Source organism: Ixodes scapularis, unplaced genomic scaffold (genome assembly GCF_016920785.2).
Source record: "Ixodes scapularis isolate PalLabHiFi unplaced genomic scaffold, ASM1692078v2 PGA_scaffold1__304_contigs__length_218370807, whole genome shotgun sequence".
Taxonomy (NCBI): domain Eukaryota; kingdom Metazoa; phylum Arthropoda; class Arachnida; order Ixodida; family Ixodidae; genus Ixodes; species Ixodes scapularis.
The window spans coordinates 207,770,520-207,842,608 of NW_024609846.1; the positions used below are offsets into that span (position 1 = coordinate 207,770,520).

Sequence of the window (72,089 nt, forward strand, 5' to 3'; positions counted from 1 at the left end):
ACATAGACTTGTGGATGTCCTTGGGCACAAGAAGCTTCCTATCGTGGAGGTCGAAGTACGATAGTTTTACCATCGTAGTGTTCCGGTAGACGAGAAAGAGCTGCTCGTCCATAGTAATACCGCCGATCGACTGTAAGTCGGAAAGTTTGCTGCCAATTTCCCTGCAGCAAAGGCACTCGCCAGGCTTGAAGTCGGGCAGCACCACGGATTGGCCCCATACGCACCTAGTAAACAAAATCGTACGGAAGCATATTCAACTCGAAGTACGCACTTTGTGCTTAACGTTTACGCGTTTTTTATGTTCTTACCAATTTGTGTTCGAAAGACAAGCGATGTCTTCAGCCACGAGAAGGGGCGACGACTCGTCGACGTTTTCGTGCAAATCGCCTTGGTGGTCGGGCGTGTCGTACGGAATGAATCCTAATCGTTTTGATCGGTCCGAAATTTGTCTTTCGAGGGAAGACAGATTCTTCGGTACCGCGAACGACAGTTCTGAAGTAGAGGTCCCACGCCAGTTCGCCGTTATCGCAATCCAGCAACGCGAGTCCCGCCATACGCGATATGACGCCATGTTGAGAATTACGCAGTGAACGCACGGAAGGCTTCCTGTTGTCTGTGCAACTTTTTTGTTTCAACCAACGTATTTGCAGTTTTTAGCAGCCACAAAAAATGGGTTTCATATTTTTTTCCTATTTTTAATATTGAGTGTGTGCCTTGAATAACCCACGACTGATTAAATTTGGTGGTTGTGTCTAAACCTTAGAAAACGACCCGTGATCACGTAGAAAAGAGTAAGCGCGACCCAAATCGGAAAGTTTTCAATCGGCAGTTTTCGGGCGGAAAAAAGACGAATTTCGAGCCCAAAACTTCTGTTCCGGGTAGTTTGGCTCTCATATGTCATGTACAACTAAAAACCTCGGCGAACATAACTACCGTGTCAGTGTCCCTTTAACTTCTTTTTTGGCGAGGAGAGGCCTAATAAATATGACAACCCCTCAATTTTCTAGCTAGCTGTAGCTATCTGCAATTCACGACGGTGCACTAGCCCGATCAATGGCCGGTGGTGAACTACGGTTTTTTGTTTGTTGTTGTTGTCGTTTTGTGTTGTGTGTAAACTTGCGCTAATTTCTTTTTTTTTTTAACTTGCCACCGCTTTAAAGTGGCAATTCGTAGATTTTTTTAACCCAAATGTTTGCGAGTACGTCGGGTACTGACGAACACCTGAATTTGGGACAGAAATAGCCTTCTCTGCAGCTGCATCCTCCGGTTTTGTACACGTGTTCCGATCTATGGTGCGTGAACTGGCAGCTGTGGCGTTCAGTCCGTTTGAAGAGTGTCTTTAGAACAACCTTATTTCTAAAATAATATCTACCTTGCGTAAAGTTATGTTTGTTCAGGTATTGGAGTATACGCTCTATACTAAGTTTTGAAAAAAGGCAGTTTCCACAATAATATGACAAGAGTTACTGAATAATACAAATAAAGGTAATTTCATCTCGAATCGTGCGAGAAAAAAAAAATGAGTCTTCAACAAACTCGAAAAAAAAAAAATTGTCGGTAGAAAACCTGTGACTAGAACAAAACTGCAAATCAGAACTACGGAAAATTTGTTGTTCCTGAGTTTTGGCTTTGATTCGGCACAAGGCAGGTTTTCCGATTTTTGCAGTTTTCATTGGTTACATATTTTGGAGTTTCGCAACAGATTATTTTTTCCCGCAACAATTATAACTTTTTTTTAAACTTCGAAATTTTTTCTAGAATCTAGAAACGTGTTTTTATTTTTGTTTTATGGAATTAAAAATTTTCGACCTTTGACGTTTCGCAACTCCAGCCCGCCGCTCGCCCTCTCGCGGACGAACGAAGAACCAGAGGAGCGGGAACGGCGGCGGTAACCATGGCAGGTTCTGCCGGCCTCGGCGATGCTGTTCTGGTCGCGTGTTCGCGCATCATGCAGATTTTACAAAAAAGAAACGAGTGCGTTAAAATATAAATTATTGTGGTCCGCTTCGCAAAGCGCTGGACAAAGGGGCAGGGATGTCTCATTTTGGTAGAGAGATTAAGTAGATGGTATACACTGCGGACTTCTGGTCCCGCGGTCGCCAGCACAATATGTGCCCAATGTGACGGCGAAATCTCCGGTTAGTAGTGCAGCTCTTGTTTACGATGTGCGAAATGTTTAGTCTATGAACAAAGCAGGAGAGGGCCGCTCGCGCGGAGGTGTATCGAGCGATAGACAATAGAAATAGGTTCGTATTGATGCCTGTTATATTTCTTGTAACGGGCTTAAAGCCCGTTACAAGACACATAACTGTTTTCTCCAAGCACTTCCAACAGACAGACCACGCATACCTGCGTGTTAATTACAAAGGCAAATAAAGAAATGCTCGAAGCAGTTTTAAGCGCGTCTGTCAGCCGATCCTGAGGTGTGCTGAGAACGGGCAGTTTTGGCGAGGCGGGTCTCGACGATGCGAATAACACGGTACACCGGTGTACTTTATTGTATATTTGAATATTTGTTTTGAAAGAGCAATGCAAAAAACCCTCGAACACGCATTATGTAGTTTTTGCATAGCGTTAGCGAAAGGTATGCCGTACACGCACAACAACACTCCCTGGGGCGCGTTGAAAATCATGCTTCAAATGTGCAGTGCGAACCTCTGGTCGGAATGCCCCACCGTACAGTAGCCTGCGGCTGCGCCATGTTAAAACTGCCTATTAGAAACCATGGCACAAGTTGATCACGTGTTGCGATCAACTAAAACCGTGACGATGTGCAGTGAGCTGTGTGCGTATGACAGAGAGATATTCATAGTGTGAACGCTGCTCTACCGGATTTCGACGATCATCACGTGCGGCTCACGTTTCAGAGCACTGGTTACTAGGCGCAGCGCAAATACCACGGTATTTTCACCACCCAAAAATATTTCGCCACGTACAGCAAAAGGCGAGCGTGTTTGAACTGGCGCCCAAAACACGCTCGCCTTCCAGAAAACCTCACAAATTAATCTATGTTTCCCCAGTTTCTCATAAAACAATATGCTCTTTTTCCTAACTTACCTCGACATCTGTGCCACGTGTGAGACGCTCCAATCCTGACCGTTTCAGATTTGTAGCCAGATAATTAAATTTAAGCCCACTGACCTGTGTCAGCGTGCAGGCGCACGAAATATATATCTCCGGCTCTTCCCCCATCTTGGAACTACCCCCCCCCCCCCCCTCTCTGGAGTTGCGAATAATTGACCAAGTTTGAAGTGAGTTGGCATTCGATGTATAATAATTTATGGCATAGGAAATATATGTATAAAAAAAAGTTTGTATCGAAGCCTATTTGCAAATTATGATAATCTTATTTTAAGTATAGTTTATATAGTTTGTAAAATGTATACTTGAGAAAAAAAGCTAAATATACAAATTTCGATGTCATTTAAACGATTTTTATATACGAAACGTTTTATGTGTTTTTATATATACAATAGAATGGTATTTCACATATATGGTTTCGTCATATTAAGCAGTGCGTTTGAAGAGAAGACATTTCTGTGCCTCCATTTTACGACGCATATCCCCTTAATCCATCGCTATTACTTAAATATTAGTTATTCGTGTAACATAATCATATTTTTATTGGTTTTTAGTCCACACACAGCTCGGTAAAACTTGTGCATTGATAGTATTTATAGTATAGTATGATAAGTGGTTCGTCTGCGCGTTCAGTATGGTTACTTAGTGAACTACAAAAATCGGAACTGTCTTAAATAATGTTTAAGCGTTGTCGTATGAGATTGAGAAACATCTAGAGCCTTTGATCAGGTTTCCGTCAGACAGTGGAGCACTTGTGGGGACAAACGTTTCAAAGCGACGGCTCACCGAGCAAGTCAATACCCGTGCGTAATTCGTTTTTCTTTTTCCAAACAACTTCCTTTGAACAATAGCTAAGCTAGGTTTGCTGAAACCTCCCGATTCCGTTTTTACTATTGCCACTTCTATGTTTCCGAAACTGAACGTACGTTCCCAACCTCGTAGAGTGATACGGGGTGAAATTATTAGCAGGGATGAAAGTTGGGCTAGTTGGCAGCAGTTCATGATAAAATAGAAATCGCGCAAAAAACAAGGACAAAAAGAGAGGACACATACGCTTCCTCCACGTACAAGGACAAAAAAAGAGGACAGGTACGACAGCGCTTGTCTGTCCTACGTGTCCTCCCTTTCGTCCTTGTTTTCCTCTTTTTTTTTCTTCTTTTTTTTCTTTTTTGAGCGCTTTCTATTTTATCATACAATTTTCAGTTTTGATAGCATCGCGCCGCTTCGGCGCTTGCATTCGATTGTCTGCAATGTGCGCGTCTTCCCTAATTTTAGATTTTTTTAGTATTTCCTTTATTTTGTTGAGAGATAAGTAGCTTCAAAGTTCTCATAAGCCGCATTGGCTCTTTTCCTTCGACGTAGAGTGGTAACGCAAGTGCAATCCACGAGCCGAGCGGGACATGGACATCCCACCACCCTTTTTAACTCTATGAGTGTCGCATCCAATTTTAGATAGAAAGGAAGAACCTGTATAGAACCCGTGATTACCAGGAGGCACTACCCGAGCTAAAGCTGCTGTGACGCAGCCGGGGATAGCGGCAGCCTTTTCCTCTCGTTTTGCTTCGCTGGCAGGTTCACATATCGTTACCTCCTCTTAGGTTGTTAGACACTGTTTACTAAAACCAAGAGAGAGAGAAGCTGTCTCTTTACCTGGCATGAATATCAAACGAGGCGGCCGAGAATTCAGTCTCGAAGACATTAAGGAGGCCTGTGTTCTAACCCAACTGAGGTGTGCGTTTTGCTGACCTACAAAGTGTGTTCAAAAGCAGATGGTTCAATCCCGACATCGTTGTTAATCAAGGAAGACGATGAAATCGAGATATCTTTGCAAAATTTTGACCAACTGTTAATGAATCAAATGAAATATAACGCATTTTTAGTGATTTCGAAGATTGCGTAACAAAGTACTTCTCCCATTAATTCCTCCGAAATGCTCAGCGGCTTGCTATAAGCTCAAGAAAGTCGCATCTCAAGACTCGTACTATCGTATTGCATTTTGATTTTGCAGAAAACTGGAGCATCATTCTTCCGCGAGCGGTACAGGGCTTTCATTGAAAGAACCGAATTGTGTCTATCTTCATCTGTATCGCTACAACGGAGTGCAAAATCTACAGCTTCGGAGTCCTCAGCGAAGACATGGTGCACGATACAGCACACTCCCTGTTCGCTGTGCGTACAGGTGAGAGTGGCTGGAGGGAAACATTCCGATATTTACTAAACTTGTCCACATCTCCGACGAGACGGCTAGTCATATCCAGAAGAGGTTTCAACTGTACCACATGGGAAAAGACAAGATGTGACCAAATTTATTTTTAATGCGAAAGCATTAACTGTCTCATGGAGCGAGCTGACATCATCAGTTTGAAGCGCGAAAATGGCATCTAGCTTCCTTCGGTTCCATTGGCTGACGAGCGTTGACGGGGCTCCTACTGGCCGCTGCGCTCCGTCAGTTTCCACGACCGCTTACCTTATGGCGCTGCGTGTCCATGAGCACGCCGTTGCTCCCATGGGCACGGAGCGTCCAAGCTCACCTTGCTCCGAGGAGCACGCGCGCTGACCGGCGACGAAAAGTACGCAGCAGACGAAAAAGGGAACGGATGGGGATCGGCTTGCAAGCTTTCGCATTCACAACTCACAAGGAATGCTTAGGTCTACCGCGATCTTTTTTCAGCTCCAGGATACGGTAAAAGTGCGTGCGACTGGGGACGGGGGGAGGGGGGGGGGCAATCCTCGAGCTCCAAGCATACTTGCACAACTTTAGATCGTCAGAACTGAAAACCATTGGAAGTGCCGACGAGTTTGCCCCTTTAGTGGCCCTAAAAGTGCCTGGAATTGCACCCCACAAAAGTGAAGCAGCACGCCTTGCCAATAAAATGATGCGAAAGAAAAAAAAATTACAGAATTATACGAGTCTTCTGAAACACAATCTAGCCTGACACTTGATTACGAAGGCTCAAATTAAAAATGGGTTTTTCAAGATTGTGATAAAAAAAAAATTGCGACTCTTCAAAGGAATATCTTTTTCTTTTATCGCCTTAAGAGTTACCGTGGGTTTTTAATGCTCGAGAAGCTATATATTGACGAAAATAATCCCTGGAAAAGGGGAAGAAGTGGTACGAAAAACCAAGACAAATCTCCAGACACAGCTCGGTGACTGGTGCGCGACCGAAAAAATCCGCCTGGTTCGGATATCGAACCCGGCCGGGATCTCCCTATTTCCAGTGGAGAGGTCCCGGGTGCAGGACCTCTCCACTGGAGCCAGGCGTTACTTTTAACTTGTTTGAGCTCATAAAGCCTTCCTCTTCCAGAGCCACATGAATTCGGCTCTTAAGCCCTAGCCAGTTATTTCTATAACACATTACTAGCATTTCTTTGTTTTTATACGATGTTGCAATTGTAAAGATTTTACCGTTAGAGCTGCAGTGACTGCAGCAATTCTAGAATGCCTTTCGAGGCTTATGATGGAAATAAACGGAACTACGGAAACCCATCGGTGACTCGTGGGGGCATTTAATGCCCCGCGAGTCCAAGAAAACTGTACCGTGTTCAAAATTTAAAATGATCGATCATTTTGAATTTTGAACACGGAATTTTGAACACGAACTCAGATTTAATGCTGTCGAGAAACAAGCAGGAGAGTGTCTCTTGAAATTGATGAGGGACAACTGCGGCCACAGCGCAGTTGAGACCAGGAGTGGCCAAGCTGCGGCACTTTGTGTGTTAAATTACGGCTTGTGGTCCACTTTCATAGAGCGTATCTACCCACCGGATCTGTGTACCACAATAGCAAGCAATTTAAAAAGTGTCTGTACAAATAGTCCTGACCAGCCATAATGAATGGACACAATTACTCATGAAGCGAACAAAATGCAAGATATTCTTTAGCCTAACCGTTCAATTTTACCCACAATTACTGCCCACTGGTAACGGAAGTGAAGTATGCTGCTGATTTGAAAAAGGGAAACAAAAGACGAACCCCCTCCTTCTGAACAGAGTCGAAGATGAGGTAAGAAAAACAGCCTAAAGGCACACATAAACCTCGAACCTTGAGTTCAATACCATAGGGATGGCCACGTGCTTCTTTTTCAAAGCAGCAACCAGCTCAGCTCGTGTCTCTGTAAAACAAAACATGCACACTGAATTACATCTCAAAGTCGTCGTGTTCGTCTCCCTTTCCCCCCTTGTATCGGGGTTTATAAATATGACCGTTCACCAGCTAGCCTGCGCTATAACCCTTGTTTCAAAAATTATTTTTTTCGATATTTTTACACATTAAATGCACCAGCTAGTCGAACTTATGTGGTAAATTTGTCGAGCTTACAAAGCCGATTTGTTGCGATTTATTTTGATTGTCGTGGCTACCATCTGGAGAGCCCTGTAGTTAAACAACGTGAAACCCTTTGCTCTTGCCGCCCAGTTCTTCACAAATCGGGCGCAAGGACATATTCGTGCCCACCACATTTCGCGAATTTTAGACGCCGGAACGGGGGACGCCGGAACGGGGTCCACGAAATGTCCGCTTTCGACGTGTCCTTAAATTTCGCTAATTTTTGGACGCGTGGAATTTGCAAAAACTCGGGGGCTGGCGAACATTAGGAAGTGTTCGTAGACCGCGTTTCCCCCTCCGCAACGAAGATGCGCTTGCCCGCCAATAGCCTTGACTGTAGAGTTCCGGGTATATAGCGAGTAGCGGAGGGCGTTGGGGGACAGCGAATACGATCTACAAAAACTCCCTATTAACGGTTTGCAGTAAACGTTGTGCTTCGAGCCCCTGATGCGTAGAAAACAACTTACCATTCCCCGGCGCACGCTCCAACAGCCTCCCAGTAGACGCTCTTCGGCACGTCGGGGTCGAAGTCGCCAACGCTCGCCGGTTTGAACTTCTTGATACGGTTCACGGTGACTATTGCCTTCGCGCCATCAATATAAATCACGTACAGGCTTTCGCTTAGTACATATCAACACCGATACACACCGATCGAGATGGCTTTGGTTCAGAGCACTGGCTGGCACTGGCCGGCTGGCCAGCGGCGCTGGTACGTAAGGATTGAATTGGATTGAAGATCTGCCTTAGTTTATATTAGTACTATTATTACTCAAAATAGTTTTAGAACCTTTAAAAGCATAGAAACTTACCATGTTAAGTTTATTTATTGTTAAGAAAAACATTGTTTGTCCGTCATTGGTTGTTTTTCTGCACTCTGGCTTGCAGCTACGAAATCCAATCCAATCCGACGTCAATAAACCGAAACCGAAACTACCGCGGTACTGGGCTCAAAACTATGAAGCAAATTCTCGTTTATCTCGGCCTCGCTTCCCATGGATTTGGTTTTCTTTTTTTATGACTTTAAATATGCATATCATACAATGGTTGAGTTTGATAGCTGAAACTGTTAAATTGAAATGACCTAATATGTGATTTTCTGATTAAAATTCTTCATTGAAAAAAATATCACAGTTTAGTTTCGCGGTGAGCGCGTTCCCGTCGAGGTCTGATAATTTCTGGTCGCGTTAAATAGACCGATCTCACCGGCCAGTTTGACTACGCCACCGCTGCCGCAATGCAGCGAGGGAACTTTGGTCTTTGGGCACGTGCGACAACCTCGCTGGAGCTCTTCGCGTGCAGAGCACGAGAAGGCACGAGCCCTCGCCTTCACGGCCCTCTGCCTCCCGTGAACTAAAGTTATGGCGGCTTTACGCATGCGCCCAACGCTTAGTGAGGTCGGTCTATTGTGTATACCGGTAGAGCCTGTACAAGGTTACCGACCGCCGGTTTAAGTGCCGGCGCCGGTAAAGCGCGGTTCAAACAGACTCGGAATACGGAACCTGGGAGCCGGAACCCGTACTGACGTAATCACTTCCGGCTCCCGCTTACGGGCGCTGACGTCACGGTTTGGTTTGAACGGCGCGCGGCGCGGGTCTCCGTATACGGGAGTGACGTCACGGCGGCTCCCCAGGCAACCAATCAGCGGCTGTCGTCAAGCCGGGTCGTCGCCCGGGCAGCCCGGGCGCCCGGGTATGGTGCCTGTAGCCCGGGCGCGCGGCGCGCTTCGTCTAGAGCGGCACCTGCGGCACCGCGGCACTCGCTTTGTTTCGTGATGGCGTCGTCTCGGCAGGATCCCGGCTACGAAGCTCGAATTGCCTCACTTATGAACCTTTGTGTAGTGAGGTGCGTCACAAATGCAAGAACTATCACCAGGGGGGCTATGCTGCGCTTTTTGCACTCCCAGGAGACTAGGAAGAGGGAAGTGACGTCAACAACGCAGCAAATGCAGATTGGATGTTGATTTTGTTTTCTTCTGTCAACATTCAATCTGCATTTGCTCTAGTCGTTGACGTCACTTCCCTCTTCCAAGTCTCCTGGGAGTGCAAAAAACGCAACATAGCACCCCTGGCGTCGGCTGACTACTTTCGCGGCTGCGCGTGAGCAGTACCTACGGAACGTGAAGAAAAAGAAGAAGCGAAAGGCCGTCCGCGAGCTCCTGAAGCCTCGAAAAATGCTTGACGAGTATGCCACCATCGTGAGACTACAGTCCTACAGTGTTCTGAGACAGATGTTTGAAGACCCCGACGACCGGGAATTCTTTGAGTGCTTCCGCATGTCACGAGCAAGGTAGGGTGTGCTGCTTTTTATTTTAGATAATTTTCATGTTATATATCAAGTGGCGTTCCAGATGGGCCCGCGCGTCGCTCGCTGGAATACTCACCTGGAGCGTGCGCTCCCGCAGTGAAAGCACGTTTATATCATTTTTAACGCGGCAGGATGACGAGAGCAGCTTTTGTAACAGTCACATGCTTGTCAAATTTTACTGCGTCTGTGCTACAAAAAAAAATATATAGCAATAGCATGCACATGTGCAGCTCGTACGACACACTCTTTCGGTCCACAAAATCTGGTCACGGTGTTGTGCTCCTTTGAGTGCATGTATGAGGGAAGCCCGTTGTGCTTCCTTGCCCTTTGTGCTAGCTAGGATGTGTGCTTATAAGCTTTCTGCACGAAAGCTCGCGCTGCAGAACCCAGGGATATTGGGTTAAATCCCCACACCTGCCCGTTTCGATCTGGATGAGCATCGTACCAGCAGAAGTTCGTGTTTCACTACTGCGTGACGGGTGTTAAAGACCCTAGGCTAGCGGTCGTACAGTACTGCCTAAAAACTGGTCTACAGCGCGTACCAGTGTCGTTGACCTTTTTAACCTTTTAAGTGTCAGATGTAGCTCGCACGCACAATGGTTGCAGCTAGGCACGTAGCCAGGATTTTGTTTCGGGGGGAGGAGATTTTGTCGGTCGCAGAGTGCCCGAGGCTGGTAAAACATTGTGTATAAAAAAAAAAGATGAACAATTGAGTTGCTTCATTATATTTGTAGTGAACAAGCATGCCCTAAAAGCTGGAAGCTTAGCACATTTGCTTATTAACAACATCCCACTACCTTTCCGGTCTCTTTGCAGCCAGCAAGCCAACCACTGCCTGCCTCTACAAACGGCCACTCATATTTGCATTGAAGATGCCGTTTCATCGGGTTGCAACCACCTCCCGTGTCTTTGAAACCGTGTCCATAAATTATTAAAAGCAGTATCGAGTTCTTTCACTTGTCCCGGTCCTTGTGGTCGCTACGATACCTGTCATAGATCCAGGGATACCGCTGAACTAATCCATAGACTTTCTCGTGTACGTCAAACGCAGCGGCACTCTTCTTTGCAGCTTGAGCGAGCTGCTTTCCTCGCGTCGGAGACGGGCGGGAAGTTCATCGCCGGAGCTTTCCTTGCAAGCAAGCACGGAGCGACTGAGGCATTCGCACGCGGAACCACGTGAACGCCGGTGGCGAGAAGGGCGGAGGAGGGAAGCGCGCCGCGCTGATTGGCCGCGGAGAAAATACGGAAACCTACGTCACGACCCGGGCAGGAGAAAGTTGAAAAAATTTCACCTCTTCAATCCGGGTGCCGGAAGCCGTAATTACGTCACCACCCGTACGGAGGGAGCGCTGACGTCGCTACGGGTTTCGGCGCCCGGGTTCGCAGTCCGGGTCTGTTTGAACCGGGCTTGAGGCGTTACCGGTCGCTCCGATACGTGGTTGCTGTTAGCCACGCATCGATTACTGGCCACCGGTACGTTATTACGGCCCACCAGTGTGGCGTACCGGCTTCGCCTGTACGTGTTCACTCGCCGCCTGTACATGATATGGGCAACCGGTACGGCGTATCGGCTTCGCCGGTACGTGGTTACCGGTTACCGGTGTGGCCTACCGGCTGTGCCCGTACGTGTTTACCGGCCGCCTGTACATGGTATTGGCAGCCGGTACGGCGTATCGGCTTCGCCAGTACGTGGTTACAGGTCGCCGGTACAGAGCTACCGGTTACCGATATGAGAATACAGGACTCCGGTGTGGACCGGTACAGGCCGGTATACATTTGTACAGGTTTCTTCAGTAGGGTCGGCTCCATCCTGACTCGCTTCTTACGCATAAAATGTATGTTTGCATGGCGAATGATGATCCAATACACGACTGCGGGCCTAACAAATTACCTTGAAAATGCGATTAACTGTAGAAGCTGTGGAATTGAGAGGGAAGAGGAGAGTCAGATCGGGGTAGAGAGAAAACAATCGGATAAGAAGCCGCAGTGTTCCAGCTTCTGCATCACCGACTAAGGGCTAGCACGGTCACAAATCGGACGCGAGAGCTCCGTCAGCACTCAGCTGGGACTCGTGTTCGGAGAGATTGACCGCGTGTGTCAGTCACTTCAATTCAATTCAATTCTAATTCTTTATTGATCCCTGAATCCGCGCTCAGTCGAACGCTGACTCAGCACTCGTGCCCAAAATGAGTCCCGCGCTCGCCTTAAAAAGGTAACATAGAAAAGTGCCATCTACAGCTTTCTACAACAGAGTGCTGAGAATACTTTACCTTTGTCCAGTTCCACGCTAAGTAGACAATCGATGCCTGTTTCACATGAAATCTGGTACCTTTTATAAAAGGTAGGCCCTATACCTTTGAAGAAGACAACGTCTGTGAAGAATGTTTTCTTTTTTTTTTTACTGTAAGGCAAGATAACCAAGGACATATCCAACACCATGTCGATCACTCTAGGTGACAAGTGCCCCTGCCATGCCCCAGTGATTAACTAGGTTGCTCGGTTCAGGACGGGTCATTTGATCATGAAACACGAGGACCATCCAGGGGCCCTAAACTCGTCAAACACAAAGTTGGAGCCGAAAGTTCGCGGAACGCGCTGATTGGACGTCGGCGAAAAAAGCGCAAAGTCATCGTCGTAGTAGGCCAATCAGTGCGCTCCGTCAACCTCGGCCCCAACTTTGTGTTTGACGAGTTTAGAAGCCCAGGAAGGCTCCCAGTCGCCAGTGTCCCGAAAAATGTGGAGGCACTGCACAGCCTGATTTTGGAAGATCAGCGAATGTTTGCCAAATGAACAGCATAGATACTAGGTATGTCAAGAGAACGTGTTGGCTTCATCATCAAAAAGTTCTGGGCATGAGGAAGCTATTAGCAAAGTGGGTGCCATAACAGTTGAATGCTGATCTGAAGCGTGATAGCGTGGTTGGTTCTCAGGCAATTCTTGACCATTTTCGCCAGAATGCGCAGGACTTTCTCTCGCAGACTTAACCATGGATGAAGCATGGATTCATTTATATCATCCTGAGATAAAAGAACAATCTAAGGAGTGGAGACACAGCGGCTCTCCGCGTCCCAAATATTTTCGGTCACAGAAGTAGGCAGTTCAAGTTGTGGCATATGTCTTTTGGGATAATAACAGAATGCTTCTAGTGCATTGGTTAAAAAATGAACCAATATTACCGCAAGCTAGTACACATTGCTATTTGACAAATTAAAGCAACTGCTAATCTCCAAACGGTGCGGGAAGCTTGGCGAAGGCTTTCTGTTTTTTCACAGGACAACGCCTAGTCCCAGACTGCCGCCTCAAAAAACTGAAATTGGTTGATTTATGCTTCAGAGTGTTGAAACACCCGGCCTATTTTCCAGAATGAGCCCAATCTGACTGCCATATTTTTCGAATTTCAAAAAAGAAGTCTGAAAGTAACCAACAGTTTTTGCTTAAAAGATGCCACCTCTGCTGCAGATGCATGGTTTCCAGCTCAATAATCCTGCTTTTATATTGAAGAATTAGAAACAACTACAGGGCATCGATATCAGAAGTGTGTTGTCTTCAAGGGGGAGTATGTTAAATGAAGTATCGAATACAGGCCTCTAGCTTGTTTCCTTCTTTGGAAAGCTAAACCTTATCAGCACCTTCTTGTATATATGTGGTGCCGGTAAAGAGCAGGAGCCTCGGTGACCACCCGCCCCGAATCTCGAGAATCTGTCCCGTATTTCTGACACCCCTTTGACGCGTCTTTTAATAAACTATTAAAATGACTCAAATGTCATAAACTGCTATGATGTAGATGGTTGAACGTGTTGGTTTCTAATTTACAAAAATGAAAGACCTTGAAGAAAAACAGACAACACAGGCTTTTGTGTATCTTTATTTCTTCTGCCAAGTCCAGGACACCAAAATGAGCGAAGGAGGAGAGTTGGGAACTCCCTTAAAACGCTGCATAAACAAACATATAATAACGGAAAATTTTATTTTATATGTTCACCGATGGATGTTAAAAGGGAGGGTAGGCCCTATACTTCTTATTTGTTTTAGCCTATGTATGTGAGTTTTTTCTTGGGATCTGCTAGGGTTAGAAGATTCATGTTGGTATCATTGTGTTCAGCTTTCTATGTTTTCTTTACTGAACTAGCATTATTGTTATATATAATTTAGTTCTTTTTTGCTTTTGTTTTTACTGGACCCTCCCAATTTTAATGTCAAAATGAACAATAAGCAGCTCGTCAAACAAAATTGCCTTAATCAATTACCATAATTCTAGTTCAGCAGACTTTCTCTTGTGTTGTCTTCGTAGTGGAAAAAATAATGCTTCTAGCTTTTATGGTTTCAGAGAAAAAGTGTCAAACGTCGAGAACATTGATGTTTTGAGATAATTGACTTTGAAATAAAAAAAAGGCACTTTATTACAAACTAGCACTCTAAAAATGCATGCTGATGTATCAGTTCACTAGCCACCAGCCAGGTTTTCATCTCCACAGTCAATGTTTCTTTTTTTTGTTTGCTGCCTTGCTTTGCGGGCCTTTTAGAGCGCAGCTCTTGGGCGCCCGTTTCCGGCTTGAGCGGCGTCGGCGTTGCTGTCGCCGTCGCCGTCGGCGTAACCAAGGTAACCCCAAGGTCACGTGACCCCCCCCCCCCCCCAAGACCACGTGACCCCCCGAGGTCACGTTGCTTTGCGGGCCTTTTTTCTGACGAGCTGTGTAGCCTTCAAAGTATAGTTGTCGCCGGTCAGCGTCCCGCAAGCTCTGCATGGTGAAGAATTATAATTATGATGCATTTAAATGCAAAGGTGCAAGCGAGCTGGACAAGAATGACGAAAGTAATCCCTGGAGAAGGGGAACAAGAGGGACAAAGGATAAACATAAATCTACAAACACAGCTTGGTGACTGGTGAGCGACCGAAAAAATCCGCCTGGTCCGGGTATCGAACCCGGGACCTCTCCATTACAAGTGGAGCGTTCTACTTGTAATGGAGAGGTCCCGGGTTCGATACCCGGACCAGGCGGATTTTTTCGGTCGCTCACCAGTCACCTAGCTGTGTTTGGAGATTTATGTTTGTCCTTTGTCCCTCTTGTTCCCCTTCTCCAGGGATTACTTTCGTCGATGTGAAGAATCCTGGTGAAACACCAAACGGAGACCCGAAGTAGAGGCCCGAAGTTGTCCGTCTTGCTGTCTCAAATCGATAGGTCGAACAGCACTTTTCGCAGTTCAGAAAGTAGGTGCAGGCGACGCCAGCTCTTTGTGCTGCGTTTTTAAAGTTGCAAGTCCCGATCGCACACTTCACGCACCCAGCTTTCGGCGACAGCAAAGGACAGAAGGTCGATGTCGATCAGTTCATAGTCGCAGTCACTAACGCTTGCCTTAAGCTCCTCCATGCGTGCGGCCAAGTGCGACAGCCTCGAAGAAGACGCACGGGAGCTGGCCGCTGCATCTGGCGTCGGAATGCGTTGCGGGGACTCAGCGGCATGAGGAATCGACTTAGGCCGATTACCCTGGAAGCGACGCTTTTAAAATAACTTTTTCGTTTTCGTCATTTGTTTAACATTGAAAATCCAGTCTCATAGTAAACAATAAATTACCTTACTCGTGGAAGCACTCCAAAGCAGAAGCAAAAGAACGCGCGTCGCGAGTGATACCGGCTTTGTATGAGGATTCATCAAGCTAAAAACGTAAAGGCAGTCAGACTTTTGCTGTTGCCGGACGAGCAATAACCATTCCGCTAAACCTAAAAAAACCTGCGGTTTTTTTACTGATTTTTTTTACGGCATAGGAGAGGTACAGATCATGCATAGGTGTAAAAGGAGGCGTGGTCAAACACCTCCTAGGTTTCGGAAAAGGTCATTCTTCGGATAGATAAATAGCGCACGCGCAAATGACACAGTCAGAATGGTCCAGGAAAGACTAGGAGTTCCAAATCTCTAAAAAAAAATATATATATATCCTTTTTTTCTTTTTTTTTTAATTTCGCCTTACCCTGCTTTTTTATTGTTTAAAACGATGCAAGTTGTAGGCATAAACACACTAAAGATAGCACAACGGGCAAAACAAATTTCTCACGAGGGAGCGCGTCTTTTTACTTTTGGCACACTTCTCTCCCTCTTCTCATCTCTTCGCTTCTTTTTATTTGTGACGTAGTCGATTATAAAATTTAGAATTTTCGTAAGCTGCATGTCTATATTATTTATAACGACATTCGTAACAAATTTTTTAAGCGCAATCGCGAATTTCACGCAAATATCAAAAATCGGAGTCTGGAAGTGATGTCGCTTCCTGATGTTTTTATCCTTCTTCGGAAAACATGGCGGCCCTCGGCACCCTGTAGCAGCTAGGATGATCGGGGAGTCAAGGAATCGGATAAGTTATCTATGTTTGGTAAACTTACCTCTGGCCTTGGACGTTTTGCTTCGCGTGATGTGACCTGCTGCGGGAAGTTTGTCTGAACGACATCCCGCCTCAACCAAGGTACCATTTGAACACCCAACGCTCTAGAGACGCTTGGGCTGACCTCACAATCCTCGGGACATAATGTCGAGAACAAATAAAGGGCGTCATTTCGAAACCCTCCAGTAGTCATTCAGAAATTGCAGCTAGCCAGGCCGCCTTCTCTGACGCATTCCTCCAGAACCTATGCAGCGTACTTTCGGTTGTGACTCCGCCAAGGAATACGTTAATAGACTGATCGATGCGGTCTCTTCAGAAAGCCAACGATCGCTTTGATTTACCCGGTAGATTGGTGAAAATTCCAGTGACTTCTATTCTTATTGGCAAGAGCATGAAATGAATTTATACACAAATTAAAGAAACACTTTGGGCAAGAGAAATATTTTCGTGCTCCTAGTTTATTAGCTAAGTGTTTAGGATACACTCCAAAATCTGGCGAACACGCCTCTTCAGAGCCCGGTTAGAAAAACAACTTTTATCTAGGCACTGCAAGAATAAAAATGTTCGACGGATCTGCGCGGCCACACTTGATATGAAGAACGTCACGATCAGAGGCGCAATCGCACATGCGCACTGAATATGTAGCGCGCACATATGTTGATCATTCGAAGTTCTGGAGCGTGTGCCAATGAAAGCCGCACGTGCTCTACTACGTCATGTCGGCGGCGCTCGACATTGGAGTCGAAGCGAGCTAAGATGCTTCGATGCAGATTGCAATTTAAGGCCAAAACGTATTCCTGGTTCTGTCACTTACTCCTCTCCCCATAATATGGCAGTGGTGAGATTTACGCAGACGTAGATTTCCTGGTTTATTAGAGGGAAGCCGCAACAGAAGGCAATTGTGTAATTTATGTTTTATCCTTTTTGTTTTGTTATATTGGGGCAGAGGGAATATTTCCTCCGGTTATTTTTGGTGCTTTTCGACCTTGAAAATGTCTCTTGAGTATCCAGACTATTGAGAGAAGTCCATTCACAGCTGCGATGGTGTGAACGAGGCCGTCATAACTTCCTATGTTGTCCCTGAAAAAACCTATAAACAAATTGTAGATAGCGTTAGACAAGTAAAAAAAAAAAAAGCTTGTAATTGTTAGAGTAATCTGAATTTCGTATATTGTTTCCTCTCAACTGGTGTTTTCCATGATTAGTGCTGTTTAATATCGCCACTTTTGTCAATGGGGCTGATGTATATGCTCCAATAATAGAAAAGGGGCGACAGAACCTGATTATTAAAATAATACGGTGACAATAGGAACTTGTTAAAAATATGAACACACAATAATAGATAATATTACCTGAATATTGACCATAATAACAGCATAGATTATTTTAGCAACCGCTCAGGTATTTAGATGTAGATGTTAAGGTAAAATATTAGGGTTTCATTTACAACGTCAGTAATCTTAATAGAAAAGACCGGCCGAATATAATTCGATTAGGTATTTACATCTAAGGCGACAATAAAGTCACACAAAGAAATTTCTTGCTCGTGCCGTTGAATGAGCCGCCACATTTATTTTGAATTGAGCAATTTGACCCCCACCCACGATGGTTACGGTTGACTAGGTGCTCGAGGGGAGGAAAGAAAAATGGTGTGATTAGAGTTTTAAACATAAAACAGCCTGTGTCCCGAAATGTACCAGTCAATATTTTAAATGTATCGCATTCATTTAGTTCAATTCAGAACGCCACTTACCGATTAGTGAAGGTCTCGTCATTATCACCAGTCCTTCCAAGAACAACATGCCGCCGAGAAGGATCGAGAGAGAGCGCCCCCGGAAGTCGCTGATGAGCACAGGCGCTGGCAAGGCCGCCATTATACCGCCACTCACACCCAGAAATAACGTTACGAAAACGAAAGGGATGAACGAACGCGACAACGCCAAAGCTTCAAATCCGGCTGCATTACCTATAAAACCAAGCACCATGACTGTGGTCAGTGACATGCAGCCTCTGTCTACAATTACGCCACTCAGCACCCTCATGAGGTAGTCTCCGACGGAGTAAATATGCATGAAGTAAATCGAATGGTCACTTTCAATGCCATAGTCCAACGCGAGGTCAATGTGCACTAAATAAAAAGTCGTCATTGAATAAATCTGAACCGCGAAAGACAGCGTGTCAATGAGAAATGTCGGGGTAAGAAAGGCCTTCAACGTTTGCTTGAGGTCGGAGGTCGGTTTCACACTGAGGACTTTGCTCGGGTCCTGCTCAGTTTGTTTGGACGCATCCTTACGAATACCGTTGACAAACGCTTCGCCTTCACTCTGGCTGGTCTCAATGTCCAAATGATCGGCCGAGTTGTCCGCCAAATTCGGCCCCGTCTCGTTCATCGCCAGCAGCACTTTGGATGGACGCGCTTCGCCCTGAGCGCGGTGCACCTTCAGCCATGGGGGGCTGTGCAACAAGATTGTGGGAGGGAATCCGTTTAAGGTCAGGGCTCCCAGGAGAAGAAACATTCCTGGCATGCCGTACTCCAGCAGGAAGTAGTTGGCGACTTGTGGCATGAAGAACACGTTGAGGCATTGCGAAGCCCAGGATATGCCGCATGCCGTGGTTTGCCACTTGTCGAAATACTGGCAAGACACCACATTGACGGCAACAAATATCCCGGCCACGGCTCCGCCTAAAACAAGAGATGAGATGTGATAAGTAATTCGGAATCGACGCTTTATGACAGATTCACACGACGAACAAAATCAAGATTTTCGTCCGCGGACAGTGTATCACGTGACTATGACGTCACCGATTCTTGCGATCCGCGCCTCGTCCGCAGACAGGCGAACTGAAATCGCCGAGCACCTTTTTAATCGCGGTTCTTCGTGGGGAATCGAGTTGAAAAGCGGTTAGTCGAACAGCAGTACAGCGTTTTTTAGTTTCTTTTTGCGTGAAACGTTTTTTGGCTAGGTATTCGGAATTTTGTGAAACCCAAATGTGAAGCCTGGATAAAAGCGTGGCCGCGAGGCTGGACACTAAATGGTCCTGATTGGGGTCGAAGAGGACATCGCTGTGAAAAAGTGTTTGCGCCAGCAGGGAATCAAACCCAGACAGCTTAGGCTATTAAGTGAGCGTCTTTTTAAGGCGAAATATAGTAAAAACGTTATATGTAGAAAAATTGCTTCGTCCAATAAACGCATGTGATCAAATAAGATCTTATAAACGCATAAAGAAGCATATAAAACATATAGGTACAATATACGATTATATGCGAAGTTATAAGCAGGTCTCATATTCTCGTGTATTGGACTTATATTGTTCTTGTATACGCTTAAACGATCTTATTCGATCACGATCGTTTATTGAACAAAGCAAGTTCTTTCACGTACAACATTTCTTACTAGGGAAGCCATATATGTCTCCTTGTTCAGTCCACTTTCAAAGTCCTGGAGCGAAAACACGTCGAGGCACGAAAGGTATCAAAATCCAAGCTTCACACTGGACCACGAGATTGCGTTACTTGTGCCAGAATCGGCGGAGGTGCTTTGTTCCTCCAAAAAGACTTTTCGTTCTTGTCCCTCGGCTGGCGTCGAACCAGAGACCTTTCAAATCATGTTTCTGTCTTTAATGCATCGGTGCTTGGGCTTTCGCCTTCAACTCGTCTTAGGGATAACATAAAAGACCCTGTGCCTGCATGTCACGACGCATTGATGTGGGTACAGGTACTATCTGGCGGGAAATCGTATGGGGCATCCGCTCAGGGTCCGGCAGATAGCAACTTGACGCCCTGTCGAGCGTTTTTAAAACTCTGGTTAGCGCCGGTATCTCCATTCCAGGGATTTCTATATAGTGTCCCTGGCACGCGTGAAGCCTGTCGCTAAATTAGTTCATGAAGAGCGCCGAAAGCATAGACGCCACACGTTGCACGTGCAACACAATTGCCCAGTAATTTGCTATCCATTGTTTTCGGAGGAGCAGAAACAACGACGGCGTATCTTCATATTTTGTCCGTTCACTAGTTTGCTTTGTCACGCGATTCTTGGTTGCAAGCGTGAAAGAAGCTGCACAAACTTTGCCCCGCTGAAGTGTCGCAGGTTTCATGCCGCGATCTTTTCTGCACGTCCTCCAGCCTTTCAATCAGCAGTGAGACTTAAAAAATAAGAACTGTAACTTTGTAACTTCATCATTCTCTCAGTGTACCCATTAACGTGCTTTTTTATTACTGTTTTTGTTATGCGATTCACTGAATTTTGAAGCTTAGTTTAGACTCTCCGTAGTGTAATACCCGGAAACGAGTTCTCAAGTTAAAAAAAATACGACATTTCTGGCAGCTGTGGTGTACTGTTGAGTTGTGCGCGAACTCGTGGTGCTTGAAGCCATCAACAAACGCTTCTCCGCGTGCCCACGACTTCATCGCTTTTGCTCCAATGCCTACTCGAGCAGGATCACGATTGCGCCATACCTTGGGTAAGCAAAGCCGGGGGGAAGTGGTGTTGGGGGTATGGTTAGCGCAAGCTTATAACGATGTTTTTTTTCTGGCTCGGTACGTAGCAGCGGGACAGAACGATCCTTTTTCGTGGTAGTGCCGCGAAACTAGGGATCAAAGTCGCTTTCACTCTTGGACAAGGGTGTCACACTGTCATGTTGGCCTTCCGCACCCCTGTGGGGTCGCAAACAGAAAAAAAACTCCGTCCTGGCCTGCGTCTGCTCGTTAACTCTTCCGTGTGTATGCGCTTGGGAGATGAACGGTCAGCGGAGATTCCGTCACGTGATCAATCCGCGTGCAGATGTGTCCGTCATGTGAATCGGCCATTACAGGTGCGTGAACCTCTTTAATCTGCAATTCCTTCCCCCCATTCCCCTAAAAAAAATCATAAATTAAAAGTTTGTGCTTACACACAGTAAAATCGGTCTGCATCTATGGGGCGGCGACACTGGTTCAAGCTGTAGATGATACGTTTTGCCAGTGCAGTACGACTACTAGCCTGGGGTCCTTAACGCATTCTGCGATCCCTGGTGTCATACGCGGCTTCTTTGGCAATCGCGCCCACCATTCTCTGCTTTCCCATTTCGTATTGAACGTAGCAGGCCACAGAGAACAGGAACAAAGGAAAAGAACACTAAAGGCACAGAAGGGCTGATTCGCAACTGCGATACATAATACACTAAGAAAGAAGAAGATAAAAGTACCGAAAAGGTTCCCACAATAAGAAAAAAAATTGGGTTGTGTGTATGTTTATACAGCCTAGAACTTGGTCTGCCACAACGGGCGACGAGTCTCCCAGCTGTAGATGAGCAATTTAGCCAGTGCGGTACAACCGCTAGCCTGGGGTTCCCACAATAAGAGTGCGCCAAAGAGACAGCTTGAAACATAGAGCTTAGAGCTATATTATCCTACACTAGAGGTCTAGCTGACACTAGCGTCTATAGGACTTGCGGTTCCAAAAGGCAGCAGACAATAACCAGTCCACTTTTCCGCTGTTCCTGTGAGAAAACGCGCGAACATTTTGTCCCTTCGCCGGAGAATAAGATAAATTACCTTTATTACTTGAGTCGTAGCGAAAAGTAGGTGACCTTATTAACTTTATAAAAGTGAATTGTTATAGTTACAGTATATTTCCCATAAGTTTGCGGTGTTTAACTTCCCATTATTCCGGGTTCCGTCCACTTTTCCACGGCAAGTGTGTAAAGGCAAGCGGCGAACCAAAGCAAAAATAAGAGTCGAGAAAAACGCAGGACTTGTTCAACAAGCGCCAACATCCCGATGACACTAATATTGATAAATCAGGCGATATAAATGCTACTAATACACCATTCACACGGTCAGCATAAAGGCACCTTTAGCATAGGTCCTTTTGCTTTCGGCGAATCAGCCCGTGCTCTTTGGTCGTGAGCACACGCCACGCGCGGAGGATCGTTAATTGATTGGCCTCAGAGAATAAAGGTCCCTTAGCTAAAGGTACCTTTACGGTCGTGTGAATGGGTATTAAGTGATCCCCATTTACGAGCGGTTAAAAAGCGTAAAACAGTAAAATTACGCTCACCATAGAAGGTGTTTTGCTTTTTATTATGGTGCTCAATTTATATGGCGGTAAGAGATTTCAGGCTTTTTCAATAGTTCCGAACTTAGAGCAAACTGATATTCTCACCCATATATGGGCAGCAAAGGGAATGAAACGAAAGCTTTTAATTGCAAATCGGACTCATTACCCGGCTTTGCTTTATTTAGAGCGCAGCTCTTAGGCGCCTCTTTATGGCTTGAGCGGCATCGCAGTCGGCGTAACTGGGCGCGTTGCATTACGGGACGTTTCCCCGCTAAAGTTAGCGGGAAAATTTTTCAGCAAAATTTAGCGCGGAAAGTTTTTTCGCTAAATTTAGCGGCGAAATGTTACCGCTAATTTTAGCGGCAAGTTTTCCCGCTAAGTTTAACGAAAAAATTTTCTCGCTAAACTTAGCGGAAAGGTTTTCCCGCTACGTTTAGGAGAAAAAAAAAAGTTCCCGCTAAATGGGACGGGAGCAGGAGAGGAGGAGGGCTGGACGGAGGGGGAGGAGGAGCATACCCTCGCCTCCTCCTTCTCAAGAGCTGCGCTCTAATTCGACATTACAGAAAGTTGTAAACGTCTTTCATTTCTTATCTTCTACATGCATAGTGTTTGTGTGTTTGTGAGTAGTTCTTGACGTCTCTCTTTATTTTCGAGATGCTCTTCATTGTTTTCACACCTAATTCCCATGCAGGAAAGTGCCGAGCGCTGACAGTGTCGGACAGTGTACATAAATATATGTACGAAGCCAATATAGCACCGTTTTTATTCCCATGATTTTTAAAAGGAAACGGCGTAACTGATCAATATTCCGTCTGTCTGACTGAGAAATGTTCCAAGCTATCTAGTGAGTGCGAGTTATTGGTGATATTTGCTCTTATAGTCAAGTTCGGGGAAAAAAATGCACTCACTTTTTCCCTAAGAAATGCATTGCCGGTAGTCAATTTCAGACTGGCTTCTTTCTGCTTCAATTTAAAACCGCACACTAAAGCCAGTTGGACATCCTGCTTAATATAATAACTCCGTGACTTTAAAGGCATAGCACAAATCGCTTAAAAGATGGGGTACCCACAAGTACTCCAAATCAAAATGACATGATTTGAAACTACAATTCAATTATATTACACAATAACCTTTCCAAAATTAAGGTTTCCTCATCTGACAGCCCAACGGAAGGCTGGGTAACGCTGTGTTATCAAAAATGATTGATAATAGATGACTCTAAAATTCTACGACTTTTTTTTATCTCATCCAACAATCGTCGTGCCTTGAAAAAAAATGATGAACACAAACAAGATCTGCAGTGCAAAGAAAGATGATCCTCCACCGTTGATTTTTAAATCGGTCATGTTCTGAGAGGTGGTCATTTAAGCACCGAACTGTCTCTACTACAAAACGTCTGCCACATGTCAGTGAGATGTTGTACACGACACTGACTGAACAGGAAACAAAGGGGGGATTGTGGCATTTTTGGCATACTGCTTTCGTAACGTTGTCGAATGTTGAACGAAACTTGGAGCTGATGTGAAGACTTTTGGGTTGAGCCGAAAATACAATAGGAATCATATTTATTGGCCACTATTTTTAAATTATGCGATATTTTGCGCAATGTCATCATACTACCGCGCGCTTATGTAGCCAAGTCAGCAGCTTCCTTGGCTGGCACGCACGTGTCTCGGGTTAAATTCCCGGCACTAAATGTCGTTTTTCTCTTTCTTGATGTCAGTAGGAGTTTCGAGAAGGTTCAAGAACCGCCTAGCTTGTTTGTTCATGTTAAGAATGCATAGTTCGAGGACGATCAACGAAGGATATGCTAGGCTCCCCGGGAAGGCTGAAAAGGAGATGAACCGCGCCGTACAAGTCAATCTCGCCCGAGCGCTCGATTCTGCTGTTACGCCGCCATCGCCGCCTTCTACGATAGCCTTCTTCTGTTTTGTTTTGGGCACAAGTTCGCCCCATTATACCTTTGTTTTCCTTCAGTCATATGTCGCATCATCAATTGTCATTCGTGAAAATACCAACTGTGCCAGATTAGCACTCTTTCCCACTCCACTCTCCCTTCACAAAATCGAATATGTGGGAAACAAATTCACATTCTTGGGTTTCCGCAACAATGAACGAAAGCGCGGTCCTCCTTAGATTCATTGGATAATGACCACACCGTGTCAACCTCCCGCAGCTCAAGTATCTGTCATAACCCCAGTGTGCCAATGTGTCCTGTTGCATATGTAGCCCAGCAGGGGGCTACAGCTGGCCGGATGTGGAACGACAGCACTGTGCATTGTGTATATAAATGCCAACCCTAACCGTGGGGCGTGTCTGTACTTTATGTCAGCAGCTGAGCTGCAGTTGTTAGAATAAACTGGTCCAAGACCAAGCCTGGTCTTGTGCTTTCAATAATGGCGACGAGGACGGGATATTCAGATGCTTTATCTCGACTTACATTGAAAACGACGGCCGGTGAAGAGCAGCAAATAATTTTTTTTTCACCACTAACAGAAGTTTCGTTCACCGCACAGGAGGTGGCTGAAGCAACTAAAAAGGATGAATTGATAAACTCAGTAAGGGACATGACATGTCACGGTGCCAACCTTGCTCGGGCGGAACTGATCTCGAAGCCAAAGGGATAATTTGCCCCGTGCAACAAAGCGAATGGGCAACCCCTCTGGTAGTAGTACCAATGAAAGACGGCACTACAGTTAGACTGTGTGGAGATTATCACGTAACTCTTAATCCCCGTATTACAGTTGCGCACTATCCGTTGCCGTTGCCTGAAGATGTGTTCGCGTCATTAGCAGAAGGCAAGATGTTCACCGTGCTTGATTTGTCAAAAGCGTACTTGCAACTCGAGATGGATGAGCAGGCGCAAGAACTAGTGACCATCAACACACATCTGGGTCTGTTCCGTTCAAAACGCTTGCTGTTTAGGGTAGCTAGCGCGCCAGCCATATTCCAGTCTGTAATGGATCGGCTGTTGAAAGGAATGGAAGGTACAGTGGTGCTATCTTGACGACGTACTTATTGCGGGAAGAACAGAACGTGAGTGTTTGAAGCGCACGAAGCAGGTGTTACAAACATTCCGTCACCATGGTATTCAAGTAAATGCTGACAAATGTCAATTCCTTCAAAGCCGGGTTTGCTATCCGGGCCATGAGATTGACGAAGTCGGCATTCATCCGACTAAAGAGAAAGTTGAAGCTATTTCGGAAGCTCCGGCACCCACTTCGGTGACAGAGCTAAAAGCTTTTCTGGGATTAGTAAATTTTTATGCCAAGTGTTTGTCAGGAACGGCAACCGTTCTCCAGCCGCGGTACCGGCTTCTACGCAAGGAAGCAATGTGGGAATGGACAGAAGAATGCGGAAACAGTTTTCGGAAATGCAACTTGCTTTTAATTGACTGGTCAGTCTTCGCGCTTTATGATAGCGGTAAGCCCCTGCGCCTTACGTGTGATGCGTCAGCATACGGACTGGGGGCGGTGCTCGCACACGCCGACAACCAAGAAGAGCGGTCTATAGCTTTCGCGTCACGCACCCTCACGGCAGCCGAGAAGAACTATACGCAGGTGGAGCGCGAAGCACTGGCCATAGTCTTCGGCATAAAAAAGTTTGACAAGTACTTATTCGGTCGCCAGTTTGAAATTGTCCATCAGCCCTTGGCGCAGCTGTTCAATCCGAAAAGACATTCGAGTCAAGTGACGGTAGCCAGAGTGCAGCAATGGAAAAATTTGTTGGCGTCATATCAGCATACTATCAGGTACAAAAGGCAACGGAGTCTGGGACATGACATGGCGAGGCTGGCCCAACGAAACCGAGGATAAGTATCGCCCGTATTTCAACCGTCGTGTCGAGCTTGCTATCCAGCAAGGATGTTTGTTGTGGAATTCTAGAGTCATCATTACGTCGTCGCTAAGGCCGAGCGTTCTATTACTCATGTACGAAGGGCATCCCGGTATTAGCAAAATCAATATGTTGGCTCGAAGTTGGATTTGGTGGCCCCAGCTTGACGTAGACTTAGAGGAATTAGTGAAGCGTTGTGAGGTGTGCCAAAGTGTGCGCAGGTTAGCGCAGCCCGTTCCGATTCAATCATGGCCAATAGCGGCAAATCCCAAGGAGAGGGTTCACCGGGATTTCGCAGAAGTCGAGGGGAAGTCACTGCTGCTGAAGGTGGACACCTACTACAAGTGGCTGGAGGTAAAGCGCATGAACATTACAACGGCGACTTCCACGGTGGAAGCGATAAGAAGCATATTCGCGGCGTACGGCTTTCCCAGGGTTGTAGTAACAGATAATGGCCCGCAGTTCAGGTCACACGAGTTTGAATGTTTGGTGAAGGAGAATGGGGTTAGCCACCTATTCACACCACCATATGACCCCCAGTCAAATGGAGCAGTGGAAAGGTCAGTGCAGACCACAAGAAAAGCACTTTTGAAAGCCAAACTCGAAGACGAAAAATCGGGTTGTAAACGAACATTGCAGCACCTTGTCGACCATTTCTTGTTTTCATACCGAACTACACCTTATTCGTTCACAGAAAAAGATCCGAGTGAACTCTTTTTATCGGAAAATTCGGACGAGAATTTCTATGCCCAAACCATGCGCAGTGACAGCCTGGAAAGATAAAGTGGAACGAAACAAAATTAGGGCTGATAGAAGACGAGGAACAAGCCGTGTATTTTCGCCGGGTCAGGAGGTATATGTGCGAACTGTGCGAAATGAAAAAGTGAATTGGTGGCCAGGAAAAATTCTAAGGGGGCGCCAACGGTAACATTCTTGGTTCGCGTAGGAAGTGCAGTGAGGTTTTGTCATGCTGATCACCTCCGATGTAAAGTGGAGACGTCAAGGGCGACCTGGTCCGCTCTATTTCTACATGAGGAGGAGGAGGAGACTAACAAAAACGTTGGTAGGCAAGATTCTCCGGGAGAGAAGGAAAAGGGTCCGATTCTTCCTTAACAGCCAGAAGGACCCGCTTCCCTACGGCGATCCTCTAGAACAAAGCAAAAGCCTCAGAGATATGGCTATCCTTGATATCCTCAGGCGGTGTATGTAAGGTGTGTTGTTTCCAAAATAAGGGAAGAGAAGTGTTGCATATCTAGCCCAGCAGGGTGCTACAGCTGGCCGGATGTGGAACGACAACACTGTGCATTGTGTATATAAAGGCCAACCCTAGCCAGGGGGCGTGTCTGTACTTTATGTCAGCAGCTGAGCTGCAGTTGTTACAATAAACTGGTCCAAGACCAAGCCTGGACTTGTGCTTTCAATATGTCCCAACCCTGTTCGATTTTTTAGCGTATATCGTTATTGCACCCACATTTTAAGCAAGAGGACACGTGTATTTCTTTAGAGCGCAGCTTTTAAGCGCCTGTTTCCAGCTTGAGTAGCGTCGCCGTCGCCGTCAACGTAACCGCACGGTGCGTTATGGGAAATCTCCCATAATGCACAGCGCGGGAGCCTGGTGACGTCACGCGTGACGTCACGAGGGCCCCGCGCGGTGCATTATGGGACATTTCCCATGACGCAACGCGCGGGGAGGAGGAGGGGGGAGGGGGACGAGGGGAGGAGAAGGGGAGGAGGAGAAGGAGGCGAGGAGGAGGAGAGGGAGGGCAGGAGGGAAGAGGAATGAGGAGCTTGAAGGATGAGGGAAGGGGGAGGTGAAGGAAGTGGAGGGCGAGGAGGAAGAAGAGGAAGGAGGAGGAGTAGCAGGGAGAATAGAAAGATGAGGATGAGGGAGGAGCAGTACACCTTCGCCTCGGTACCCTTCCCTCCTCCTCCTCAAGAGCTGCTCTCTAATTCGGCGTTACAGGGTGTCGTAAACGTCTTTCATCTTTTTTTTTTTTATTTACTCTTTGTAGAATTCCCTCGCCAAGTAAAGCTCATTCATCTGAGTTGGCTGGTCATCATGGGCTGTAAATGTGAAAGATTTGCCCAAATAAAATTTTCTAGATGCGCAGCCTATTATTCTATTGTCTATAAAAGGAACCTGCATTAGGGATTCTAAGTTTCAGTTGTCAGTCATTCGCAAATTTTAATCAGTTGGCGCGCCAGTTTGCTGCCTCTGTTACTAATGTCAGGAGGGAACACTCACAGTTTTACAGCTAGGCACTTCTCAAAGAGTCTCCAGAAGCGGGTCCCTCCCATTTCGGACAGTTCATTAACACCTCAAGATACGTTCTGAAATGGATCTAGCGTATAACGAGCGAGACACCTCCAGATGCACCTTGCAGTAAAGACTCAAGATACGGAAAAACATGAATGTGCATGTTTCTTACCACCTAAAATATGAAATAAAATGGCGAAAGTTAACTACTGGTATTCCAAGAGCGGTGCCACCTGGTTACATTTGAAAGTCCAAGGCGTGAAGTTTGACACTGCTAATGTCATAGTAGAAATGTCTAGTAGAGTACTCTAATTTCTTTAAAACTGCTAATGTTTATGATGGCATGGGACTTCTCTCCCAAAATTAAGACATAAAATGAGGTTCATTATTAGCAAACCCATACTAAATACGTATACTAACCATGAACTACTGCGAAGAAAAAAGTGATAAAGTTGAGATTGGGCGCAAAATAGCACACGCTCATTCCGGCTCCAGCAAGGAAGGTGCAGCTGATCAGAACCCCTCGACAAGACCACCGGTCACAGAGGAAGCCGAACGGGAGTGCTGCAAAAAACAAAACGTAGCACTACTCTTAACTCACAGGGGGGAAATATTCTTCACACAACAGAAAAAAAAAGTCTACAGAGACACGCGGCGGCGTTGCTTGTCTCGAGCGTCCTATTACCGCATCACAACCAGCAGAATTATAGCGTCAGACGACAAGGACACCGAAGAACAGTTAACAAAAGTGAATGCAATGAGCCACGCCCCGAGTTTTTGTCCGTGACAATCATGGAGGTGGGAAGCTTCTGGAGGCGACATGACGCCACCAGGGGTAAAGCCAGAAGCAGGGGCTCCGGTACCAAAGGGGGGGGGGGGGGGGGGGGGGAGGGCAGTAGGGGTAGTCACCCCCACAGGTACTAAACAAGAGGGGGCATGCCCCCAAACTCAAAGCTGTTCCGACCGCCTTCCCCCCCCCCCCCCTTACTCTTCTCCCCTCTCACCAGGGTCACGACCCGTGAGGATGTTGCATGTTGAAGCTGCACTCCATAGGCGACGAGTCGCCACAGGCTAATCCGACGCGAAAGATAAACCACACACACACAAACACAGATATATAAGAGAGAGAAAGAGAGGGAGAGAGAGGTGAACTACACCATGCGACATGAGCCCCCAGACGTCTCCCCCACACATCAGATAGACTTCAGGAGCCCCTGGCCAGAGGTGTACAGGGAAACACACTTCCAGCGATGACCCCAACTGCAGCTGTTTCGGTAACCCTCGGGTGACACCTGAGGGCGACCAAAACAGCTGCCGTTTTGATCATCGTGGGGCCGTGCCCCTCGGGAAGCCAAAAGTTTGGAGGGACACGCCCCACGATGAGGAAAAACCACAGACAATTTGGTCACCCTCGGGTGGCACCCGATGGTGATCAAAAGAGCCGTGATTTTGGTCATCGTGAGGGGCGTGTCCCTACACACTTCTGGCTTCACCCCTGGCGGCGTTGTGTTGCCTCTAGAAGCTTCCTACCTCGATGGTGACAATAGATAAACCTATTCGCGACTCAAATTCACTATAGGTGGCGGCGCCACTCTTTTTCCAAAATGGTGAGTTTAGTGAGGGTCAGAGATCCGTGCCGCTGCTGAGCCTGTCTAGTGTGCTGGCTTCACTGAGCGACACAAATAATTTCTGGTAATACGAGGAAGTTAGGGTGTTATGAGCTCAGGTCACCTCTCTGTCCTAAAAACAAAAACGGTGTTTAGCGTAATATTTAGGCCAGTGGGTACGTTTTAATACCGGAGGGAAACCAAAACTAACCTTTATTTTGAATTTAATTTCTCGGTATAGGTCTTAATTTCAGATTCTTTCATAACTCAAAATTTGTCTCACACCGTAATTATTTAGTTAAAAACGTTGTTCGCGGAAACTTTTGTCTTTTAAAAGATGGGGTCTTTCTTGCACTTTACAGGTAATACAGAATATTAATATTTGTTGAAAAAATCAGTGCCGATAGTTTTGCGTTCTTGCTGCGTTTTCTCGCTCAGATAATTGGCATTTGAAATAATGAACTGCGGGCCTTTCAATGGCTTTTTTTGGTATTTAGATGATTAAATGCTTTAACATTTTTCTCAGCACCAGAATAACAGAATAAATGCAACTTATACAATATGTTTATAAAACGTCTGAACTAAGAAACGCTGTTCTCACTACAAAAATTCAAAAACGGAATCCGAGTCAGGCAGCTGAAGAGTGCATGTTTTTGAAGCAACGCGGGACGCATAGGGGTTTATATTGCATCAATGGAGTGTTTGACTGTTTGCCTAGCTTGATAACGATGTCAGAGGTTTTCATATGCTAAAAAGAAAACAAAATGATACCTTTCAGGAAAAGCTGGTATGGTTAAATGGCGTATTTCTGTGATTGGTGACGTTAATTGAGAGCAAACCTTGCCGCAATTTATATTCATTATAACATACATATTAAAATTAAGATATTTTAATACGCAAATTTTCAAGCTCTAAAATAATTAGTTGCTTATGATCTAATTTCAAACGCGCGAACAAGTATGCCAATCTAAAGTGCGCTAGTTATCATCACTGGTGCTAATTGTAGCATTTTCAATTACCAAGTTATGAAATAAATAAAGTCTAAAATCAATGACAACATTCTAGCTAATGTGAGAAATTCATGTAAAATTAAATTAATTGAAGGTGCTATCAAAGTAGCGACTTTTGACAATCGGCAAAACTTCCAAAGTCGCCGCCAATATCCTTACATACCAAATTCCTCCCCGCCCCCCGAAAAAAGAAAACGGATTATTTTTTTTTTATCTTTAATTACTACTCTCTTTTTAACATTTATTTGCTTTCGTATTTGCTCGCCGTCGTCTTCGCCAATCTCAGCCTTTCCAGTTCAAAGGAACGACTACCTGCTCGCGCGTCTGCTTACTGCAGCACGTTTTGTTGGCGTTGGAAGCCGGTGAAAGAGTAGTGAGTTTAAGTATTGCGTATACGACCGAACCCAAGCGCTGTGTGTTTGCGTTAGCTTTGCGTGTTGCACGCTGCGCGTGCATGGAGCCCAAAATTGTGGTCTTGGATCGGAGTAAGGCAACGATGCGCACGCGCAACGTCGAGCACACCACCCTAACGCAAACGCACTGCGCTTTCGTTTGCTTATATACGCAATACTAAAACTGTCTAATAAGGTACAATTTTATACCGGCTGCAGCAACACGTTGAAACAGTGAAGAGTGTTGTTTTCATTCAGAAATGACATTTAGCTAGCCATGATCGCGAGCAGTTCCGCCGTGCCCGCTGAGCAGGAGAACTGGGGGACCCTCACCAGAGCGCTTCCCGTTTCCGCCGCGGGAGGGCGAGCAACGAGCTGGAGACGCGAATAGTCACTCACAGCAACAGAGAGCGTGGTATATGACGTTCACTTTTGCTGCTTCGTGAGTTGTTCTTTGCTCTTCCTATGGTCTAGCAACGCACTCTTATTGGCTGCGGGGTAGTAATAATACGTCCGAAACTTGCCACGCCCTGCAATTCTTTAGCTGTTGGGGTCTATACGCTTCGACAAATCTCCCGCGTCTGCTTTTCCGTATAGCATGCTGTGAGAGCGATTTGTTCCAATCCACAGACGGGGCTGGCCAATGACGAACCTCAAGAATGTTTAGACCTATAAAGATGTGATTGGGTTGTGACACTAAACATGCGTCAGATTTATTGAGAGCGTCAAGTCGAACGTAATGACGGATGCACTCTATACATCTTGATTCACAAATCATTTATTTCCTCTCGTTTTTTTTTTTTCCAAGGTTCTTTATAGTCATCAGTCAGCGCCCGGAATTTGACATCTCAGTGGTGGCGACGTGGACGCATTGAGCCATATTTGAAGATTTCAGGCGTGAAAGTAATTTTATTTATTATAGGATTTATTAAATCAGGATCAAAACAAAAACTATTCCTGCATTTCATAAGTCTGCTTACGAGAAGGGTGAACATGGTTGGGATACTGTTCTCGAGGATCAATGCACAAACCACAATTGTTTGTTTTCGAAGCTGCTTAGACATTAATTATGACGAAACTAAGGCATACTGTCATACTGTCAACCCTAATTATCTAGGCTTTCTTCACTGCCAACGCTTTCTTTTTTCTTTTTTTTTGCAAACCATCGAGACTACGACTGCCTCAATTTTTTTTTTTTTTCTTTTTTAACTTGAAACGTTTTTTTGGTTAAGTGCTTCAGATTTCTTGAAGCTGCATTTCGTGAAGCCGCATATCGTAAAGCCACATTTCGTGACATCACAGTTCGTGGCCTGTGACATCACATGACTTCCGTTTGCACGCTAGATTTAGCGGGAAATTTGACGCCACGTGATCTCAACACCAATTCCATTTTCCCACTAAATTTAGCGTAAAAAATGGTGTCACGTGACTTCATGTCACGTGACCTCTCCACAAATTTAGTATCCCCGCTAAATTGAACAGGAAAATTAACGTCACGTGACCTACACACCGCTCTAGGTTTCTCCGCTAAATATAGCGTGAAAATTAACGCCCCGTGATTTGATGTCACGTGAGCTATACGGCATTTTATTTTCCCCGTTAAATTTAACGGGAAATTTGAAGTCACGTGACGTACACACCACTCTGGTTTCTCCGCTAAATTTAGCGGATAAATTAACGTAACGTGACCTGATGTCACTTGATGTTAGAATGTTTCACGTATGCAACACAATTGGCAATCAATTTGGTACACAATTGTTTCTCACATCTTGTAGTTTTCTAGTCAGAGGAGAGACGAGGAATAGCAGCTAACTTTCTATAAAATTTAAGGCTGTGAATGAAGTGACGTATGCTACATCCACAATCGATAGTGAGATTAAATGAATGGCCCAGATATATATATCGCCCCAAATTCATATGTACCGCCGTTTTTTTTTTTTTGTGTGTGTATTATTATTCATTGTTTTTAGGGTTATTGCCTTGGGTAAGAAAATGTTTCGGAGCTCGCCACTCCCCTCGTCCCCTCTCTTCATCCCCTCCTATTGCCAAAGGGGTGTCAACTTGTACAAACGTGTGAGCAACATTCATCACCTGGTTCACCTTTACGAGTTCAATTTCTGGTTCAGAGGTCTACGAAGAGAGGGAAATATATGACTTGATAATAAAATGCTATGTTGAAAATATAGTCACCTGTACTGCATTGTGGTTTGAGTTGTCTTTTTATGGAGCTGGCCTTTTAAGGTAGAGGATAAAGTCCTCAAAGCAAACTGGAGGGATTGCCTGACTAATTTCGGCCAGTACCGAGGATGCACAAAAAAAGCACTGCCATAAAAAAAAAAAGAATTACATATTTTGAATCGCACGGAGAAGTGTTCAATATAAAATGCGTGGACAGAAACACTACATGCGCTTCAGCTCGAACACATTTAGCGCCACTGAAAAGTGTTTCGCTCATTACTTCTATTATGATGTTTAAACTATCACCCAATAAAAAGAGTATACCAAAATAACCCCCAATAACTTTGAGTATCAGAGCGAATCTGCAAGCTTTCATTTTCTGCATGACAGAACTGGAGAATAAACGCCATTTTCACAAACAAAAGCAATAACACCGTAAAACAGTAAACAAATTGTCACCCAAACTCAATTTTATTATTTATCACAGCCATCTTAATCTTCCTTGGAGCGTTTAGCTTGGTTACATAGTGGAATTATATCAAATATGCTGGTTACGTCCCCGGCTATTTGAAACATCTTTTTGCGATTCCGCTAAACCATATTTGTTAGAGTAGCGGCGCGTATACAGGTACATAATTTTTTTTTTATGTCTTATGCACTCACGCCTAAGAGTGCAACCTGTCACCACAATTCACTTGACGTGTGAAACCAAACCGTTTAAGTCAGATATCACTATAATGAAAGTGTGGAAGCACTTGAGCAGCTTCGACGAAATAATACTTCAGCTCGCATAAGCGTTAACAGACGCTGACTGAATGAAAGAGGACATGTATGATATGGATATGAATTCCTCTATACTATATTGTTCTCACAATGCAGCACAATTCAGCATGTCACGATGGTTGTTCCAGAGAGCCCCGTCCGGTATTTTTACAGCTGATTTGCCTGATTTAGTCATTGGTTAAAAATTGCCGAATATACGTCAACCTAAGAGTGCTGTGCCATTCTGGTCTTTATTCTTTCTGCATGACGCAACATTATCTAATGCGAACGCACCCTTTGAGTAGGCGGAAAGTTCTTAATTCCTTGGGGGGGGGGGGGGGAAGGGGAAGGGAGGGGCGAGGGGGAGCTTGGCTTCATCTGCCCCCCCCCCCCCCCCCCCCCCACACGCACACATAGAAAAATATATATATATATATACCCACTACCCCGCATCGACGACACTCTGGACCGGCTGCGCCACTGTCGATATTTCTCATCGATGGACCTGAAGAGCGGCTATTGGCAGATTGAAGTCGACGAACGGGACCGTGAGAAGACAGCCTTTGTCACGCCGGATGGACTTTACGAGTTTAAGGTGATGCCCTTCGGACTATGCACGGCGCCAGCAACTTTCCAGCGTGTCATGGACACCGTACTGGCAGGGCTGAAGTGGCAGAGCTGTCTCGTCTACCTTGACGACGTCGTAGTATTTTCAACTGACTTCGACGAGCACTTGTGACGACTCCGCGCTGTTCTCCAAGCCATCCAACCAGAAACTCCCATCAGCGTGGCAGCCCTCGAGGAACTGACGCTAACCTACGCCGCAGTGGTCCGACGAGCGCCACCAGCCCCTCGTCCGTACATGGCGCCTCCCCGACGTGAACCTCCATCGCAGCAGTAATCCCGACGCCAGGAAGATCGGGCGCACGTACGCCCACAATAAGCTGCGCCAAGGAAGCCCGACGTGTGGAGGACGGCCGAACGACGCCCGTTGCGCTACCACTGCGGGGAAGCCGACCATATCTACCGCCATTGCCCTACCGGCAAATAGGGCTGCGCGGGTTCCACCCGAGCGACAGACGCCCACGCTACGGTGAGCGACCACAGGAGATTGAAGAGCATCTTCGACGACCTCAGTCTCCTCCGCCTGCACCTCGCCGTGGGTTCGGGTCGCCGTCGCCAGTACGTCCAGCCTCGCCGATGCACCGACCTCGTCGTGAGAGCCTGTCGCCCATTTCTCGTCGAGAAAACTAAGTGCGGCAACGCCTGGAGGCGGCGTTGCTGAAGACGACCGGCGCAAAGAGCCTTCAAGAACGACGGAGCGCTCCCACTCTCCCGACGTTACGCAGAACAACGACGCCCCTGCATCGGTGTCCAACAATCTAAACGTTATTATCGACGGCCATGACGCATCGGCACTCATGGACACCGGAGACGACTACTCGGCCTTGAGTGGGAGGCTCTCTCGCCGCCTTCAAAAAGTGACGACACGTGGGAAGGGCCCCAGATACGAACTGCTGGAGGACACCTCATTACGCCTGTCGGAAGGTGCACTGCTCGGGTTGGAATCCACGGTAAGACGTGCCCTGTCAAGTTCGTCATTCTGTAAGACTGTGCGAGGGACGTTATCCTCGGTATGGACTTACTCTGCGAGTATTGCGCCGTCATCGACCTGGGAACGAACCGGCTGACGCTACGAAAACCTACTCCACCACCGGAGGAACACAAAGCGACGTCATCCGCGGTCCGAGTCCTCGCGAACCACGTAAACTTGCCACCGCGGTCGAGTGTTTTCGTACTCGTCGGGATCGATGAAGCTTTCTGCGGCGAAGTTCTTCTCGAGGGAAGCTTTCATTTTCTCCTGGGAAGAGGAATAGGCGTCGCAAGAGGGGTAGCTGGACTTCAGAATGGGCGGGCTGTGGTCCTGGTGACAAACTTCCGAAATGAAACGCAACACCTCATGAAAGGTGTAGCCGTGGGTCACATCGAGGAACTCCAGAACTCCGCCCAAATCGTCGCGATTACAGAAGAGTCCCCTCCACCCGAGCAAGACAGTACGTCGCCAGCGCAGGTCGACATCGACCCTAAGCTTCCGGGTCCGAAACGACGGCAGCTTACTAAACTCCTCGCCGAATACCGCGACTGCTTTGCGACGTCTTCGAAGGTGCGCCAAACTGCCGTGGCGAAGCACCGCATTGTTACCGAGGACGACGTGCGCCCTGTGCATCCATCGCCGTACAGAGCCTCCGCTAAAGAAAGGGAGCTGATCCAGGAGCAAGTTCAAGAGATGCTGAACGACGACATAATCCAACCTTCAAGCAGTTCGTGGGCCTCTCCAGTCGTGCTGGTTAAGAAGAAGGACGGAACGCTTAGGTTCTGCGTGGACTACCGACAGCTGAACGCGGTGACGAAGACGTCTACCCACTACCCCGCACCTCCACCAAAATGTCACAAATAACAATGGATGAGGCAATGATAACTGAAGAAACTAAACGTTTAATGAAGCGAACTTGTGCCCAAAACAAAAAGGGAACAGAATAAAACAGCAGAGTGTCGCGTGCGTCGATGCCGGCGAAACCGCAGGATCGAGCTGGGGCGAGACTGACACTGGCTTGCCACGCGGAGCCCCTTTTGTACACGCGTGGGCTTCTGGAACATTCGGCATAGAACATGCTGACCTCGAATCGGCCAAGACGGTTCTCGAATTTACCAGACCATCACATTAATGAGTCAACTAAAATGTGCAGCCGCTGCCAGGAATCGAACCCTGGCCTTCTGCGTGGAAGGCAAGCGCGATAACCGTTCGGCCACGGGCGCGCTGTCTATTTGGCCAGCTGCGTGCGCGGCCTTAGTTCAAGTCCGCAAGGCGGCGAATGACCTTGTAGAGTCGCAAAGTACCGTTTAAGCAGTTTCTCATTGAGGCCGCGGCGACGGATGGGCGTCTCACCCACACCCTGGGACATTCTGACCTTGAATCGGCAAAACGGTTCTCGGATTTATCAGACCATCACATTACAGGGTCAACAAAATGTGCAGCCGCTGCCAGGAATCAAACCCTGGCCTTCTGCGTGGAAGGCAAGCGCGATAACTGTTGGGCCACGGGCGCGCTGCCTACTTAGCCAGGGGCACGCGCAGCATTACACTCCCCCCCCCCCCCCTTAAAAAGTGCATCGCCCCGATGCACCACAACTCAAAACAAAGCAAATAAAAGAACGGCAAACTAAAGAGTCATTTAGAACACATAGTCCTATCGGGCGTAGTACGGCTTCAGGCACGCGACGTGGACGTCTTCAGGTCGTGGTGGGCGGCGTGATGATGTTCTTGTTCCGTCGGGCATCACTTCATAGTTCAGCTCCCCGAGGCGACGAAGTACCTTGTATGGCCCAAAGTACCGTTTAAGCTGTTTCTCACTGAGGCAGCGGCGACGGATGGGTGTCCACACCCACACGGCCACACCTCTACGTCCATTCGTAGCAGGGCGGTCTCGGCGGAGACAGCCCTGCTACACCATGTGTTCTTTTCAGTTTTTTCTTTTTTTTTTTTTTTATAAAGATCATTTTGTTGATTTGCATCGACGGACGTCTTTCCTGACCCCCACAGGATAAGCATGTTGATGGCATGATACCTCAACAAATGTCTGCTTTTGTGACCCTATAAATCAGCTATCATTGTAGTTGTGATCAGTGAATTCCGTGGTTCAAGCGCACTGACCGTAATCAATTGTTTCAACGTTTGGAAAAAGAAAATGTGGCTTACAAAACGTATTATGTCGTCCACTTCCGTAGGCTGCAAGTCCGCAGAGTTGCCACTGTCATCGTTCGCAACTACTTCCAATGGCTTTCAAAGGAATTTCCAGCACTAGTCTTTATCGTATTTGCTAATACTACGTAGGGTCTTCGAGCAGGACTGCGCGAATAGTCAGAAAATTGTAACCACTCACCAGCTCTGGTCAGTTAGTGACCAAAGCTAGTGAGTGGATAACTTTTTATTTATCCGCAGGGCGACAGCTGTCGAAATGTGCGGTGCACAGACGAGATTAATGAGGTGCACCCAGAGGTTCCGGAGGTGATGGTACTCGCTTTTTCGAGGAGCTCAGGAGAGGGGAAGGGCAGGTAGGGAGAGCCCGGCATCGCTCTGCCGCCCCCCCCCCCCCCCCCCCCCGGGAAATTTCCTGGGGGAGGAGGGGAGGAGGGCACCTAGCCCGCCCCTCCCCCCCCCCCCTTGTCGGCGCCGATGACCCCTTGTCATGGCGGTGAACGACTCGTCCTATTTTACAGCTGCATAAACACCGTGCGATATTACAGCGGGAGCAATAATTACACAGTAATTATTGCTCCCGCTGTAATGTGTGTCGCTGCTGTGTCTGCGCAACCTCCTTCTGCCTATATATCAACGGAAACATTTGTAAACCTTCAAATGCTTCCGTTAATATATAGGCAAAAGTAGGGTGCGCACACACAGGAGCCTTGGGATGATAACAATTAAGAAAAAACATTTAATGGCGAAAAACGTCACACACACAAAAGAAAGAGTAAAGTATACCGGAAACAAAGTTGTCTCAGTTTACAAGAACAATGAAGGCTAAACAAAAGAACGCTAGATGCGCGGAGAGTACACTTAAAAAGGACGGAATAAAAGTCAAAGTTAAACACAAAACCTTACAACTGCTGCACTTGTCAATCTTGCCTCACTTCCAACATATATGCGGTGCAGCCTGACCCCATGGGGAAGAGGGGTTCCCTAAATTCCTTGGAAGACGGACCCTTTCCGACATTTGCTAGCTGAAATGACGTGCCACGTCACTGCCGCAACTCGGAACTAGCATGGGCCTTAAATCAGCAGTGGCTGTCGTCTACCCAGTTCAGCGAATCAACCAGTAAAATAGAGAGCTGGTCAAAAAATGAGTCCGCCGAAACCAGTGGCCGGGACGGTCTTCCGGGTAGGCGAAGGTGGCGGGCTCGATACCCCGCTCCTCGCCCAATTTTTCGCCGGCTCAGAAGGCGACAACGACATAAGAGAAAAACACAAAAAACAAACACAGCAAACTGCGCTACATTTCGTAACAAAATACGAAACATATTTTACAACGGCAGCACTATTTTTCACCCAGAAGTAGACAGATAAAGGGGCAGTAGAATGCAAAAGAATAAATAAAGCCTGGAATACAATCTTGATATCAACCTCACAATATAAATGTAAAGTTATAACTCACTATTTCACATAAAAAATGTGCCCTTTTTTGTTGTTTTTAAAACGGTGTATTAAGTCACAGTCCTGCATCGTTTCTAAGAGTCTTAATGTTTGTTTCATCAAGTATTAGGTAAGTTTTTTCTTGACAAGGGCATGCTTTACGAGCCATGTAGGAGATTGTATTATGTAGTACTAGAAAAATTCAGTTTAAAATTACGAGCAGGTCATGTCTAATATCACTGCAACTATGAACTGAAAGCTTAGCTGGAATAGTTGAAAAATTCTCCAGACACCCCTTTAAAGAAAACTGCATTATATGATCAAAACGCTCATGCTTTTCAAAAGCGTATCTTTTTATAAAAAAAATTACTATTTTAATGTTTTAATTAGTTGTTATTCCCCAAAACGAATATAATACAAGATGAGCATGCACTCTAGTATTTGCAGGTTAAGAAAAGCAAGAAGTTCTCTGCTCGCAAAAATCGTCGATTTCCTCCTCTCCATCATTCGCTCTGCTAAAGTAAAAGAAGTGTAAAGCTTTGTAGGTGGAGCTTGCACAGCTCTTCTTAACCTGACACAGATTATAAAAAATTTAAGTGGCGTCTTAACCAGTTTGTAAAACGTAGTGTTGTCTTGTATCAAGCTCCGATATATTTAGAGGTGCCTAATTTTCATTTGTAAGTGGTTTATTTTCAGATCGCTTCTCAAAGATATTTTAAAAAAAAGTCCTGAGCGGAAAGGATTCAATGACATAGTTTTGTATTTCATAATTATATCGTAATCATCGGGCTTACTTAGAGGTTTAAAATTACGTGTTTGTTTTGGTAACATATAACTGGAGTGGATTTCAATCCGGCGACTACGACAGTTCATTCCGCCACGCATTAACTGTAAATTAAAGACGCAGATACGTGCCACAATATTTTTAACAAAAAAAAACATTTTAGCCCCCTCATGCAACACGCCGAAGAAGAAACGCGACGTCTATGTTGCCATTTGCATGGCGCACCAAGCCCTCTTTGTGCCAGGCATACATGCCTGGCGCACATTAAACATTTTCTTTTTTATTTAATTGGCCTCCATGTCCGTCAACAAGGTGCTCACACGAGCTTCATTAGCCAGCACAGAAAACAATGTCTGGTGTTGGAGGTACACGTACTGTCTCAATATTATAGGGAGCACCAATTGCTGCAATCTACGGATGTTGTCCCGCATATCAGTAGGCTAAAAATGTGATTTGACCATCAAACATGTATGTCCTGTGCCACTGATCATAGTGAAATATCATGCAAAGGGCCACAGCGCAGAGTGTTTCTTTAGGTCTCAACATTTTACGAGTCTCGTTATTCAACGAGCTACTTCCGTAGATTTCTGCAATGGGGTCTCTCGACTGCATTGAAATGAAGTAGACGATAATTTCCCTTCCGCGGAGTATATTTTAACAAGATCCGAAATTCAATGTTATTAGCACATTCATGGCCACTGTAGAAATATTATATTAATCTTAAGGCTAACCCAACAAATATTGCATGCCATCTGATAACAGAAATTTCCATGTCTGCTGTCAGCTTCAGTGCTTGAGGGTATGGTGACGAACGACACAGCTCTGCATCCAGATCATCACTCGCTCTCGTAATGTTGGCCGCAGCGTGGCCGAAATGCCTGACAGGCTGTTTCTTTCTTTCATTCAGTTCTTGCTGCTGCCTCTCGGAAAATCTACTGATACTGCTGGGAACGATCGTCGATTCAGGATCGTCATCGTCGCCCCGCGAGAAAGTTGCGCGCCGGCAGGGCCACTTCCATCGTCTTGGTGTGACTCGACCATTGCTGCCTGCAACCACCAGGAGCCATGGGATACCGGGCGGCCACGTGAAGCACCGACGCTGCCGTCCGAGGCTGTTAGTGCTCGCGAGTCTCGCTCACTACTTCAGTGGGCAGGCTGGCAGCAGCGTGGCCCCAAATGCCTCACAAGTTGTTCCTCTTTTTCCTTCATCTACGTCCTATTTCCTATTGCCGTTGTCGTCACTCAAACAACCGTGTTTTTTTTTTTTTCCGGCTGTTGTTTGCTTACACCACTTGCAGTCTTGTTCTACGACATCAGACACATTTTTCGATCGCGTATCTGTTGTGTCGACATTGAACCAAGCCCTGGATTTATGAACGCAAAACACGTGCTTCAGTTTGAGCAAATGTTAACACTGTTGAACGAACTTAATCTTCGGTCACAAAATTTCCAGACAGGACAAGAAGAGCTAAAGAAATATGTTGGTGAAATAAAACAAACCCAGAAAGCAATTGAAAACGAAGTCGCAAATATCGCGAAAATATTTACCTGCATTAGACGCAAAGCGGAAACTACTAAGAGCGCAATTGAAGCACTAAAACAAGAAAATAAAGGTAAAAAAAAAAACGTGAATGTCACATTACTTTTACGACTCAAGGAAATGGAGGAACAACCAGGCGAAATAATTTGCACTTTCATGGGATTCCAGACGCTGCATCCGAAACGTGGTCACAAGCAAAAAAAAAACTGTTCTTGAGTTAGTTTGATAGAAGTGTAACAGAACCGACTTGAATCACGTCGTCATTTGACATTTAGCGGGCCTATAGATTGGGAGAGTCTTTTTTTAATATATGCAGGCCTGTTATAATCTCGTTTTTATAATTCAAAACAAAGGAACAAGTACACGTTTGGCCATGATTAAACTAATTGAATTGTAAAGTCTCGAAACACCATGCTCCAGCTTAATTATAGCAAAATACGGCAAGTGTTACTTTTAAGAGCTCGAAATGAACCACCTCTCGTAGCTGCGTCGTCAGCGTGGCTCCTGTGCGACGCCGCAGCGTGCGTCAAACTCGCAGGGTATGCTCCCCCCTACTGAAAAAAAAACAAAAAAACATTTGAACTTTTTACGGGTGGCAAACTGGTCGACCCGTTTGGATCAAACGTGATCATGGGATACGGGTGCCCGTTCGATACGGGTGCCCATTGGACCAGGCACGTGACCACACATTTGAAAGCGTCATTCGGATGGGCAAATTATTCACTAGCTCTAAATGGGTATCGTCTGGAAGGTTGGGTATCTTAAACTTATTCAAGACGTCCCGAAACTCATAAACATATTTATAACGTGGAGGAAACACGTAGAAAAAATGTTCTCGTGCAGGTGCTTGCAAATGGACAGGAAAACAGATACAAAAGATTGTTTTTAGTTCTCCTAGATGTTTATTACAACTTATTCCGTAGATAAGTACAAATGTGCAAGCGGTCAGTGAAATGTCAAGAGGCACTATAAGCTTTTATACAACTCAGAAGATTGCAAAGCAAACAAGAACCGAGGTAATTTCAGACTATAATGGTAGACTTTGGGGGGAATTATTCTCCCGGCTGTCGCGAGAATAGGCGCTGCATAATTCTGTAGATAATCTAGAAGAGTACGCGTAGAAGAACGGTCAGTCGTTGCCAACAAGTAGGTTGCAGTGCACTTACCATAATAATAGTGGACTTGAAAGACGTATCCCAAGCTATATGTCCACACGGTCAAAAAAGCAGCACAACCACACAAAGACGAGAAGGAAGGCTCCTTGAAGTTCCAACACGATGCGGTGCACAAGCTGTCCTTTTCCGAACCCAACCAAACCGCAAGATTGCCTGACTTCTTTGGAGAATCCGTTGTTGCCGATATACGCGTAGGACTTTTAGAACACTGATAGCTTTGGTGCACATCCAATACGTTGTCGAGAGACATCCTAATAACACCGCAGGGAAAGGCGGCAGGTCGAAGCAGGTAGGACAAACGAAGTTCGAACTTCAACGGACAGCAAGCAGACAAAAAAAGAAAAGCTGCTGCTAACGCGCGCGTTGCCGAATCTCGGAGGTTATTCTTATAAGCGTGTAGCGTGCTTTCCTCTGCCTCGGGTCACGTGACAGAGCTGACCAGAGATGTGTGTAAAACATATATACGATACGTGTTTGTGTAATGCTGAGCTGTATATATTTGTACAAAGTGGTATTGTCTGTGTAAACAGAGATCTGTGTTTGTTGAATGCAAAGCTGTACATATTTGTTCAGGGTGCAATAAATATTATTTCAACAAAAAAAATTGTCGAATGTCATTTATGAGTGGAATCCGAGTTCGCACCTCAATTATCATTGTAGAAATACTAAAATAATCCAAACCAACTTTGTTCAAGGCCAGCATGGTCTATTAAGAATATTGTTGAATATTCACAAAGTAATAAAAAAATTATTCTCAACTTTCTTAATATTTTTTTTTGTTCCCTTGGGCTGTTGCAAAGCACCATCTATTCGCAATTCGAAAATAGCGAGAAATGGATCACTCGGTTAAATAATCTTATATCTAATACACAGAACCCCACTCCCGATATCAGAATTTTGTGCCAGCCAGACATTACCGAAACCAACACTTTGGAAAATTCACGACATACCGAGCTCGCAAAAATAGGGTCGTTTACTCAAGGTGCCTTCGCAGGCGCTTTAGCGATAATCATAGTAGCAAATACTTTGGGGAGCAGTATATGACAATACATTGTTGTGCCTGCTAAACGTGCTTCTCGTGTCGACATAGTTCCTTAATATTAGTTGCCCCGTACTGCTTTGAAGTGCGATTACGACTAACCACACTTATTAGAGCAGCTTTCAAAACCACCCGTACAAATTTCGATACTCGCTGATCGAGCTACATGCGTGCGGTTTATACAACAGTGTAACAAGTATGTAGCGCCCCCCCCCCCCCCTCCAGTCCGCCCGTCTGCGGCCGTCAGGCTCGGCGGGCAACATTGATCATCGCGCCCAATAAACGCCGTTGAGCGCACGCCGCTCCAGTCAGTCATCGTTCACCCTCACAACCAGGCTGCGTGTCGTCTTTTCTCAGCGGGTGCTTCGGCCCCCTTCGTCCACGCCCTAGAAGGATCGTGACACTGGCGACGAGGAACCGTGGCACTGGAGGCCACCAACATGCACGGTTCGGCCCACGCCGCCGAGAGAGTCGGAACACCGCCCACCGCTCCTGTCGCCATGCTGCTGTACGGGAGGCTTGAGCCGTTCGAGGGAGATGGGTCCGCCTGGCCAGTCTACGAAGAACAGGTCCACGTGTTATTCCGGGCGAACGACACGCCCGAGTCGAAGCAACGGGACATCTTCTTGGCCAGCTGCGGGACCCGCGTCTTCAGTCTCCTGCTCGACCTCCTCAAGCCGGCCACGCCGCACGTTAAAACACTGGGTGAGCTGCTCGCTACGCTGCGCTCGCACTTCAGCCCGGCGCCGTCCACGCTGATGGAGCGGTTCCGATTCAACAACCGGAGCCGCCGGGACGGGGAGACCCTCCGGCAGTTCGTCGCTGCGCTACGAGGGTTAGCGAACCCCTGCGCCTTCGGCGACCAGTTGGACTCGCTACTCCGGGACCGGTTCGTCTGCGGCATCAACAACCCCGCCATGCAGACGCGACTCCTGGAGCTCCCCGACCCCTCACTGGACGACGCGGTGAAGGCAGCGCAGGCGATGGAAGCCGCAGCAATGGACGCCAGCGAAATTGCGCGTGCGGCCGGCTCCCCATCGACGGAAGCGGAGGTAAACAAGATGGCGACAAGGAGCGGCGCCTGCAGCCGCTGCGGTGCTGCCCACTCCCCTCACAGTGCCAGTTCGTCCAAGCACAATGCTTCACGTGCGGGAGAACTGGGCACCTCGCACGTGTCTGTCGAGGGGGGAGGACGAGCGGCGGCCAGCAGCAGCAGCAGCAGCCTGGTTCAAGCCCGGGTTCCAGCCAAGCCCGCGGCCAGGGTAGCCGTCGCAAGAGAACGCAGTGGGGACGAGCGGCACCAGCTTCGGGTACCTCCTCAGCCAGGGTCCACGTCGTGGCCGAGGAACCGCAGATTTTCGACGTGTGGCACACCAATAGACTTTCATCGTCTGTGACACCTTACTTGGTGCCAGTCGAAGTCTGCGGCCACCCCATCACCATGGAGCTCGACACAGGGGCCAGCGTGTCGGTCATGCCCGGGAAGCTGTTCAAGCAGACCTTCCCTGGCGTGTCCATCGAGGCGTCTGACGTCATGCTGCGCAGCTACTCCGGGCAGCTTTCCCAGGTCCAGGGTCGGGCCCAAGTCAGCGTTCGCCTTGGCGACAGGGAGGCACTCCTTCCCCTTTACTTAACCAAGGGGTCGTCGTCGACGCTGCTGGGCCGGAACTGGATTCACTCGCTGGGTGTTCGGCTGCCGGAGTACCAAGAAGCTGCGCTGCAATTGGTGAAGGACGTCCCGAGCCTCCTGACAGACTTCCAGTCCCTGTTCCAGCTGGGGGTGGGCACCTTCGCCGGCACGACGGTTGGCATCCACGTACCCGAGGGAGCCCGGCTTCGGTTCTTCAAGCCGCGTCCGCTGCCGTTCGCCCTGAAGGACGGGGTCACCCAGGAGCTGCAACGGCTGCAGCGAGAGGGTATCCTGGTGCCCGTCAAGACCTCCGAGCGGGCCGCACCGATTGTTCCAGTCCTCAAGCGAGACGGCCGCGTCAGGATCTGCGGGGACTTCAAGGTCACCATCAACCCCGTCGCTACCGTCGAGAAGTACCCGCTGCCTCGGATAGAAGATCTCTGGTCGGCTCTGTCCGGGGGACAGAAGTTCTCTAAGCTCGACCTTCGAGATGCCTACCAGCAGCTGGTGCTCAAGGATGCCGCCCGGAAGTATGTCACCATTTCAACAACCATGGGACTCTTCCAGTGCACGCGCCTACCGTTTGGCGTGGCCTCAGCCCCAGCCATCTTCCAGAGAGAGATGGATAACCTCTTCAGGGGCATGAGGCACGTGGCGGTGTACTTGGACGACATCCTGGTTACCGGTACCGACGACGGGGACCACCTGCAGAACCTGCGCAAAGTCCTGACACGACTACAGGACGCCGGTCTCAAGCTGAGGCTGGACAAGTGCGTGTTCCTGACCCCCAGCGTGGAGTACCTGGGACACATCATCTCCCAGGCCGGCCTGGCCCCGGCACCCCGCAAGATCGAGGCCGTGCTCAAGGCGCCGAAGCCCAAGAGCAAGAAGGAGCTTCAGAGCTACCTCGGCCTCATTAACTTCTACAGGAGGTTCCTGCCCAACCTGTCGACGCATCTGGAGCCGCTGCATCGCCTGCTTCGTGATGGGCAGCAGTGGGCCTTGAAGAAGGAGCAGGACTTGGCCTTCCAGCACAGCAAGGTGTTGGTCGTTAAGGCTCCAGTGCTGGTGCACTTCGACCCGGCCAAGCCTGTAGTCCTCACTGTGGATGCGTCGCCGTACAAGGTAGGAGCCGTCCTGTCGCACCGGGGTCAGGATGGTTAGGAACACCCTGTGGCGTTTGCTTCTCGTCGACTACATGCGGCAGAGCAACCCTACAGCCAGCTCGACAAGGAAGGCTTGGCCCTCATCTTCGGGGTCCAGCGCTTCCACCAGTACCTGTGGGGCCGGCAATTCGAGGCGGTCACGGACCACAAGCCGCTGCTGGGGCTGGTGGGACCTGACAAGGCAGTCCCAGTGCAAGCCTTGCCTCGTGTGGTACGCTGGGCCTTGACGCTGGCGGCCTACAGCTACAAGCTGGTCTACCGCCCTGGGAAGGACCTCGGACCTGCCGACACCCTGAGCCGCCTGCCCCTGCCGGAGGTGCCTGCTGCCGCTCCAGAGCCAGCTGACGTGCTCCTGCTGGAGCGGGCCTACCCAGGGGTGCTCACCAGGACTGCGGTAGCGCAGGCGACCAGCCGGGACCCGGTCCTTTCTCAGGTGGTGAAGGCGGTTGCCCGAGGGAAGGAGCTGCGCCACCAGGCGTACAGCCACAAGACCGCCGAGCTGAGCTTGGAGCAGGGCTGCCTGCTGTGGGGTTCCAGGGTGGTGATTCCACAAAGTCTCCGGGCCAAGGTCCTGCAGTTGCTGCATGCGGGGCATCCTGGTGTGGAAAAGATCAAGATGGTGGCACGGTCGCACGTTTGGTGGCCTGGCTTGGACCAGGACATCGTGCACCAGGTGCAAGGCTGCCAGGTCTGCCAAGAGAACCAGCAAGCCTCGCGCCACGTGGAGACCACCCCCTGGCCGTTCCCACAGAGGCCGTGGTCCCACTTGCAATGGGAACTATGCGGGACCCTTCAAAGGCCACTACTTCCTGGTGGTAGTGGATGCCTTATCGAAGTGCGTGGAGGCACTGCCAGTCACCACTCCATCGGCAAGCGCGACCATTGCGGCTCTGCGGCATGTCTTCGCGGCGCAGGGATTGCCGGACATTATTGTGTCCGACAATGGTCCAGCTTTCGCTAGCGCCGAGTACCTGGACTGGCTGCAGAGGAATCGGATCCGCCGGATGCTGGTTCCACCGTACCACCCCGCTTCCAATGGTGCAGCTGACCGGGTGGTCCAGACCATCAAGGACAAGCTCAAAAAGAGACAGCCCGGGGATTTCCGGACGCAGGTGGCCCGGGTACTGTTCCAGTACCGGTGTACACCCCATGACGTCACTGGCCGTGCCCCCTGCGAGCTTCCGCTGGGCCTGATGGTCAAGACCCCCCTGGACGTCTTGCATCCAGACCTCCGGTCCACGGCGCTCCTGAAGCAGCTGAAGCAGAAGCTGGCTGCTGACCGAGGGTGCCGTCCCGGGCCTTTGCCGGAGCCGAGAGCGTCGGTGTACGCCAGAAACTTCCGTCCTGGCACACCGTGGTCTGCCGGGCATGTGGTTTCACCAGCGAGTGCCTCGTCGCTGTTCGTCCGCATGCCCGACGGGACCACCTGGCACCGGCACGCCGACCATGTCAGGCCTCGCTCCAGGACCTGGCTTGCACCCTCGGCCGTCGCTTCGGAGGACCAGCCCGCAGGGGGACCAACGACAGCACCAGTCGTTGGTTTTGAAAGAAGTTCGGCCGGTAGTAAAATATCCCGTAGCGAGAGATGGCGCTACTCGCCATCCGATCGTAAAGGGGAAAACCGCAATGCCGTGACACATCCACCCATTCAAAGTGCGCAAAACCTGTCGTCCCCGAGGCCATTGCATTCGCGGGGAGTGTGCTGTATTCCCACTGGTAAAGTACACGCGCTTTCCTCCTCTCTTCGGATTGCCACAGGAAGCTTACCGCGACGCCGCGTTTGCAGCCTCGAAAAGCAGGCGAATTGCACGCATTTCAGCACCTTGAACGATGACAATGGTGCCGGCTTGCTCGCTCGGCTTGCGCCCGAGAGAAAAACTCACCCAGCGTGAGCTCGTAATTTGACTGCTGCAACGGCGGGCCTCAGCTAGCAATGCTCGATGTTCGTGCAGCCACGTGTTCTCGCGTTACCTTCGCTGAGTCTTGAATTGAGCTGAAACGGAGTCTAGAAGTATATTCTTTCACACGGTCGCGTCCTCTGCGGGAGATTCGAGCTGAGTAAATAATTTGAGGCAACAAAGAACGCCAAAGTTTTAAAGTTCTGTCAAAATATCTGCTCGCCAACGTCGCACGTTTACGTAAAAAAAAAATGTTTATTGCAGTTGGAGCGAACATCCGCGCAATCAAAACATAAATATCCTTACTTGCATTACGCGGAAGATTGTAAATCGATAAACCGGCGCTCCCGGCTCTCCGGAAACAGGCTGCCACGGCTGAAATAGGCGTGCCCATGTCGCCGACCTGTACGTTCAGTATCAAACGGACTCCGGAGAGCCGTTTGATTACACCGGTACAGTTTGCCGGTCACCGGTCGCCCGTCTGTGCAACATGGTCACCAGTTTGAGCAAACGTGCGACAACTTTGCCCAAACATGTGGCCCATTTGTCCAGACGAGCGACCCGCTTGCCAAAGGAGTGACCTATTTGCCCAAATAGGGGACCGTAATGGCTCATATGGGGGACCCCTTTGAGCCATACGGGCGACCCCTTTGACAAGCTGGTGACCGGTATGACCAAACTGTTAACGGTATGAACCCGTTTACTTTCATATGGGCGCCAGATTTTTTTTTTTTTTTTTTTTCAGTAGTGCCGTCACTGTGGCGGTCGACAGGGGGTGTTAGTAATTCGCTCTCGTCTAGCGTGTTCATTATTTTCACTAATATAAGGAGTCTAACAAAAAAAATTAAAATACGTGAAAATCGGGCTTTATGACTGATACCTTTGGTGCCAACAGTGTTGGTGTTGTGTTCACCAAAACTTGACTCTCGACAAAAAGCAGAGACGCCGACTTGCTTTTGGCAAACATAAAACTTCAAAACATTTCGACAAAACAGGGAACAACGTAGTGATCATTGAAGAAAAAGTGAGTAGGCAGGCGAGTTGGTTGATGTTACATATTTTTGAAAAACCGGAGACGACGGATGAAAAAGGGGACAACACACAAACATTTAGCGGGGAAACCGAGTTTGTATATAAGTCACGTGACATGAAGTCATGTGACTTCGTTTTCCTTGCTGAATTTAGCGGGGAAACTGAATTGGTGTTGAGGTCATGTGACGTCAATTTTCCCGCTAAACAATTTGTTCATAGTTGAAGCGACACGAAGTCATGTGACGCAATTTTCCCTGCTAAATATAGCGGTGAAACTGAATTGGTGTCGAGGTCATGTCACGTCCGTTTTGCCGCTGAATTTAGCGGGGAAACCGACTTTGTATGTAAGTCACGTGACATGAAGTCATGTGACATCGTTTTCCTTGTTGAATTTAGCGGGGAAACTGAATTGTTGTTGAGGTCATGTGACGTCCGTTTCGCCGCAGAATTTAGCGGGGAAACCGACTTCGTATATAAGTAACGTGACATGAAGTCATGTGACATCGTTTTCCTTGCTAAATTTAGCGGGGAAACTGAATTGGTGTTGAGGTCATGTGATGTCCATTTTGCCGCTGAATTTAGCGGGGAAACCGACTATGTATATATAAGTCACGTGACATCATGCAAAGGGGGACAGCGCTGACAGTTTCTTTAGGTCTCAACATCAGCGTCGTTATTCGCCGAGCCACTTTCGTAGATACTAGATTGTGTGTTGTTCCCTTTCTCGTCCGTCGTCTCCGGTTTTTCAGAAATGTGTAACAACGCAGTGACCGTGGCGAGCTAATCGCCATTAGTGACTATATCTCGTCTTTCTTTGTAAATATCAATATTTCTCTTGGAATCGTTTTCGTGGGTATCATCATTCCACATCATAGGCTAATTCTGGAATGCTTTTGTCGCCTTCCTTCATATGTTATTGACTTTGCTGGTAAACTGAGTGGCGTACTAAACACCGTTCTAATTCGGTTTTCTACACACCACTTCTCTTAATGGGTGATTTTAACCGCCCCAATATACTCTGGCGCTCGAATCCCCCTTCTCCTGATCCCTTCTCAGCAAAGAGTACAGACGTTTTGCGTGTGCTTGCCGAATTTCATTTATCACACTTATATTTGTCACCGACCAGAAAAGCCGCTACTACATCAAACATCTTACATCTTATTTTGACTACTGCTCCTGATCTTATTGGTTCCATTGCTCATTTTCCTTGTCTCAAAGACCACTCGTTGCTCTCATTCTCATTGACCGTTCCTTTGCCTTCTCGTAATACCTGAAAAAAGTTATTCGTAACTATACCAGGGACAAATTTGAAGCTATAATATTGAGGTAAATGATATCCTCGAACCATATTATCAGAATATTCGGGAGCAACGGGTGGGAATCAGTTTTACACTTTTAAAAGATAGCCTAATTTCGCTTATTAAAAAAACTACATTCCTTTGAAGACAATAATTGCAAGTTCTGAGTCTCAGTGCTTCAAAAGAGAACTCTAAAGATCAACTAAAAAAACAACATATTACAGTTGCCATGAAAACATTGATCATGTTCGCTTGCGCAGATATTCATTTGCTGCCGAGGAATACAAAAAAAAACGTAGAAAATGCAAAAAAAACTATTAAACAAACTGTGCAACCAATGCTACATGGTAGCCGATGAAATATTAGGAACATAATATCTTGCCACGTAGAGCCATTTATTACTTCACTCTTAACAAATCAAGAAACTCAGATAGATGTCTCTCTTTGTGCTTCCGTTTTTAATGAAGTATTCATCAAATTGTTCTACAACTCATCCAGCACTGCATATCTGCCTTATCTTGTTAACAGTATTTCATCTATGGGCAATATTATTACCTGTTGACTTTGAAAACTGGAGTGGATGAAATTAACTCTGTAATTACTAAATTAACTCTAATATTATTAAAATCAACAAATCAGTACTCCTTTTTCATTTTCGGGCGTATAACGCTCGCCCCATCTGTTCTGCCTGGCAACTTGAAAATTGGTAATGTTATTCACCTTCATAAGGCTGATAAAGGTGCTCTCCTCTCAAATACACACCTATTTCACTGACCAACATTCCTTGTAAAATTTTGAGCACCATATATTTACAACTTATTTGGTTTGTGGAATCTAACTCGTTTTAGAGCGCGGCTCTTAGACGCACGTTTCCGGCTCGAGCGGCGTCGGCGTCGCCGTCGGTGTAAACGCGCAGTGCATTATGGGTAAATTTCCCCGCCAAATCTAGCGGAAAAATTTCCCCGCTAAATCTAGCGGAAAAAGTTTCCCGCTAAATTTAGCGGGAAATTTTCCCCGCTACATTTAGCAGAACAATTTCCCCGCTAAATCTAGCGAAGAAATTTCCCCGCTAAATGTAGCTGAAAAATTTTCCCGCTAAAATTTCCCCGCTAAATTTAGCGGAAAAATTTTCCCTCCAAATCTAGCGGAAAAATTTCCCCGCTGAATCTAGCAGAAAACTTTTCCCGCTAAATTTCGCAGGACAATTTCCCCGCTAAAGCTAGCGGAAAAATTTTCCTGCTAAATGTAGCGGAAAATTTTCCTTGCTAAATTTAGTGGAAAAATTTCCCCGCTAAATCTAACAGAATAATTTTCCCGCTAAATTTAGCGGAATATTTCCCCACTAAATCTAGCGAAAAAATTTCCCGCTAAATATAGCGGAAAACTTTCCCCGCTAAAACTAGCGGAAAAATTTCCCCGCTAAATCTAGCGAAAAAATTTCCCCGCTGAATCTAGCGGGAAATTTTCCCCGCTAAATCTAGCGGAAAATTTTCCCAGCTAAATCTAGCGAAAATTTTTCCCCGCTAAATCTAACGAAAATTTTTCCCCGCTAAATCTAGCGGAAAAATTTTCCCGCTAAATTTAGCGGAAAAATGTTCCCGCTAAATCTAGCGGAAAAATTTTCCGCTAGATTTAGCGGGCAAAATTTTTCGCTAGACCTAGCGGGGAAATTTTACCGCTAGATTTGGAGGGAAAATATTTCCGCTAAATTTAGCGGGGAAATTTTCCCGGTAAATTTAGCGGGAAGTTTTCACCGCTAAATTTAGCAGAACAATTTCCCCGCTAAATCTAGCAAAAAAATATCCCCGCTAAACCTAGCGGAAAAATTTTCTTGCTAAATTTAGCGGGAAAATTTCCCTGCTAAAATTAGCGGGAAAATTTTCCCTCTAAATCTAGCGGAAAAATTTCCCCGCTGAATCTAGCAGAAAAATTTTCCCGCTAAATTTAGCAGGAAGATTTCCCCGCTAAAGCTAGCGGAAAAATTTTCCTGCTAAATGTAGCGGAAAAATTTCCCTGCTAAATGTAGTGGAAAAATTTCCCCGCTAAATCTAGCAGAAGAATTTTCCCGCTAAATTTAGCGGAATATTTCCCCGCTAAATCTAGCGGAAAAATTTTCCGCTAAATCTAGCGGAAAACGTTTCCCGCTAAAACGAGGAAAACTTTCACCGCTAAATCTAGTGAAAAAAAATTTCCCGCTGAATCTAGCGGGAACGTTTCCCCGCTAAATCTAGCGGAAAATTTTCCCCGCCAAATTAACGGAAAATTTTCCCGGCTAAATCTAGCGGAAAAATTTCCCCGCTAAATTTAGCGGAAAAATGTTCCCCCTAAATCTAGCGGAAAAATTTTCCGCTAGATTTAGCAGGCAAAATTTTCCGCCAGATCTAGCGGGGAAATTTTTCCGCTAGATTTAGCGGGGAAATTTTTCTGGGGGGTCACGTGACAACCCCAGGCCACCTGACCCGCAAAATCACGTGACCCCCCGAGGTCACGTGACCCCCACGTGACCTTAGGGAAGGGGTCACGTGACCCCACCAAGGTCACGTGACCTCAGGTCACGTGACCACACCCCAGGTCACGTGATCCCCGCCCCCGAGAACAGGTGACCCTCAGTACCCTTCCCTCCTCCTCCTCAAGAGCTGCGCTCTAATTCGGCGTTACAGGAAGTTGTAAACGCTTTCATTTTTTTCTTCTGCTTTTCAACATGGTTCTAGGAAAACATTATCTTGCGTAACGCGACTACTCTACCTTACAAATGATTTTCATGCTGCTTTTGATCAGAAACTCCAGATGGACTGCATTTTTTATGATTTTGCGAAAGCATTTAATAAGGTATCACATAAGATCTTTTTTTTTAATTAAAAAAGCATAATATTGATCGTAACGTGTTTAATCTGATAAAACTTTTTTTTTAACTGATCACACCAAACTTGTGCATTTCAATGGTATTAGCTCCTCTTTCACATCTTTTCCTCCGGAGCACACCAAGGGTTCGACCTAGGTTATTTACTTTATCTAATCTATATTAATGACTTACCGAGTATTGTTTTCTTTCAGATAAGATTGTTTGATGACAATTTTGCTATTTACCAAATAATATATAATGGCTCTGGTCTGGGTTTTATCTTAAATAGTGTATACTTTAGTCTGTCGAATTACGCATAACCAAGTGCAAACTAATGCCAATGTCCCCAAAAACCTGCTTTTAGTGCTACTTACAGGATTGGCAACACACCATTAGTATTTGTAGAATCTTACAAATACCTTAGTACAGTCCTAAGCTACGATCGTCCCTGGAACCTGCATGTCTCTCACATAATTACCCGTGCTAACAGGATGCTGAGTTATCTTAAACGTAACTTCTTTCAAACACCTTCATCTTTAAAGCTACTTCAAAATAAACCATTAGTCAGATCAAAGTATAAATCTGCAGCCTCCATCTGGGGTCCTGGAACAAATGATCTTACTAAATCACTTGAGGCTGTACAACATATTATATATACATAGGCGAAGTAGGGTAAATATAAAACAATGGACCGGGAAAAGTTAATAAGTCAAAGGTGCGTACTGTCGGAGTTAATAATACGAAGTTTATTCGTATTAGTAACTCCGACAGTACGCATCTTTTACCTATATATATATATATATATATATATATATATATATATATATATATATATATATATATATATATATATATATATATATATATATATACTGTAAACGATTTATTTTTCGCGGGCTCAATATTTCGCCATTTAGGTCAAAGCTGAAATTTTCGAATGATTCGCGGGTTCTAATTTTCGCGACGGGGTGGGATCTTCATATGGATCTTAATTTGTTTACGTTTTACCGTAATTTTTCGCGGGACCTATTTTGCGCGAATTGTTGGCGATTCGCGAAATTCGCGAAAATTAAGTCGATTACAGTATATATATATATATATATATATATATATATATATATATATATATATATATATATATATATATATATATATATATATATATCAGTGCCTTTCATTTTGATAAACTATCATCGTACTTCTAATGTTACTTCAATAAAAATAGGCTCGTATATCGCCGCAGAATCTCAAGCATCTGCCTATTTCGCAAAATATTCCAATACAACGCCATACTAAAATATCAACTAATAACACCAAAATTTTGTGTTTCTTCTCGCCTTGATCATCTTTAGGAGGTAGGCGTCCCATTTTGTCGCTATGACACATTTTACTCATCCTCCCTCAACAGTGTCGAATTACTGGAAGCATTTACTTTCATCAATCACACGAATTGTTGATAGGGCTATTTATTCCTCAAATGTTAGTAACTACATGTTTTCAAATGTGTAACCTTTGCTCATAATATTTATAGTGTTTCATTTATCACCACTCAGATCTGAATGTTTCTATACTCGGCGAAAACTTTTCTTGGCAATGCAGTGGAGGGTACAGGCACGTGTTTTCTATCCAATTTTGAGCGCTGGATAAGGCTGTGCGTGGGCTATCGCCAACTTCCTCTGCATTGCCAAGAAAAGTTGACGCCGAGTATAGGCCCCGGGGGTACAGTAGAATTAATAAATAACTTATGAATACCATTTTTAAAGAAATAGATTTCTTCATACAGAAATAATTATAAACAACACAATCAATGCCCTTTGTTTCTGTCTGGGGCTTAACAACGTAAAAAAGGCCGGGTGTCACTTGCCCCGAACATATTGAAACTCCGCAGCCAACTAGCCCATAAGAAACAAAAAGAAGGATCGCGAAGCAAGAAGCGCGAATAAGGCACACCCTCCCCTTCTTTAGCTGTCAGCGAGCAGAGCTTAAAAGTATAATTATTTGGACACTTTATATTGTGGACTGTGAGGAGCCATCGCGACCCAAGCAGATTATTTCTCGGAGAGCTTTCTGTCGCGATGTGTAGTCTAAGAATAAGATTTTGTGAACGATTTGGTCGCAAGTACATTCTCGTGACATTTTGGTAAGCCCCAAGACTTGTGGTAGTACTTGCTAGAAGCAGTTTACCGTATAAAAAAAGTTTCCGGAATAGACCCTTACGCGAATTTGGGCCACCCAATGACGGCGTTTTGAAACTACACGCGGGCACTGAGGTTAGCCACTCTCGGCCGTCATTGATGTGACGTGAGTGTTTGAAGCACTTGCGTTTCCGTCGCTGTTCTAAAGCTACTGGTAGGATGCCTCTTCATTGCTTCGTTTTATATCATTATACTCACACAGGAGTGAGTGATAAAAATGAAGGTTAAAAATTCTGTCTCCCGTATCACTTTAAACAGCACGATCCTACCGCTTTGAGTAAGAACAAATTACGTACGCAAACCGCACGTACACTACACACGGGGATCTAGAATGCGCTACTTTGAAAGGAAAAATATTCGTGGGATGTTGTTTGCATGGCAGGAAGTGCACTCTGGATATGTAGCTGTTCTACCGTGGTGTCGCAACAAAACCTTCGAAATATGCTTGCACGCACGCGCTCCTATACCACACGCACCCTTTGCTGAAGCGACGCTATTATCAGGCCGATAAATAATGTCAACAGCATCAAAACACTTTAGCTCGGGCATTATACAGGTGGACTCCGCTGTCTGTTAATATATTTCACTGTATCCCTGTTTGCTTTGTGAGGTTCCGTTGCGCGCAATAAACTGGTGATTGTCGTAAAACGTGACAAAGGCAAGGTCTTCGTTTACGAAAAGCACACAATTGGTGATATAGGATACACAAGCCACGAAACCATTAATATAGAGTACGCAACTCACGCAATCGTTAAAGAAAATTTTGGGTTTATCGACAAAGAGATGTCACCATTTCAACTGATCGCGGCTCGACATAGTTTTCGGTGATACAGGGATCCCAGGGAATAACGAAGCTCGAAACTCTATTACACCTGAAAAATGCAATGTGCTCAAATACCATGGGCAAATGAAACCTCATGCGCATTGTTCGTGCTCAGATCTCACTTTTTTACTTTAAAAAAGTATTACGTCATTCGGAAAATAAAAACAGCACGAAGACGGACAAAAGACAAGCAGAAGTACACATCCAAAGTGTTCTGTTTGCGTACTTTCTCTCGTCCTTCGTCCGCCTTTTTTCTGGTTTTACTTTCTTAGTTTAAAACGCATAAATCACGCCTGACACGCAATCGTAAACCAACGTTTTTAGATTCGTTTTTGCGGTGCATATAAAAAATAGTTTTTAATTTTCATACGTTAATGGCGTCCGTTGTGTGGCATTGGCCGTTTGCTTCCTGTGAGTTTGAAAAATACACGGCGTCGGAGCATTGCGAACGGTGTTCTTCTCATCGGTAAATGAGCACGACCAGTCTCGTAATTTGAGAGTCCTGTCCAATGTAGAACAAGCGGATCGCATAAGGTGTCAGATTTTCATAACTTAACCTCATTTGTCTGAATAGTCTGAAGGTATTTTGAACGTTTTCGATACAAAGGTGGGGCCTAATTTCGATAGCATACGCATTTCTTCTAAGGTGAATTCGGCGACTCCGGTGGTCAACACTGTTCTTCGCTACAATTTTTCAATAAAATCAAAATTGAAGACTTTGAATCACTTCAAACACTGTTATCAAACTATCACATCTTCCTACAACTAATTACTACACATTCTAACGACATCTGAGCTTTCCACGAACCCAGTGTACAATGTAAGCAGCGCGAAACACGTCATGCGTTTTTCTTAGCTGACGCCATGTTAAGGCTTTCATGCCCATGATCGACGTAGCTTGATTGTCTTTCATTCGTGTCATTCAGAGTGATACAGTGATACATCGTTTAAATTATTATTTTCGTCATACTCTGCGAACCCCTGTGTTAAAGCAAACAATTGAGGGTTGTAGTTATATTTCTTATTTTAACCCGTTTGCACGACATCGCTTACGTTCACATACAATTTGTGGCTTTTCCAGCTGCTACCCCGGGAAGCTTGTCAACGTTCTAGAAACTTCGAAGAACCTAATGCTCTGAGGCGAGCCCTTGTAACTACGATACCCCGATACAAAACTGTGTCCCGTCTTTAAACATACGACTTTTGCTTGAGATATTCCATGTACTAGACAAACGTTTCTACCTAACTCGAACCGCATATAACGAGACGAATAAAACGCTGAACTGAAAAGGTGATACTGGTGTAATTGATAATTCGTAATAATTGTAAATTTTTATATTTCGTTGTATACCTTTTAGACAGTTACTTCGATGGTACTTCTTGTTTAGGCGCATTCACGTTTCTCGCATTCTTAGTCTTTCACGCACCTACTTTATCGTGTAAGCTCAAATAATACCATATACCGGGTATTTCGGGATATATTTTAGTATTGTACGCGGAGAAAACATTTTCTTTTCTCACCTCCCATCGTGATGGCTGATATTTGTAGGCTGAGCGGCCACGACGCCTCTTCGCGAGTCACACCGAAGAAGTCCACAATTCCGACGTATAAAACGCCCATGACACGGACACTCAACGACGATGCCAGCATCACCCACGATAATAATGCGATCACGATCCAGCTCCAACGCGAATCAAGCCCGTGCTTGGGATCTCTCTTCATTCGCTCCACTTTGTCGGACCTGTACGAAGGCATTGTGAACCACTTTAGGCACAATCAAAAAATAACTTAAACTATGACCAAAGCTTAACACACGGTTTCATTGGGCCTATCCGCAAAAATACGCGCAGCTAATGTTTGTTCTGCCGTGATCCAGGAGAACCAGACACCCAAAACCTGCACAGCTGCATGATTTTATTTCGATTTCCGCTTTTCCGTTTTAGAGTGGAAAAAAAATTGCGCAGTGTAGGTGTTCGCCCGCCATCTGCTATTCAAGTAGATTCGAGGTACTGTACCTTGCTCGTTGTACTCTCAGTACGAGCGCACATTTAGTTCAATAATGCTTGCATTTTAGCTTGTTGGTTAGACATTGTGATAGTTTGCTGCGCTGCGTAGATGCAAGAAAAACGCACTATTATTATCCTTTGTTTTAGATTTAATTTTATCAGTGCGTTTTCTGGTATCTACGCCGCGCAGCAAACGATTTAGTTCAATCTGTTTTCTGTTTGCTTCTTTCTTATATATCACAGATTTTTATTTTTCGGAAAAGTAAAAAAAAAATTACAGATATTTTTCTAGGTGAAAAGATGTCAAAGTTTTTATCGACAAGGGCGGTATACATCGTAATTACCGAAATCTTAGTAGAGCGAGCCTCCAGGGTACTTCGAATAACCAGCAAAAGCTTTACACATTAACCTGGTAATTTGCGAGTCTGTCGTGCATGATGACGTGTTTACGACAAGGCGGATAGTTTGAAGCGCGTTGAGTTGAAGTATTTTTATATTGAAAGCCTAGGGATGATGAGAAGCTGCGTGTTGACGAGCCCTTAATAACCACTGTACGGGTACCTGGAAACCATACAGAACAAGAAGTGCGAATTAACGTGTACGTTTCCCTCTTTCTTTTCTGTCGACGCCACTTCACCACACCGCGCACTTTTTAAAGGGGCTCATGTTTCTTCCAGGGAGGCAACTAAATGCTCTCGAGAAGGCAGCCAGGTTGGACATCGCAACGTTTACTCTGTAAAACAAAAATAATAATAATTTTCGTCATTCGTCTCCCAAAAGATCACCTAATTCAAAATGCGTGTTACCAGCACCATCAGTTCGTTGAAGTGCGATTTGCGAGGGCGCAAAATGCAGAACGATAGCCACGTCACCTTCCTCAGTTACCTGTACACATAAATTGGCTCGAAAATATTGCAGCGATCATCGCATCTCGGTCTTCAAGAGAGCGCTTTAACTGCTGGCTATAGTCAGTCATTTTTTTTCTTTTCATAGTAAAATATATGCGCCCGATTAGTATCACCCTAAATCGTGTTTTTATGTATGCTTGACATTTTGTGCGAGAAAACTCATCCAGGTAACGACGGTAAAAGGAAACACACACAGAAACACAAATATAACCCACCGAAGACGGTTTCTTCTTTAAAGGGGCAGTCACGCAGCTCCTTATATGAAGTAGTGGGTACAGTCACAACAACTATTCTCTTTTAAGATAAGGATTTGTATTCAATAGCACTCCGTCATTTGAGGCCTTCACGGGGCCACAGTAAGCCCCACGAAGTACTACTATAATACTCTATTTGACTTTACGTCTGACCGCAGGCGACGCTACGACTCGACATCTCCAATAACGCGGCGCCAAAGGTGTGTTGTCACGGCGCTCGTCATTTTTTTTTCGGGGCATCCTATCGCCAGCTAAACCGATCACGCACAAATAAAGCGCCGAATTGCGTTATCACCTTTTAATGCGAAAGCCTTAACTGTCCCATGGAGCGAATCGGCGTTTTCAGCTTTTGAAGCCGCGCCAAGCGGCACCTAAATTCCCCTGTCCCGTGGAGCGCAGCCTGCAGTCTGTAGCAGCCAGCCCATTGGCTGGCGCGCGGCGTAGTTCCAAGGAACGCCACCCAGAGAGAAGCCCTCTCCATGGCGCAGCGGCCCGGCCGCCGGTAAGAGGCAGCGACCGGCCGCAGAACCAGCAGAGCCCAGCCGCCCGGGCGGACTCCGGAGAGGCTGCAGAGCTGAGCTCAGCACGACGCGCAGCTTGTAGGAATACGCTAGATATAAAAATGCTTTCGCATTCCGACACGTTAGCAGTCTTAAATGTCTGTTTTTTTTTTGTTTTTTTTTTTTTATTTACGAGTCAGTTTAATTTTACAATTAAATCCCTAGTAAAAATAAATCGTATTTGTACAAGCAATTTCTTGATATAGTAAGCACATATAATAATATAAGATCATATAAGACAAGATGACAACCGTATAAGAGTATATAAAAGCAATATGAGATTATATAAAAAGTTATAAAAAACCTTATATGTTGCTTACATCACCATATATGTTCCTATTTGATTTTGACATGTTCTTATATGATCTTATTTGATCATATGCGCCGATGTAATAAACAAATGTCTTATACAAATTATATTTTTCACTAGGTATGCGTAGTTTTTTTTATGTTGACGAAATGACCGCTACCAAACGAATTCTGCTTGAATGATGCACTAAGTGGTCAACCATTGATGGTAGCTATATTCTCCTTCCGGTAATGGTAGCAGGCTCCACTGTGCAACCATGGTTAATGTATCGCTTTAAAATAAAAATCACTGATTTTCATTTGTACTGTAGAGAATTTCTGCTAGTGTTTCCTCGCTATGCGTCCTTAAAACAAACATAAACCTTAAGATGACAGTGATTTTACTTCTGATTTGTATCTGCTGAATTTTACTCAGAAGTACTACCAACCGGAGTGGGATTTTTCTTAATGCGTTACAAATAGTACGCACATGACAGGCAAAAGCTACCGCATTCCACCTGCGGACATAACAGTGGAGTGGGGAAGCGCGCCGCACATAGAGTAATATACACAAGGTAAAGAGCGGACACTGCCATAGGCCCTAGCCATAGGCCCCAGCGGACCAGATAGACGAGTGACAGCTAGCGCTCCTAGCGGGCGGCATTAAACACAATCTAGTTCCGGTTCTGGTCAAGTTAGTTTCGGTTTCGGTTTGGGCGTTTCTACTCTGGTTTCTGCGGTACCCTTCTCTTTCTCTCCATCTTTCCTTCTTGCGTCGCTGCTCGCTACCTCGCTACGCTCTCGGGAGCCCTTCGGCTCCCGGAGCCGCTGTTTCTTTTTTTTTTTTTTTTTTTCTTTTTTAATGTTAACGCAGTTTTATTTTAATTTTTACGATATAATCCGTGCAAAATGTGCAAGACAACATTTCTACTTCACAAAACAGATCAGTATATCTTGTTTGTTTGTCTTTTCTACTGTAAAACATTGATGTTACACAACCTCCACATTGACTCCTGACTGGTGGAGCATTTTGGGGACAACAACAGTAAGTGGTTCGAAAATATTTTATTGGACCGCATTCGTATATACACGCTTTACTTCAGACGCTCTGCATGTTTTATAAGAAACATATAATAATAGTCACAAAAATAAAGGAATATGAAGGAGCTCGGCATATCGTACACATCGTAATAGATTTTTAGCGGAACCAAGTTAACAAAAATGTTCCACTTGGAACATGCTGAATTGTCCATTCGCTTTCACGCCGACTCGGGCTCGGGAAGTAAGTTCAGAAATAAATAAGACATCACTGTCATTACCAGTCATAAGAGTATAATAAGAGTGCAAAGCACACAGCGAAGAGTATGAATTCCCAATTTCCGGCTATTATAAAACATACAATTGGCATAGCCTGAAACACACTGCGGGCGAGTCAATACCAAACACTGAGAATTCTATTCGGAATCTGACAATATTCAGCGTTCCTAAACATTCCTACAAATACATTTGATCAGAAAGAAAGTAGGGCTCAAAAAAGCGGCTAAAAAACTATAAACAGGGGATACAAAAGTGGATACATTTTCTTTCTAATATCTATAGCATCTATACACTATTTTACATAGAAATTCTGTAGAAAGTGGATAAATACTTTTGCAAAAGGTCCGTGATGCACATTTGCTGCAAATAAGGGAAACCAATTTTTCGAATGCAAGCTGCACCGCTCAATTAATACGCACTTTTTGTTTCTGATTTGGCAACCACCTCCGTTAATACACTATTAACAGTTAAATTTGTCTAGTTGCTTTACAGCAACTGAAGAGTGAAACCAAACTTTGTCCAGGTTCCGGTTAAAAAATCGAACATACCAACACAGGCGTATTCTGCAAAACATTTTTAAAAACCATTTGTGGCACTCTAAGCAATGCCCAAGCTACCCAGACCTGAAAGTGTGCGATACAAGACAGCACACGCTCCTCAAACATGCGCCACGCTCTCTATTACGGCAAGAAAGCGATTTTCTAGTTGTTGAATGAAATTAAAGAAAGCCTGGGATGGTATATTAGATTCCCGAAGAGCTTTCGAGGCACCTGATATGCTTTAGAACAAGAAAGTACTAGTGAGGCCTTGCCAAGCTGTCAGACCCTTCCCTCAGTGGCTGAGAAGAGCCACAGCTGTGGGTTGTCAGTTCAAGGAAATGCTTGATCCAATAGCCCCTAACGTAACAAGTGGACGAGTCATCAAATATGTTAAACCTGATGTCTGATGTCAGCTCAGAACTATCCTCGAGTGGCGGGAAGTTATCAATTGGAAGATATTCCACATTGTCTGCAATTGAACTTTCATGATGCAAAAATATTGACAACTCCTTCAAGAGGTCCAGCCTTGTCATCCTCTATGTTTCCATTGTTTGACAGTTTGAACAGTTTCTTTATCGCCATCTAGCTGTTTCAGTCTGAGGTGAACTGATACACCTTCGGGTTTGTATTGCAGCCCTGCATTTGTCATATAGCTCCAAAAATGTTCTCAAGTGGGCCTTGCTGCAGGTGTCGTGTAAAACTTAGAGTCATGGCTATTTGAAAGCTCCTCCCAGAGTATGAGGACACTATTTATGGTAACATGTCACCCTATGATGGTTTGTGACTGCATCCTACTTTCGAACTTCCATGCTGAAATCCATCTGAGTTGCATGTGAAGAAAATCAAATACCTCAGATTTTCCTTTCAGAATGGCATGACGCAACTTCGGCCCTGTCTTCTTGAATTGTGAGCTATTTAGAAAGTTGTCCATTCTATCGCAGAAATAGGCTGTAGTCATGGCTGCCTCAGGAAGCTGCTTTTCATAAACAATGAAAAGGATTGTAAGACAGACTGAGGCACTCATTACCTGTGCGGCACGTTTTACTTTCATGTTATTGGAAGGGTTTTGAAAAATGTGTCTCTCAGAAAGTTTCGGAGCCAGTCGCAACCTCATCTCATGGGTAGAACGATAAAGTTTAACAATATGGGACCATACGCTCAATGACCTCATTTCCAATGCAAATTCGTGTGCTTGGAGATTGTTCCTGGTTGTTTTAATAAGGTGCGGAACATCATCAAAGATAAAGTAAACATATTCGTTATCAACTTCAAAAAAACACGGCTTACCTACAGACACACCAAGTTGGTTGGCCAAGCTTACGTTTGAAGCCCCCTGATCACAAACCAAAACCTTTACTGTGAAGCCAGTCGTAAGCTCTTGCAATGAGAGAATTGAGGAGACTGCGGATAACAGAAAACGGTGTTGAAGTGTGCACAACAGTGTATGCAAGTGGCTCAACACACTTCCTGGAAATTCCAGAGAGCACAACACAACAACCAAGGATCTATCTGAAACACCGTTCAACACCGTCATCTGTAAATCCACGGACAATGTCGTTCTCAGGGTCATAAGTCAAGTCCCTTTTCAAAGAAATCTCATCGAAAATCAAGGTGCACACACGATTACAGCCCGACAGCCCGACGGAAACAACAGCGCGAGAAGCTCAAGCCGGTCGGCTCCACAAACTCACGCCGAGCATGCGAGCACGCGGGCAGTCATGCGTCACCTTGTTTGATACAAAGCCGACCGAACACGCCTGCAGCAGAAAGCACAAACGGACGGCACGCACGGCACGGACGAACGACGCACGGAGGAGCAGAGGCAAGCAGGCACACGGCAGGCCGTGGCAGGCGCCATTCCTCACGTGATTTTTGTGGCATATTAAATTAAAACTATTTAGTCGTTTTAAGTACTTTACAGAATTTTAAAGCATAACATTTTCAAAAATGAATACTTCTCACGGAAAGAGTTTTAACTAATTTTAACGAAATTACAGAAAAGCGCCACGTAGCGGAGGGCATTAAACGCACTATCTGGGCCGCGAATCGGCTTCTGTGTCCTCCCTCTTTACGTTTACCATATTGCTCTATGCGCCGCGTAGAGAGAAGGAGAGTAGTGAAGGACGAAGGCGAGAGGGAGGCGGCGTCACGGGGCGGAAGCCAATGCGGGAAACCGGTGAACAACGAAAGCAGCGTGAGGCAGCGAACGCCGCTGCTAAGCATGCAAAGCGGGCGAACGAGACAGAGGAGCGGAAGCAGCTCCTAGCTCTGCTGACCGAAATGCAGGGCAAGAAGCGGCAAGCCGACTCGGGTCTGCGTGCGACAGAGGCTGGGGCGGAGCGGGCTCGGCGAGCCCGCTTCGCCGGGAAAAATCGAAGGAAGTCTTAGTTTTTACTATAAAATAAACGTAATTTCCCAAGTGTAAAGCTACATCGAAGTACCTACATGAAGTTTGGTGGTCTGTGAGGGTCAAATTGCAGTTCTTATCCCTCCCGGGGGTTTCCACGAACACCGTACCTACGTAAAGTCGAGTTTAGTTATAGAGTGTCGTCACTTAGAGATGACATAGTCAGAGTTAAGTGTTTTCGTTCTTAATGTCGGGAGCCAGGGTTCGTGAATGTACCGTGCACATGAGTGTGTTATATCATGAATATATATTATTTTGTTACGCTCGTATAGAGAATTTAGAGTCCTATACGCGAGCGAAATGGATGAAATCCTAGGTTGGCCTTATTATAAATAGAATCTGTTTTTTTCTTAGCAGATAATAAATTCAGCGAATACGATTAATATAATCATCATTAATATGCATATAATCTTAGTAAAATCTGCAGCAAAAGCAAATTGTTGTGTGTATGTTTATACAGCCGGAAGTTAGTCTGCCTCACTGATCTCTATGTCTATTTGCTGGATCGCATTTGACCAGCTCCGCCTATGGACGGGAATGCGGCCACGGTCGGCCATCTTTTTGGTATAGTTATATTATCTCTCGCCATCATAGTAATATGGCGGACAGCGCAATGGCGGCAGGCTGCCATAAAATAGCCGTGGGTCTAGTACGCTGTACGGTGGGTTATATTTCGTGCTTGATTGAAGTTGTTCGACGAAGTAGACTCTTCAAAGACGGCGTGAACGGTAGCCTCATCTTTGAGGACTCCGCGAAAGTTCTACGAAAGCGCAGCACCGGGGAAAAGCAGCGCAGCTCGCTTTGAAAGCAGACTCCGTACCGGCGTCTGCTTTCGATGCTTCTTTCGATGCTTCTTTCGATGCGTGCTGTGCTGCTTTTCCCCGGTGCTGCGATTTCGTGAAACTTTCACCAGGTCCTCAATGATCGGGGTACCGTTGACGCCTGGTTTCAAAAATATTTTTCGTCAAACAATTTCACTTAAGCACGAAATATCACCCACGCTATTTTGATGGCAGCCTGCCACCACAACTGCCACAACGCTGTCTGCCATGAATGGATGATAGTGGCTGCAGCAGCTGTACCTTGGCTAGAGGTAATATAACTTTACAAAAAAGATGGCCGCCATTGGCCGCATTCGCGGAGCGGGCAAACGCGATCCAGCAATTCTCATTTAGATAGTGGTCTGCCTCAGTGGGCATCCTGTGTCCCAGAAGTAGATGAGCAATTTAGCCAGTGCAGTACAACCGCTAACTTGGGGTCCGTATAGCCTCGCCCCACTAGAGCGACAAACACCGGTTTTTGTCCGACGACACCACAAAGTTCCGTGTCGCCGATGATGTCCCACTGCAACGACCGACACCCACTACAATCGCCGACAAGCGCCGACAAACGATCGACGACGGACGAGTTCTTGTCTGTCGTTGGACTTGAAGCGCAGCAAGCAGTCCCACTGAGGAACATCTCTCGGAGACAAACCTATCCTCCTCGCCCGTTTATGCCTCCTGTTGCCTCCCTTCAACCCTTCCTCCCGGAACGAGAAACCCTCGGCGGCCACTCCTCGTTCCCGGCCCCGCACTTCCGGTCCATCGATTGCACGTAGTGGTTGCGGGTGCGGCTTGCTGGCTGGCACCGGGTGGTCGTGTTGCGAAAGGGAATTCGCTGTGGCTGGTTTTGCTCGCGAAAACTTGGTGCGCGAGGTGGTGCTTCAAGATGCCGAAGTCTACGCCGCTGCATCAGGATGGATATACCCATGTGCTAGGACTGACCAAAGTAAGACCGCTCACCACGAAGCAGGGTTGGGCAGAAATACTCAAAAATTTATTTGGAACTACAAATACTGGGATACATTGAAATAGTAGCTAAAATACTGATACTAAGATACATCTGTAAAAATGTATCGCGATACGTATCGGAAATACATTTTAAAAAGAGGCAAAAAGTATTTGGAAATACAAATACAGGAATACATTTTAGGGAGTGCAGAAATACAAATACAGAAATACTGATACTGCAATACATTTTCCAAATTTTTTGAGACGCCAACTAAGATGAAGCTTGAAGTTTGAAGTGGATGTTTTCGATGCCGAAATTACTTTCCTGTAGGCTTGGCACTTTGCCTTGAAGGAAGTGCTTTCGGACGACAAGGAGTCTTCAATGGGCCCAAAAAAACATTCCAACAATTGCTGACCGCGGTCCCTTTCATGAGATCCTGTCTGTCTGACGAGGGAATCCTGTCAACATTGATCACATTATGTCACGGTGGAATGAACTGGAATTCTTTATCTGTAGGTGTGGCTTGAACATGAAACTTTACCACGCTGCTGTATGAAAAGTCAATGCGTACTGTCGTTGTAGGCTACCTAGCTGAAGATCGTGCATTGCATGCAGTATCATTTGTAATTTTTGAGAATAGTGGACCACCTGAAGCATCTTGGAATACATGTCTTATCTTCTGTTTTACAGTTGAAAAAACGATACGGTAGCATCCCTGTTCTGAAGGTCCTTACTACCGACCCTCCGCCACCGACGCGCGGATTGCAGTCCTCAAGTTTTGCCTAGCATTATCCAAACAAAGACCTCGTGGATTGCGTGCTGATATTGCCGGCACAGGTGCGAGCTGTCCAAGAAACAGCGGTCTCGAGACTAGTCGCAGGAGTACGTAGTCTGGGATGGCACAGCGAGGCCACTTCTGGCCTCTTTCTGGGTTTCGGATCACCAGAGCAGCGGGATACGTTCACGTCGGCTGATGACGTACCCTTGAGCCGTGCAATGTTACTGGCGCAGCCGTAGATGCATGCGAATATGTGTTAAACTTCACAGCGTGAGTCTTCGTATACTATTTCAGGTCAACCACCGCCAGGCTGGTGTTGCAACGGAATGTGACTCAGCTTTGCCGGCTGGGTGTACTTTGTACGCTAAGGCAAGAGAGACGGTTAGCAGCGGACATTGGTTGCCGGGAAACAATGACTGAAGAAATCCCTACCTAAGGACCTGCGGCAGAAGATGCTCTGACTCCACTCCTGGCACGCCACCTGATTCGGGTCCCCGACTACGCAACACTTCTCAGAAGAGAGAAGAGGACGTATAGAAAAATAGTTTGCAGAATCAAAAGGAACCTTGGTCAGCATAGTAACAATACCCCAGCATCTCCTTGACTCTAAGCCCTTAGAACTTAGAAGTAAAAAAAAAAAAATGCGTTCGGCCTTGTTACTTTTTTTATTTTTATTTTTTTTCGGGGGGGGGGGGGGGGGGGGGGAGTATTTCTCAAGAATTGTAACGAAATACATTTCATCCTGATTGTATCGCGATACAAAGAAACATTCCGAATGTATTTCGATACAGGAATACAGATACTGGTAAAAAAAAATGTATCGCGATACAGAAATACAGATACGAAATGTATTTCTGAAATACTATCGCGATACATTTGTATCGCGATACTGCCCAACTCTGCCACGAAGTAGGACACGACGTTCCGTGGCAAGTTATTCCGGCAGACGAGAGACTTGTCATCACGTTCTGTGATAATCGGGATACCGTACATTGTCCATCAAAGAGCGCTTGTCCTCGCGATCATTAGAATATGAAGTTATAAACATCCTCAAAATCAGCGTGAAACTTCGTGGCGCTCACCTAGAATGCCCCGAATGGCCCAAAAAAAGAACGATTCTGGTATTTCTAGTTCGGAAAAAGTTTGGTGTCGATTGTCACGACTGTTTACGGAAAGTCGCCAACGGCAAATGAAGGCAAGCGGAAGCTTTAATGAAGAAATAAAGTAATCGTCTCCCCTTTCACCGTGTTTGTCGGCGCCTTTTATGCCCAAAGAACAAAACACGAAAACCGCGTCACCAGACTTTGTTTGTCTGTGTATTTTGAAGTGTTTTGTTGACAACTCCAGTCCCACTAGGAAACAAGTTTCCTCGTCCCCGTGTTCTGCGTCGTGTCCGCCAGGTGGGACGGCGGACTCCAACAAACAGGCTGTCTGTCGGTGTCGTCTGTCGCTCGTTGTCGTGTGTCGCTGTCGTTTGTTGCTGTCTGTCGCTCTAGTGGGACGCGGCTATTAACGTGCACCACGTAGTAGTGATACACGACCGCACGCCGGTACGATGCTCATCCAGATCGAAACGGGCAGGGATGGGGCTCAAACCCAGGATCCCTGGGTTCTGCAGCGCGAGCTTTCGCTCCACGTGCTCCGAGCGGGTGTGCACTAGCCCACTCGGCCTCCGATCCCCCTAAAATCTGCAGGTTTTTACCTTAATCTGCGGAGATGTTGCAGCGACACCTTTTGTGGCGCATTGTAATACGCTTGTGTGCGTATATATTCTGCCTTTATTTATTCAATCAAAATACAGAATAATGATCACTGAATTATACAGTAAAGAAAAAATACTTTACATAAATCAACGTCCCATCCTAAGACTAAATCAAGCAAGTGTGGTTAGGACTGGTGGGTTGCTTTACGTCTGATGGTACACGGAAACCGAATTCTACGGGGAGGAATGTGAGGAACCACTGGTTTTCTCGACTAGTGACGTTGACGTTCAAATTTCCAGTGATGAGTGGTAGTCTTTGACAGATGCCAATGAGAAGTTTTGCAACGTTAAGTTTCTGATATCAGAGTAGGATGTAGTGAGCCAAGCTCTACACGGAAAGGGTGGCCTCATACTCGGGCTATTGCACAATGCAGGCGTCTTCACAGCTTATGGCGCACCGTGAATTCACGAGGGCGCCCATCAAACCATTCGGCCAATCTTGGCCGCGACACGATCACATGGTCGTGTTGCCGCGGGGTCGATCGGGATCTCGAATTCGGCTCCCGACGCGCCGCTTTCTCTCCTAGCCACTGGAGGGCGCTGCAGGCGCCCCCGTGGCAGGCGAGGAGAAACCTCCTCGCCCATCGATAGATATACTCGGTGGGGCAGGGGGCAAGAGGCCTCTAAGAACTCCGGACGCGACCGAGACGCAGGCACTGGCAGGCAAGTGGGTGGCGCTGGCGACCGGATCTAGGATATCGCGGGACGCGAGGCCTAAGGGCCTCCTTTGTGTTTAGCTTTAGCCTGAACGTGCATTTGTAAATAATTGTGTAATGTAGCTTGTATTTGTAGTTTAGATTGAGTGTTTTGTAGTGTTGTGTTTTATTGTACGAATAAACGGGGAGCGGAATCCCGCTCCCGTGAAAGAACCAGGCTGGACTCGGTTTGTTGACGGACCACGTGGGAAATGGCGAATCGGCGGCGGTACGCGATTTCCTACAAATGGCGCCCAACGTGGGGCAGGCGAGCCGTAATTACGGTCGCAACGTCCGTCGACGACACTGCGTGGAAGTTCACGCGGGGCGGTCCCCCTGGTTGGCGAGTTTATACCGCGGCACTGCGAAAGTGGGAAGGGTACGTCCAAACAACTGTTCGAGATGGCCACGGGTAATTTCGCCCTCACGGATTTAATGTTTTTGGCCGACGTCGCTACATCGACGGGGCTGGCGGAGCGGAACGGCGCGGCGATGACCGCAGCGCCGAGTCCGGACACGCCGACGGTAGCGCCGGTCGTGTCTATGCCGCAAAGCTCGGAGATGTCCCGTGAATCCACGGCGTTGGTTGCGGCGTTCGCTCAGGCCTTACAGAGCATGCAGAGGCAAACGCCGCCGCCAAGAACCCTCATCCGCATTCCGGTGCCGGAGTACAGCGGACACAGCGATCGAGCTCTGAGCGCGACCGACTTCTTGCTGGAAATCCAGCGATATCGGAAGGCTACCGGCCTGACAGAGAGGGAGACGCTAGGCAGAGTTCTGCCGGTGGCTCTTGTAGGCCCAGCAGCCAGGTGGCATCGCCTTGTGGGCGAGTCAGCCGGAACACTCGACGAGTTCACGGCCCTCTTCCGACAAGAATTCTTGCCGGCAGACTACCTGCCAAGAATGCGCAGGGAACTGGAGGAAAGAACGCAGGCTCCCGCTGAGCCCTTCGGAGAGTACTTGCGGGCAATGCAGGAACTCCTGCAGATCGCCGATCCGAATGCTACGAACCAGGAGCAGGTCGAGCGGGTGGTGAGGCAGGCGCATCCCACCTTCTCGCGGTATCTGCGTGGGCGCCCATTCGGAAGTCTGAGTGAGCTCGCACAGGAGGCGCGCAGGGTTCAGGCCGACATACTGGCGGAGCGCAGGTACCACCTTCCCCCAGCACCAATCGACACGCTCGAACCGCGATGCGCGTGGCAGGGGCCGGTGCCACGTGGGTATCGACGGGGGGAGGCCGCAATGGCGGAGGCCAGCGGGGAGCCGAGCGGGAATCCCTGGGAGCTCACGGATGACGCCTTGGAGCCAGGATCGCGCCGAGGAGGGAGCGCGGCCGTCCACGCGACGGAATTCCGTCCGACCGGCGCACCACGGATCGCCGCAGCCCAGGAGCAGGCTGCCGCCGACCCGCTGCCACAAAGGGGTGAGCGCATCGGACGTCCCACTGGGGAGAATCCTATCCCAGGTTGGCGAGGCCGCTGCTTTCGGTGCCACGAAATCGGGCACTATAGGAGCGACTGCACAAGGGAGATTCCGGGAAACGGAGGAGGCCGCCGATAAAGTTATCGGCGGCGAAACAGACCAACGAGCGGGTCCCCGACACCCCTTCGACCGTGTGCGTGCCGACGGCGTATCGAGTCGGAGCAGCGACAAGCACCGCGGCCCCATTTATTTCCCTGACGGTGGCGGGAAAGGAGTTCGCAGCTCTTCTGGATAGCGGGGCTAGTGCGTCGCTAATTGGGGACGAGGTCCTCAGGCATCTCCAACAGAAGTCCGTTCGGGTGAGGCATGGGGAGACCACTTTCCAGTTGGCTTGTGGGTCGACGACTTCGAGGGGAGCAGTGCGTCTCGTGGTACGTTGGAATCAACGCGCGCAGAGACAGCGGTTCGTCCATTTGGCCGGGCTGACAGTGCCCATCATTCTGGGACGGGATTTCCTGGCCCACACTGGCATCATCATTGACGTGGCAAGTGGCGGGTACCGAGAGGGGGCACATGCACCCCTTTCAAGTTTCCGAGAGCGC

The 72,089-nt window shown here is 46.7% G+C and overlaps 2 protein-coding genes across 2 annotated transcripts in view; one reads left to right on the plus strand and one right to left on the minus strand.

The window, feature by feature from the left end:
- Positions 1-17,814: 17,814 nt before the first annotated feature.
- LOC120838642 (monocarboxylate transporter 12-B-like) lies at positions 17,815-58,533 on the minus strand. Its single transcript, XM_042290458.1, has 2 exons — positions 58,299-58,533; positions 17,815-18,770 (listed from the first exon to the last, which is right to left on the minus strand). The coding sequence occupies exons 1-2, from the start codon at positions 58,531-58,533 to the stop codon at positions 17,815-17,817; spliced, it is 1,191 nt and encodes a 396-aa protein (XP_042146392.1).
- Positions 58,534-70,467: 11,934 nt separating this feature from the next.
- The window catches only part of LOC121835914, a gene marked incomplete at its 3' end in the record, with an annotated part of 2,480 nt that continues 858 nt past the window's right edge, over positions 70,468-72,089 (plus strand). The window contains exon 1 of the mRNA XM_042290459.1: positions 70,468-71,567. Within this exon, the coding sequence (XP_042146393.1) occupies positions 70,468-71,567 (1,100 nt within the window). The remainder of the gene's footprint in view (positions 71,568-72,089) is intronic.

Coding starts and splice junctions, on each gene's coding strand:
- LOC120838642 (XM_042290458.1), bottom strand. CDS start 58,533: ATGCCTTCGTACAGGTCCGACAAAGTGGAGCGAATGAAGAGAGATCCC. Junction 18,771..58,298: donor ATCAGCCATCACGATGGGAG/GTGAGAAAAGAA, acceptor CTCTTGTTTTAG/GCGGAGCCGTGGCCGGGATA.